Here is a 72,089-nt window from a genome sequence, read left to right on the forward strand (position 1 = left end):
AAAAAACTTGTTGAATCAATTTTACTTTCTTTCAGGAAAGTATAGATCAAAAATAACTTGTATGATTTTTTTTTCGTTCGTTCAAGATACCGTAGATCAAAATTTTTTGAACTTCTAAGAACAACCCAGTTCAATACGAACCAGTGAATAGGAAAATATCCTGAAGCATCTATGGTTGCTTTTAACCTATGTCAAAGATAAGGTTTTTTTTATTATTATTATTATCTTTATTAAAGTGGCTTTTTGTTCTTCACTATCGAGGTTTTTTGGTATAATAACAATGTTTTATGTTGCTTTCCCTTAACTTTCCTCATTGATTTATATATTTATATTTATATATATATATATATATATATATATATATATATATATATATATATATATATATATATATATATATATATATATATATGTATAACTATAGTTTTTTTTTTAACAAAATGACACTGTTCTGTCGCAAAGGCTAATCTGAAATTATCGATCCCTCTTCATCAATCGTCTATTTTGATAAAACTTCAACAAAATAATTGAGTCCGCAATGTGTTTTTGGCTTTTGGAACAAGATTTGATGCATATGCTTTGGAAAGTGAGTCGGTTTTCTATGATAATGCAAAGAGTGGAACGATAAATAAAAGTCGAATATTGCAAGCCGTCATGAGAAATCAATGTCGAAATGATTCAAATATCAGTACCTTAAAAAATCTTGTTTACTTGATAAAACTTGATTTTTTTCGGGCATGGCAAAACTTTGAAATGTCCTCCTTTTTTAAGATCAGTAAAGCAAAATGTCCTCCTTTCTGAAATATATTTCTGGTAAGCCTGAAGTACTCTTTCCACCTGGCAGCCACCATCGTTTTATCCTTTAGCAAGTTTCCTTCGCGGTCGTTGCACATGGCGGGAGACGGCGCTGTTTTTCTCCGCACACCATTTACGGACTCGTAGAACCGTCGCATGTTGTTCTGTTCCATAGCTTCTTGCGCCTGAGCAATTACTGCCTCTTCATGCTTCTTTTTCTTTTTGCGATGGATCCGTTTTTCGGCTGCCTTTGCTTCCTTGTACCGCTCTCTGCTCTGACGGGTACCAGACACTAGCATCCGGCTTCTAGCCAAATTCTTCTCGTTCGTCATTCTCTGACACTCCTCGTCGAACCAACCGTTCCTTGGTCTTCGTTGAGCAGTACCTACCACTTTGCTTCGGAGTTCTTCTGGAATTCTTTCGGAGATTCTCCAGGACCTCTTTCGGAGATTCTCTAGACATTTATACAGAAATTCTTTCAAAATTTTTGTCGCGAAATCCTTCGGAGCTCCACCGGGAATTTCTTTGGATTTTCTCCATGGATTCTTCAGGAGTTCTTTCGGAGTTCCTCCACGATTTTTTTCTTCAGAGCTCCTCCGGGAATTTCTTCAGCTTCGGATTTCCGCCGCAGTTTTTCTAGAAATTCCTCCAGGAATTTTATCAGACTTTCTTAAGGAGTTCTTCAAAGTTTCTCCAACAATTCTTCGGAGTTCCACTAGAAATTCTTCAGGAGCTACTCCGAGATTCCCTTACATTCCAGGATTCTTTGGGATTCCTTCCATGATCCTTTGGGGTTCCTTCCAGGATCCTTTGCGATTCTTCCCAGGATCCTTTGGGATTCCTTCCAGGATCCTTTGGGAATCTTTCCAGGATCTTTTGGGATTCCTTCCAGGATCCTTTGGGAAATCCTTCCAGAATTGTTTGGATCCTTCGAGAATCCTTTGGGAATCCTACCAAGATCTTTTGGGAATCCTACCAAAATCCTTTGGGAATCCTACCAGGATCCTTTGGGAATCCTACCAGGATCCTTTGGGAATCCTACCAGGATCCTTTGGGAAGAAGATTTGAAGATTTTTTGGGAATCCTTCGAGATACTTTTGGAAATTCTACCAGGATCCTTTGGGAATCCTACCAGGATCCTTTGGGAATCCTATTAGGATCCTATGGGATTCCTACTAGGAGCCTTTGAGAAGCCTTTGAAGATTTTGTAACCTGCTCCTTTTACTTGATTGCTGTGGTGAGTTATCATTGCTCGCGCACACTGGGTCCCTTTGAGTGCCCATAGCCATGCCAATCAATACAAGAGTTCCGGTCAGATATTACCATGTCAAACCATCACACTGATACAACACTCACAACAGAACATTATCATCGGATCGATCGTTATCAAGTGTCGGTCGATCGCGCCGCATGCCTCAGATGTATGCTCCGCTGGGCGCATGCTGCTCTTGCCTTCATACTACGACCAAATCCACATCACCTAAACACACCTTACCATACCACCCGATTCTGCCAAGAGGCGACTTGCCATAAAAACCAGGCTCCGGTATCAGGAACCCTAGTATCGTTGCACTCATTCTCTGATAAGAGATCGATATCATTCTCGTGAGTATTATCACGGCCGATTGAGTGTAAGCACCATACGATTGCACACTGATAGCACATAGGATAGTAACCAATAAAACCAATACAATAGTGTAGATAACCATCAGTTGTCGGTTTCTCGTCAAACAGACCAGTCCAGTGCTATAGTGCAGTATAATAGTTCAGTGTGCAGTTCTACGATTCGGTTGCAGAGTCTGACCGACGTGAGTGAAGACTCCATAGTAATTATACTTGTGCTTATCAGGTGGTTTCGTTAATTTTATAGAGCGTAGTTCCACGATGGTTAAGTTGATGCGCTCGATGGCTTGCCGCGAGTAAGCGCAACATTTTTTGAGATCGGTAAGATATCGATAAAAACTGAATTTCGAACGTGATCCCAACAAGTGCATTCGTTGCATTCTAATGGCTTTTTTTTGTATGCCTATATTAGGCCTTTCTTGGATCCAGCAAGAGAATGGTGGTGTGTCGTGGTATGGTGAAGTCAATGGCGTGCAGAGCAGCGGGGTTGCCGGCATGGCGCCGGTGGTTTCCCCCCCATCTGTCCGGACAGGAATGTTGCTTCGCTGTCGCCGTGGGATACACCCGCACACGAACAGTACACCCAACACAACATTACATAGGTTAAGGACCATTAGGATAGGATAAGTAGCAGCAATAAATGTAAGTACACTGAATTTCATCACTCCATTTTATTTGTAAGGCTGTAATTTTTATCTTGATTTGGGATGACTCGAGTAAGTCAGCGTTTTGGTTCCGCTTATTTAATGAACCAGATTTCTGCTACGGATTGAGTATGTGGGTCGGGGGACCAATGCTCATTGCTACCCTTCTATTCTACCGAATTTTGTCTCCAGGTCTCATGCGCCCTCTGCGGAGTGGTGACAAATGGCGCCCAACGTGGGGCATTGTAAAGCGGATTGAACCACCTGACGAAGTTTTCTTTTTGGAGTCATTCGCTTATTAAAAGATGATTTTGAGTTTTCATATAAAATGGCTGATCTCTCTTGTAAATATGTATATACATTTTTTATTTAATTATTTTAATTATCTTATTATTATTTTGAATTACCTTTTTAATTGCATGAACTGATTTTTTTTTCTCATAATCGTTTTGAAATACCTGAAGTGAATTATTATTATTATTATGTTAAAGTGAAATAAGTGAGTTTATTAAGTTATATGGAATTCGTTTTTTGAGCATGAATTGATTTTTTTAATTTAAAATGAGATTGATTTGAGTGAAATTTATTTGATAAATTTAGTTTCTTAGATTTTCAATCAAAAGTGAATTAGTGCATGAATTAGATTTTGAATTTCATTTGTTTTTTTTTAATTATTATTTCTTATTTTGAATCCCACCAAGGATTTTGTTTGGTGAAACAAGAAAGGCCGATTCTCAAAGAAAGTTATTATTTGTGGAACAAAAGAGTTGATTTGAATAGTGAAAAAGGACACTACATAGTGAAAAAGGACACTAATGGCGAAAGCAATTCAAAGTGAAGAAGAGTTTTTGCAAGCGTTTAATTTTTTTGAAAACGAAGAAGTTAGTCCGGTGATGAAAATAAGCGAGATGAGTGAAAAGCAAGTTCGAAGACTTTCGATTTCCCCCGCTTTTAGGGAGGAACTTGATAGAGTATACGCAAAGAAAGCAGCAGAAAACGGTAATGTAATTGAGAAGGACAGAAATAGTGAAGAAATGCATAAAGATAATCGTTCGAAAATTCCGATCCCGCCCAAATTACCACAAAATCGTCCAATGGTGGTGATTGAAGAGAAAGAAGAAGAAAACAATCAAAGGTATACAGGAACAATCCCTAAAACTAATGCAAGAATGGAAGAACAATTGTTAGAAGAAAATGGTGCTCCAAATCTTGATCTTAACTTTGAACCCAATTTACCTGAATTTTCAATTGAAAGCAGTGTAAGCAATTTGCTTCCACCTGGATTCAATATTAAATCTGGCAATCTAGCTTGGAATAGTAACCCACTTTTCCATAATTTCAATGCCAACCAGAATTCTAATAAAAAAGCATTAGCTGTTTCACTATGGCCAACCAAATACGCTGGGAATGATAATGGCATTGGATTGAATTTGTTCCTCCGTCGAGTTGAATTTTTCGCTCAATCTGAGAACATGACTAAATCAGATTTGTTCCGATCAGCTCACTTTTTATTAGTTGGGCCAGCCCAAGACTGGTTTGTGGCAAAATGGCCAATTTTACGATGCAAGGATTGGGATTATTTTATCCAGGCTTTAAGAAACCAATTCTTACCCAAAAACATAGACCATTACATAAAAACTAGATCATTTTCAATGTTTCAAGCAAAACATGAGCTTTTTTCGAACTTTTTGGTTCGCATGGAACAGTTTTTCTTATGCAGAACAACCCCACTACCGGATCAGGACAAATTTGACATTATTTGGCACACCATGAGGCCAACCTACAGAGACAAGCTAGCTCTGATGGATGTTAAAGATTTAAATTCACTTGAAAACCTTTGCTCAAGGATTGATAATAGTAATGAAGCATTAATGAATCGTTTTGTACTTTAATTTGAAAACAATAAGGTGAATGAGGTCACAAGTCTAGCTAGATTTGAATCTCCACTTCTTTCTAATCAATCTGCCACTGAACCATCCAACAGCAATAGGAATCAGCAACAAAATCTTCAATCAAATTCTCGAAATAATCAAAATAATAATCGCAAAAACAACAATAATCCAACACAGTTTCAAAACTCCAACCGACCACAATACCAGAACTCAGCGAACAATCAAAATCGGTATAGTGGTAATTCAAATAGGGTGATTGAAGAATACAAACCTGAGAACAGTTGGAGAGATTTAACGTTAGATGATATTCTCAAATTTTACAGAATTCCAGATCGCAAAGTATGTTTCAACTGCCGCAAGTTCGGTCATCATTATACCAGATGTTACTCAAGACGAACTGTCTTCTGTTGCATTTGTGGTTTGCCTGAATTCCACTACGAAGAATGTCCCTTCTGTGAATCAAAAAACCAAATAAGGGAAAATTGAAGGAGGTTGTTTTCCCAATCGCTCAAAATCCTCCAAAATTGGGTTCTAAGAATTTAATTGAATCATTTCAAAACAAAATTGCAGAAATGGATACGCAGCATCAGAATTACCCGTCTGGTGAAGATTATGATGAATTTACTGATCATTTTCACAACGTTAATTCTGTACTAGTGAACCTAGATGGAGACGCAAGGTATTTTCTAAAATTTAACATCCTAGGCTTACAGCTTCATGGATTATTAGATAGTGGTAGTAATGTAACTCTAGTTGGTGAACAATTTGGTAACATAACAAGCTTTCTTCAAATACAACCACTAGAGCGAGATATAAGCATCTCAAGTGCAAGTGGACATCCAATGCAAATCTTAGGATATGTTGACATCCCTTTCAATGTGAATGAAACAACAAAAATACTTCCTTGTCTAGTTGTGCCAGAACTTGAAAACAGATGTATTCTAGGCATGGATTTCTTTAAATTGTTCAACATTGAACTAACATTTAATGAAACTCATCACTCGCAAGACTTCACGGCTTGCAATGTTGAACAACGCAATGAAAATTTATCAAATGTCCATGCTCTCACTACTGAACAAAATCAGATGTTAGAAGACGTAAAAAAATCTTTCAAAATATCAGAACCAGACACTCTTGATGCTTGTAACGTGATGGAACATAATATAGAACTGACGGACAGTAAAGCAATCCATTTGAACCCGCATCCTTGGTCTCCGACCATTCAAAAGAAAATCAATGTAGAAATTGACAGACTTTTGAAGATGGACATAATAGAACCTTCAAATTCCAGCTGGGCTCTGCAAGTTGTTCCAGTAACAAAGGAAAATGGAGACATGAGGCTTTGCTTAGACGCTCGCAAACTGAACGCCAAAACAGTACGCGACGCATATCCTCTAGCCAGCTCTATGAGAATCCTCAACAATTTGGGCAGAAATAAATATTTTTCTGTAATTGATTTAAAGGAATCCTTCTTACAAGTAAAACTAGCAGAAAATTCAAAAAAATTCACCAGCTTCAAAATTTTAGGAAGAGGTCTCTTCCATTACAAGCGTCTTCCATTTGGCCTTATTAACAGCAGTGCGACAATGTCTCGGATTCTGGACATTGCTCTGAAAGAAGGAAAATATGAACCATTTATCTTTTCATACCTGGATGATATCATTATTGCAACAAATAATTTTGAAGACCACATCAAATACTTAAAAATCGTGGCCGAATGTCTTAGAAAAGCCAATCTTTCGGTAAATTTACAGAAATGTAAATTTTGCCTCAAAAAGATCAAATACTTAGGCTTTATCCTTTCGGAAGATGGTTATCAGCCGAATCCTGAGAGAGTAGCTGCGATCTCCAAGTTTGCTAGACCGCAAACTCCAAAGGAGATTCGCAGATTCTTGGGGATGGCAGGATACTACCGCAATTTCATACCGAATTTTAGCGGTATATCAGCCCCTATCTCAGACTTGCTGAAAGGCAAGCCCAAGAAGATAAGGTGGACTGAGAAAGCTGAAACGGCTTTCAAACATCTGAAAGAATGCTTGATGTCAGAACCTGTCCTTTCAAATCCAGATTGGTCAAAGGAGTTCACAGTGCAAACTGATGCTAGTGATCTAGCGATAGCTGGAATCCTTACCCAGGAACTAGAAGGAAAGGAGCATATAATTGCCTATTTTTCGAGAAAATTAACAGCTTGCGAGAAAAAGTATGGGCCAACTGACAAAGAAGGCTTAGCTGCTCTCGAAGCAATTGAACATTTTCGTTCCTACATCGAAGGTTCACATTTTACCTTAGTCACGGACTGCTCAGCGTTGACTTTCATTTGCAACTCGAAGTGGCGTCCGAGCTCACGACTGTCCCGTTGGTCAGTTAAGCTTCAAGAGTTTGATATGACCATTAGACACAGAAAAGGTCGAGACAATATAGTCTGCGACACTCTTAGTCGTGCTGTTTATACCATATTCGAAGATTCCTCTTCAGAATGGTACCTGGATCTGAAAAGAAAAGTTAATGAAAACCCTGAAAATTATCCAAATTTTAAAGTTGAAAACAACGATTTGTACAAATTCATCACTGCTCGTTCCTTGCATGAACCAGCGAGATTTGAATGGAAGTTAGTTGTACCTCCAGACAAAACGCAGGCACTAGTTGAACGAGAACATGCAATGCTAATGCATTTGGGTGTTGAAAAAACCTTGGAGCGATTGAAACAAAAATTTTACTGGCCCAAAATGAAAATGGATGTAAAAAAAGTTCTATCCAAGTGCAGTAACTGTAAAGAATCCAAATATCCAACTGTGCCAACCATTCCTCCGATGGGAGAGCAAAAAAGTGCAACACGTCCTTTTCAAATGATAGCACTTGACTATTTAAGTGGATTTGTCAGAAGTAAATCTGGGAACACTGACTTATTAGTATGTTTGGACATTTTTTCCAAGTACGTTCGCCTGTTTCCTGTTAAGAAAATCAGCGTGGACAGCTTGACAAAAATCATTGAGACTGAATGGTTTTTCAAACTGGGAGTTCCTCAAACATTGATCTCAGACAATGCGGTAACATTTTTGGGGAACAAATTCCAAGAATTATTAAAGAAGTACAATGTCCATCATTTTAAGAATGCTCGGCGTCACTGTCAAAACAATCCAGTAGAGAGAGTGAACAGGGTCATTTTGGCATGCATCAGGACTTATTGTCAGTCTGATCATCGTCTTTGGGATACGCAAATCGCTCAGATCGAATTTGCTATCAATAACACGAAACATTTTTCTACAGGATACACTCCGTTTATCCTCGTTCATGGGTATGAATCGATCGTAGATGGAAGGGACCATCTTCAAGATAGGCAAACTTCTGATCCATCAATAGATCAATTTACTCAACGAAGAGAAGTGGTTGTGGGTCCTTTGTACGAAGAGGTTATTAGGAATAATAAGAAGCAATTTGAGAAATATAAGAAGAATTACGATAGCCGACACAAAGCATTACCTCCAACTTTTTCCATAGGGCAGAAAGTGTACAAAAAGCATTTCAAGCTGTCCAATGCAGCGGAGCATTATGCTGCGAAGCTAGGTCCAGTGTACGTCCCTTGCAAGATAATTGCCAGGAGAGGGGCAACTTCTTAAGAACTGGAAGATGAGAATGGCAGGAATTTAGGTGTTTTCGCTGCTCAAGATTTGATCCCTGAGTGAATAGTGTAATAAGTGTTAATTGTGTGAATTAGTGTGAATTGGTGTGAACAGAGAAATATTTGTAGATGAGATTTTGTGTTGTGTGATAAGTTGTATGTAGTGGATTTGAATCAATGAATGTTAGGATAAAGATGGCCATCTAAAGTATGAATGATAGAAATGTTTGAATTGAGTGTTTTGTAGTGTGAAATTAAGCGTAAACGAGTAAAGTGTGTAGTGTAAATGAGTTTAATAATTCATATTATGAGCAGTCGCAATAGCCAAAAGATGCCCTCTGTACTCTTTAGGCGAGGTAAGAACAAAGTCTTGCCTTCTCAGTCATAAGATTACTTTTGTAGTCTTTTGACGCGAAAATATTTAAAGATGTAGGTATTAAAATATGCGGGAAAAAACGCTTAAAACGCCGGAAAAGAAAGAAAAAGTACGAATATAAGAATATCATTAAAATCCTGTCTAGACAGTCAGAAGCAATCTAAAAATTCTTCTGACATGGTAAGAAAGAATCGAGCATAACTAAATCTAACCAGACTGGTCGTGAGGAACCTTCAGTATTCTCATGACTCGACAGGATTCAATCGAAAATACAAACAAACTCTAAAGATTATGAGCCGTTGGAGATTCTTAGCATCCCCTCGATGCAGGAATAGTATTTGTTTTTGATAGCAGATGCTTAATTGAACACTATAGGTGTAACATACTCCAGCACAGTCGGTATTACGACAACAGTTCAACGCTTTATCAACTACAACAGCCGCAAAATCCAAACCGTTTGAACCGACAGTAGTAGTAAAATCATAGTAAAAATAGATCATGCCTCTGTATAAGATCTCAAAGTCTGACCCGACAAGAATGTTCTCTCAAATGGATTACGGATTACACTTGACAAAACTGAACACTTGTTTATCTGGACGGCAATTGGCTGTCGTGTGAGTGGATTTGACTCTGGTAAATTAGATTGCAGTAATATTGAGAAGGTCATTGTAGATGCTCTCCCCATATTACTGTCTGGCGCGGGGGTATTGTAACCTGCTCCTTTTACTTGATTGCTGTGGTGAGTTATCATTGCTCGCGCACACTGGGTCCCTTTGAGTGCCCATAGCCATGCCAATCAATACAAGAGTTCCGGTCAGATATTACCATGTCAAACCTGTAGCCGACACTGGCCGATCCGGGGAGAAATCATGCGGCTTTAGCGCCACTCCGTTAGGAGACCGCAAGACAAGGTCAAAATTTGCCCGGTTGAGACTCGTCAGGGCGAGTCCATTTAGAATCCCCGAATAAGTTGAGGATCGAGCCAGCGTGCCTACAACCTACGCAAGAACTGGGGTATCTACCCTACGCAACAACATATACTGTCGCACTCCAAAATCATTCCTCCAAAGCACGCAGTAAGACAACACCCATACCTAAGACAGTGCAACACTATCGCACACTAATGTCTCATCACTGGCGGTTCCACTACTGTCCGAAAGAGGCGCGACCAGTGTAGAAGGAGATGCGCAAGACGGCAGTCAAATTGCGCCACGCAAACAACATCAAACTAACACAAAGTAACGGGACAATATTACCATCATCTAAATGCTCTTTCGTAGGACTCAATTACTGTATACAAATCAATTGGATAACGAAACGAAACATGTTTATTTAGAAATAACGAAAATTGATAGTTTTTATTTTAACAGCATGCTAATGGGTGTATTGATTCAACGTATGATTCTATCTACAGTTTTACTTTTCTACAGTCCTGCTCTTGTGCGTTTTCTGCCCTATCTACCTATTTCCTCTCTCCCTCTCTTGATCTAAACTTGTGCTCTATCCGTGTGTGTCTCCATTCACAGTTTCACTCGACGATGCGACAAGCAGAATGCGGCAAGCTTGTTGCACCCGGGTGGCTTACACAATAGGGTTGGGTGGGCCGGTCATAAAATACGTGCGCACGTTTTGGGGCTTTAGCAACCACCCAACCTTAACATTTTACGGACGCTTTACTGGCCAGACGTCCAAGTGGTACTCGACCTTAGGTCGGCAAAAAACTACTCCGAGGCGTCCTCACCGGACGCCCCACTCCACAAAAAAGAACGGTGCAAAAAGGAAACGACTCACCGAGTTATCACTGGCGACGCTGCGGTGGGGTTCCTTGCTGGATTGCTGTTGGCTTTCTGATGGTTCTGCGCTCCTGGTGTGTCGCGTTGATGGGAGGCAGGGGTTCGTGCGCTGGTCCACGTGTGATCGCGGGTTCACGTGGCCAGGTGTACTCCCGGTTGACCTTCGAGATGGCGGCCACCCAGTGGCAATTGACGACCACGGCTGTGGCTCGAAACGGCGTAGTGGCGGACCGTTTCCTTTGGTGGGTTTGGATCGCCAGAACTTTCCGATTCGAAAGGCAGAGAAGCGTCGCTAGTGGGGAAGAAGATAGCCGCGGGCTATTCCACAACAATTAGCACATGCACGGATTCTTAAAGACGAGCACAATGAGCACATTACCTGGGAATACTATTATGGAAAACGCACAAAACCTGACGCACTTATTTCTCTAGACTTGGACTTTGATCTAGGAACTAACAAAAGAACAATGAACAATTAAAATACTGAAATATCACCACGTTACTTTCACTCACATTACACAGCTTCTTCAACAGATAGATCACACTGATACAACACTCACAACAGAACATTATCATCGGATCGATCGTTATCAAGTGTCGGTCGATCGCGCCGCATGCCTCAGATGTATGCTCCGCTGGGCGCATGCTGCTCTTGCCTTCATACTACGACCAAATCCACATCACCTAAACACACCTTACCATACCACCCGATTCTGCCAAGAGGCGACTTGCCATAAAAACCAGGCTCCGGTATCAGGAACCCTAGTATCGTTGCACTCATTCTCTGATAAGAGATCGATATCATTCTCGTGAGTATTATCACGGCCGATCGAGTGTAAGCACCATACGATTGCACACTGATAGCACATAGGATAGTAACCAATAAAACCAATACAATAGTGTAGATAATCATCAGTTGTCGGTTTCTCGTCAAACAGACCAGTCCAGTGCTATAGTGCAGTATAATAGTTCAGTGTGCAGTTCTACGATTCGGTTGCAGAGTCTGACCGACGTGAGTGAAGACTCCATAGTAATTATACTTGTGCTTATCAGGTGGTTTCGTTAATTTTATAGAGCGTAGTTCCACGATGGTTAAGTTGATGCGCTCGATGGCTTGCCGCGAGTAAGCGCAACATTTTTTGAGATCGGTAAGATATCGATAAAAACTGAATTTCGAACGTGATCCCAACAAGTGCATTCGTTGCATTCTAATGGCTTTTTTTTGTATGCCTATATTAGGCCTTTCTTGGATCCAGCAAGAGAATGGTGGTGTGTCGTGGTATGGTGAAGTCAATGGCGTGCAGAGCAGCGGGGTTGCCGGCATGGCGCCGGTGGTTTCCCCCCCATCTGTCCGGACAGGAATGTTGCTTCGCTGTCGCCGTGGGATACACCCGCACACGAACAGTACACCCAACACAACATTACATAGGTTAAGGACCATTAGGATAGGATAAGTAGCAGCAATAAATGTAAGTACACTGAATTTCATCACTCCATTTTATTTGTAAGGCTGTAATTTTTATCTTGATTTGGGATGACTCGAGTAAGTCAGCGTTTTGGTTCCGCTTATTTAATGAACCAGATTTCTGCTACGGATTGAGTATGTGGGTCGGGGGACCAATGCTCATTGCTACCCTTCTATTCTACCGAATTTTGTCTCCAGGTCTCATGCGCCCTCTGCGGAGTGGTGACAATTTTTTGGGAATCATTCGAGCATCCTTTGAGAATCCTACCAGGATCCTTTGGAAAGAAGATTCGAAGATGTTTTGGGAATCCTTCGAGAAACCTTTGGAAATTCTACCAGGATCCTTTGGGAATCCTACCAGGATCCTTTGGGAATCCTACCAGGATCCTTTGGGAATCCTACCAGGATCCTTTGGGAATCCTACCAGGATCCTTTGGGAAGAAGATTTGAAGATTTTTTGGGAATTATTCGAGCATCCTTTGGGAATCCTACCAGGATCCTTTGGGAAGAAGATTTGAAGATGTTTTGGGAATCCTTCGAGAAACCTTTGGAAATTCTACCAGGATCCTTTGGGAATCCTACCAGGATCCTTTGGGAATCCTACCAGGATCCTTTGGGAATCCTACCAGGATCCTTTGGGAATCCTACCAGGATCCTTTGGGAAGAAGATTTGAAGATTTTTTGGGAATCCTTCGAGAAACCTTTGGGAGTCCTACCAGGATCCTTTGGGAATCTTGAGGCATTGCTTTTCTTCTCGGAGGAGTTGTCTGACACTGCAATAAGTATTATTGCCATATTGTGGCCAAATATGAGCTCAGTACCACTAAAAAAATCTGCTGGAATTAATCAAAAGTGCCAAGGATAGGATTCGACTCTCAACCAATTGAAAATTGAAAGGCAGCGGACGCATTAAGATTCGATAGAAATCTTCTGAAATATGGCTACTTATCTGGTTCGGGATAAGTGGCCATATTTCAGAAGATTTCTATAGCTATCAAAATTCTAGATTCTTGAAGGTAATGCTTCAGGAAGCATTTTCAGATTAGACGTAGAACACTAAATGAGTGGTATGCTTTGTGTCAATTGGAACGCATTGTCAGAAAGAATAAATCAAGGAAGATACATGTCTCTACATATCATCCGTTAGAGTTCCCCGTTGAAACGCACCACTTACCAACTCATGTTTCGCCATGTCACAATAATGAGGGAGGAGTGTTGTGTAGGTGCAACGTGCCAAAGTCATCCATGTCAACCGGTGTGGTTTAACTCGGACGGAGTCGTCTCAAGTAGCATCAGTGGAAGATATGTGCAAGTCTAGCGTGAGTGTCCAATTAAATTAGAGAATAAATAAGTCCCAACTCCCCCGGCGATGGTCGGACTCTTAATGTCACTTAATTATATGCGAGCAAAATTGCACTTAATTTATATCAAATCGCTGATTTTAAATGTCTCATTTAAGACCAAATCTGCTTGGGCGTCAGACGAGCGTGATCTAATATTTATTGCTGCGTAGCCTAGCCCTATACTCTTGAGCTGTGTGGAGTTCTAGTCATTTGAATTATGAGGGTATGAACGGATTTGAATCAACAAGCGACATACTCAATGATCCAAGACAAAGTCCGGAGATATATGTGGCTCAATGTGGATATGGGAATCCAACCCAGAACCCCTTGCAACGAACGGGTTGAAAGTTGATTTTCATTGCAATGTGCCATCCGTACAAGTGAAGTGAACATGATAAGAAACTGTATTACACACCGTAATCCGGGGTCAAATTTATCACGGGGGTGAATTTGATTAGTTCGGAACCAAATAGAAATTCCGGAATAAACAGTTTGATGATTGAAAACAAAGATTTCAAGGCTGTATGTTTTGAAAAACGAGTTCAGTAGGGCATACTTAAGCTAATACAGCATTTGAAATACTCACAACTTGCATCTAGGCTTAGCATCAGTATATTGTTCAGTCTTGACTTTGTTAACTTGGTTACATATTCAAAAACTTCAAATAACTTTATGTAAAGTATCGTTTTTTACCCGGAACGCAGGTGGATCACATTTACAGGGTGCGATACGAGGTAAGCTCAGCTTGAAAGTTTGCAAGTATGCCTTAAGTTCAGTCTCAAAACAGATTTCATCCTCAAAATTTGTATCAATTTGCTCATTTAGTTGAAAGAATTGAATTTCTGTGGGATACTCAGAAAATCTATTGGAAATTTTTATTCATTTAGGCGTTTTCTGCGATAATCCTGATTATCTATTATTCTCATAAATATTATATTGTTAAGAATTCAGCAAGCACATTCGCATTCAGGGAGTTCAACTTAAGCAGGTAGACTTATTTTCAAATCTGATAATTATCACATTGACCAGTGATTAATTTCACCCCGAAATGGGAAACCTTGATTTGTTTAAAGATGATTTTCAACACTGAAATCACATTCATTAGAAAATTTCGTTGTTGAGTTGACTTTGACTACATTATAGAAACCAGGCACCGATCAATTTTATCCGAATTCACAGTACCGTAAAACGGGGTAACATTGATCAGCGAGGTAACATTTAACGGAAAGACCCTTCTCGTAAAAAGTTCGAATCAATACTTTTCATTGATATATTTGTAGTACATGAATGGTGCTTCTCTTTCTTATATTCATGAGCTCATACACCTAATTTAATGTTATTGTGAAAATTGAGTTCAAGGGTAAATATTTCATCTTTTCGAGGCAATAGAGCGCTGCATATGACGAGCATAACCTCACTTATTTGACAGCTGCTGGTCCTGTTGTTTACGTTTCGGACTTAGTCGTTTTTTCCATCATTTTTTCATCTTCGCATTTCTATCACCAGCATGCTGATGGTGACGATTTTCCACGGTAGGAAGATAGAATAATACGATCCGTGGGTATCTGCAGTGGATTTGACCTCTTTTCGCAGCAAACTTTCACGAAATTAAGAATGATTCGAAAAAAGTACTAAGTCCAAACTGTAAACAACAGGACCAGTACCTGTCAAAATTGATGCGTGACCTCACAGTGCAGTGGAGTATGGTTCAAACGTCATATAGCTCATGTAACGGAGTAAAGTGGAATGGAACGCTGTGGAACGGAACGCAGAATCAAAACAAAACAGTGAAAGAGGTGACCAGAAACACGTTTCTAGGGTGACTAAATGTTCAAATTAAAAATGAATCCTGATGCCAGGCTGATGGTTTGCATGAGGTACCGTTCAAATTAACGGGGGTGTACGGCTGTGATAATAAAAAAAAAACGTTTTAACAGATCAAGAAGTGTAATGTTTGATTCCGTGGGGAACACATCAATTACTGCAATAGGTTTCCAAAATTAAAGACTTCATGCATTTTAATATAAGGTTTCTGAATCCGAATTAAATCTCAAAAGTCTTACATCTTGTGGATAAGTTGATTAATTTTAGAGTTGAATGTTGTGAACTACAGAATGAACCATATTAAACGCCTGAGGGTTTTTTTCTCTCTTGAACTGAACTTTTATACTCAATGCAAATTCGAAACAGGTCATTTGAATGGTGTTTTACATGGCCTTGGCAATACTCAATTGTTTGGAAAAGAACCCTTCAATAGTTCATCAAACATTTCCTAAAATACCGGTTTTTCCGTGGTGCAATTATTTTCTATGTCAAACAAAATTTAGGATAACCAAGAGTAGCTATTAGATAATGCAACATCACAGAATTTTTGATAAAAAGAATCGAATTTCAGCTCACTTGACAGACTGTACATGTGGATACGGTAATAACTAACTTCTCTCCGCTGATCAATCACACCCCAAATTACGGTACCAAGTACGCCCGTTGGTTTGACCAAAGACAAATTAAAGTCCTTCATGTCCCTTGCAAATGTTCAAAATTTTATGGCTCATAAGGTAATCTAGAATGCCGTGAAAAGTGTACTGCGATGTGTCAAACTTGGGTACCTTTTGCACTACCGAGGGACCAAATGCAGTACTAGAAGTGGTACCCAATCTGAGCCCGAGTGCGACGGACCTGGTTTGACCACATTTAATCTGAACACTTTTTAATCTGTACCCCGCTAATTTGCACATCGTTCAGATTAAAAATGGTCCAAACGTCATTTAGCCCATGGAACGAAGTAAAGTGAAATGGAACGCTGCGGAACGGAACGCAGAATCAAAACAAAACAGTGAAAGAGGTAACCAGAAACACGTTTCTAGGGTGGCTAGATGTTCAAATTAAAAATGAATCCCGATGGTTTGCATGATGTGCCGTTCAAATTAGTGGGGGTGCACGGTACTGCAAAACGAGGCTACTTTGATAGTTTTTTTATGATAAAATCTGAATATTTAGCATTCTGTTCCAAAGATTTATATTTTATATTTTTAAAACAAGTGCTGGTATCTTAGCTATCAATTGGAGTAAATAGATTGCATGAAGATAAATTGTTAATGGATAAATTTTTATATACTTATAAGTAGGATTTCTCTTTTGGGGTAATTGGATACAGAAAATTCAAGAGTTAACTTTATCTTTATGTACAGCTAACGTTATTAATGAAATTGTAACTTTTTTCTGTGGATCACAAATGAGGGACTAATATAATTCAAATCGTCATTTGTTTCGATTTTCCTGATTGTTATGTATTGAGGTATAAGGGACTTGAAAATTTGCACCAAATAATCCACTTACCCCACCATGGTGGATCACCAATGGAAAAAACTCTATTCTCAAAACAAATTTGATGTAACAATATATAGTAAGAATGATATTACTCTCATTAGTGCTATGTTCCATGTGTTGAAAGTTTTTAAATAAAAATAATCTTTATTTTGTCAAAATGTTATGAAAAAATATGAATACATTAGTTCACACTAATTCGTACAAAAAAATGAATTGTCATTAGAATAGTTTGGGGAAACTTCATCCATTTTATACGCATAAGCTAAACAGAAGAGTTTTAGGATTATTCCTAATGATGTTTTCAAACAAAAACAGTTCAAAAATATTAATTAAATTTATTTTGGTTTATCCAAGTGAAAAGTTTTTTATTTTATTTTTGAATATATTTGTATCACCTGTCTAGAATAATTGATATGCTAAAAATAACGTACGATGATATGCTTTCAAATGGAGAATTTGTATATTTTGCTCTTTTCCAATACAGCTTAGATAAAGCATCTAAAATTCTGTTTGAATTTTGCAATATTAATTTATTATATTTCTTATACCAAAGAAAATATAACAAAATTAGGTGGATTAGGTGGATACAAATTTCTCTGGTTAGTTTGACAAATGTAAGCTAGTAATGGAAGAAAGTTAAAGGAAAAAAACATTTGATGATATTCAACTAATTCAAATTCGCATAAGCAGTCAGTCAATATACGATACAAATGGTTGATCCACTTACCCCAAGTACCATGTCCCATTAGAGTGGTTCAAACAATCGTTTTTGCTCCACACCGCTCATTCGATTCTAGATCAAATTCTGAATCTCCTCCCAAAATTTGAGCTCATTTGGATGAAAACTGAGACTGCACAAGCCCGTTAAAGTTTATATGGGAATTACTATGAGAAAAGTAACCAATTCATTCAAACGATCATAGTTTTTGCCCATGTGCTCTTGGGGATTAGAGCTACGTTGATACTGTGAGATACATTCATCAGCTACAACTTTGCCGAAGACCGTTTTCGGATCGGACGCCTCAGTAATTAGTTATTGATTTATATCCAGTCACAAATTCTTCAGCAGTGCTCATTTAACTTCTGAACAGGCAACATTGCTACACCTGGCGCGAAAGATAGCACGCACAAATCATGGCTACTATGTTTTACTGCATATATCCAGTGATGCCTGCAGAACAGCCCAATAATTATAGCCAAAGTTTTAAAACTCATTCAAAAATCAATAACTAATTACTGGGGCGTCCGATTTGAAAACGGTGTTCGGCAGAGTTGTAGCTGATTATTGTATCTCACTATATCAGCGTTGCTCTAACCCTCAAGAGCGCGTGGGCAAACACTATGGTCGATTGAATGAAATGCTTGATTTTCTCATGGTAATTCCCATACAAACTTTGAAGGGCTTGTGCAGTCTCAGTTTTCATCCAAATGAGCTCAAATTTTGTGAGGACACTCAGAATTTGATCTAGAATCGAATGAGCGGTGTGGAGCAAAAACGATTTTTTGAACCACTCTAATGTCCCATATATCCGTATGTATTCATACAATTCACATGGAAATTTCGGAAATGGTCACCCTAATCAAAAAATCCAAAAATACGTGTGTCCTTATTTCGGATAAGGAACAAAATAGCAAATTTGCACGGAATTCGGAGACCCACTAGATCGGTTTTTCATGGAATGGTTTTTTACATGAAAAAACTCAATAGTTTCCGTTTTTTCGTGTTTTAAAGGCCTCGGGATCAAAGGGGCTATTGCTGCTCTCATTTTTTCTTAAAAGTTCAGAAAAATTTTACGTAAACTGTAAAATTTTCAGCGATGTATGTTTTTTAGTTTTTGAGATATATTTTTTTGAAAATAAAAAATCAGTCATTTTTCATCGGCACACACTGTAGATCTCAGCGCATTAGATTTGTAATGTTAAAAAAAATTATAACTTTTGAACAGCTCAACCGATTTCCAATCTTTTTTTATGGAATGAAAGCTTAAGGTCACAACTTTTCAGAAAAAAAAGACAACTTTGAGAAAAAAAATTTTTCACATTAAAATATATGAAAGTTTCTAAAAAAACTAGAAATTTTTATATTTTTTCACGTTTAAACATATTTTTATCAGATTTTTCAATTTTGTCTGAATAGTTGAAATTTTAAGCTTTCATTTCATACAAAAAGATTGGAAATCGGTTAAGCTGTTCAAATGTTATAATTTTTTTTAAACATTACAAATGTAATGCGCTGAGACCTACAGTGTGTGCCGATAAAAAATGACTGATTTTTTATTTTCAAAAAAATATATCTCAAAAACTAAAAAACATACAGCGCTGAAAATTTGACAGTACAGGTATGTTCCGTTTTTATCAACACGATCGGCAATTTTCAGTTGACAAAAACGGAACAGTGACAAAAACGGAATAATTTTCTTAGACAACATATTATATAAATTTTAAAAGAAAATTGCAGTTTGGTCCGGATAATACACATTTTCATCATATAAATGCAATGTATTGATGTTTAAGAGCTGTGCGGAGCATTTAGATTGTTCATTTGTAAAGGTTTGTAATGAAAGGTGATTACAGACTCCTTCTTTTTCTACTGTTCATCCTCAACCTTCTGCTTCTTCTTCTTGATGGCTAACATTTCAACTAAAAAAGAGCATTCTTCTTAGCTTAGTGTTCTCATAAACACTTTCGCAGTTATCAACTGAAAGCTTTTTTGCCAAGGTATTTTTTTTTGCATTTTTGGCCACACGCGATTGACGATTAAATATGGAGTTATGTTGCGAAAGTTTAGCAAACTAAAACGAATATTTACAGTTTCCTGTGCTTTGAATTGCCAAAATCTTATCAATAAAATAAAATTATTGTGGTGATCTTTTTTCTAAAGTTATGTCTACCAACATCGACAGGGATGCACTAATCACCAAACTAGAACAGCGCCACCATAGCCTTCTAGCTTTACGTTAGATCACGAATAAACTGGCAATTAACTAACCTACAGTTATCGTTTTTTTTTTAAGTAAAAATAATGTTAAATACTAGTGATCCCGTTGAACTTCGTTTTGTCATCAAAAAGGCTGCTGAAAAATGACGAGAAATCTTCCATACAAAACGACACAATAGTTTTCAATTGTTTTTGCAGAGAATTTTACAAATCGTTTCCTTTAATCAAACACGTCGGAACTTTGAACCAATGTAACAGTGAAATAGTCATGTATTAGCCTGTTCTCAAGCCACCTCGTGACACACAAACACCATTCCATTTTTATTTATGTAGAAGTTCATCAAGTTCACCAAATTAGAACTTTTTTTATAATAAACTCTTTTGTAAAGTTTTATGGATAAGCGTATGGCTATTGGTATAAGACTCCTTTTAGTCTCCATGTGGGGAAGGGGTTCATGTCTGCTCAAAGGTCAAGATCCCAGCAAATTTGAGATGCGTAACGTTGGAACGTCCAGTATCAACCATTTCTCAAATGTTCAGCCATTTCTGCCCTTTATTCTCTTTCTCGATGCAAACTTAATATATATGGAGATTCCAAAATTGTCTATAAATTGCTTAGTTTTGCCGGACCTCTTCCCCTACCCCTTGGAACGGGATCTAATCAATGGCTGTTTTCTATAATATGTGCAATGCTATCGAGTTTGAGAGATAGAAGATAATGTCCAAAATATGACGGGGTCGACAGTCTTATCAAAAATAAAATAACCTCTGTCATGACTCTTGCCCTTGCCCAAACATTCATGAGTTTATTCCTAAGAGCATCTCTTATAAAAATGAACTGAACGTATATGGGATCGTCCATTAATCGCGTGAGGGCTTATGAGGGGAGTGGGGGATTGTTTGAGATATCTTACGTGCCATACAATTTTTTTTTTATTTTCATACAAAAAATCATACCATAGGGGGAAGGGGGTCGAAAAATTTCCAACATTATCTTATGTAATTTATGGACAAATTTACATATAAAATTCGTTGATGCCATGTTATATTAGAAAAAAGGGAGGTCTCTGCAACTCTCTTAAGAACGTATTCAACTAACCACAAATTCCCGTTGTTGCTAGGACGTGGCCAGAGCAACTCTCGATTGTTGAAGGATGGATCAATCTTGTCCCACAGACCATGCTAAGTTTGGAAACTCAAATTGATTAGTGGATAAGAAGGAGTAAAACCTTATTGAATCGTATGACTTGACACCTACCATGTATCGTAGGAGCGCACCATTAACATAATGTCGAAAATGCAACTATAATGCTATTGAAAAACATTTAAATTGCTTCAAGATAAGTATTTAGTTTATATTCTGAACATTTTGAAAATAAATAAAAAATCATTCTTTGTGTGTTGATAAAACGGAATAATTTGTTGACGAAATCGGAACGTGACAAAATCGGAGCGTGACAAAATCGGAACGTGATAAAAACGGAACATACCTGTATACGTAAAAATGAGAACAGCGATAGTCCCTTTGGTCCCGAGGCCTTCAAAACACGAAAAAACGGAAACTATTGAGTTTTTTCATGTAAAAACACATTTTTTTTGTGAAATTTTATATTTTTCCTGAAATCTTTAGCCTTTATTTCGTCCAAAAAGATTGAAAATCGGTCAAACGGTTCAAAAGTTATAATTTTTTTTTAAATAAAAATTTTGCAAAATCGCGATTTTTCTGGTCATTTTATTTCGGAAATGGTCACCCTAATCAAAAAATCCAAAAATACGTGTATACTTATTTCGGATAAGGAACAAAATAGCAAATTTTCACGGAATTCGGAGACCCACTAGATCGGTTTATCATTTTTCATACAGCCATTCGTATATTTATTATTGCCCACACTATAAATAATTAGACCATCAGACCATCACTTAGTTTATTGTAAATTATAAACTTAAGTTTATATAATTTGAATAGAGACAAAAAAAAAAACGATTTCAGCTGTGGTCGATTTTTAAAAGGGTCAAAACGAAGTCCTTGTGAATCCGTTAGAATATGTTAAAAGCTAAAATGTTTGCTGCCTATCCAAAAGTATAGATAATTGACATAATTAAATTTGAAATTAAATATTTTTATTTATATTGAAAATACCAAAAGAGCTATGATTTCGTGAAAGTATCTTATGTATATGATTATTTGAATTTTAACATTGTATTAAATATTTTCTAGCCAAGCCAAATAAAATTTTAAACAAAAATTGTTGTGGAACATATTGGATAGGGACGATTCAAATATGACGTCCATCGTTTTTCGGGATTTCTAGACCCCCCTCCCCCTCTGTCACGCTTTTTTCAATACCTTATACACGTACTGTCACACTTTCGTAGACTTATTCCCCCCTAAATAATGGACATCGAAAGGTTTTGATAAAAACAGTTATCACTAGTTAAGTTCCAACAAAACCAAAAGTTGGGTCTGTGCTGGCTAGATAAGAAAAGATTTTTTCAAATAAAAAATTTCATTGTAAAAAGTTATTTAATCAAACAAAGTTTTCACAAGCAGCATTAAAAATGCCCAAAACAAAAATAAAAAATATATTTATATTAATTTGTTTGAAAAAGTCGTGCCCATACTCTATACTAAACGACTGCAGTAAGATAATGGCAAAAGTCTCATATAAGCATTTGTAGTCCTAACGTGTTAAGTATTTATTACAAGATAAGTTGATTGAAAACTGATACTGCGCGAGCCCTCTAAAGCTTGCATGAGAATTACTATGGGAAATGCAAGTAGTTCCTTCAATCGTTGTAGTGCTTTCCTATATGCCCTTGATGATTCTACCCCATTTCACCGAATCCCATTACCCCGAATGCCATTAACCCGAAGGCCATTATTCTGAATTATAAATCCCCGAAACTCCGAATTCCAATATCATAGGGAAATGTCATCAATATCATCATGTCAAGATAATTGTAAGTTCGGGGAAATAGCATTCGGGATGATTGAATTCAGGGTAATGATACATTCGGGGTCATGGAATTCGAGGTGATGGCATTCGGGGTAATGGGGTAGAATCGCCCTCGATAGCTGTTAGATACATTTATCTGTTACAAACTTTGTTTACCAAAAATTAAATGAGTTTGCGCTTCATTCAAACAAACTTTCAACCTGTAAAATGTGAATTATTTTTTGTTGATTTTCCTCTAGTGATTCAATTCATCCAAAAAAAATATTCGAAAGAAAGCCAGGTACTTCCCAGTAGATCTCAGACAGATCTCTTAAGGATTTAGCTCGAATATGTAGCAGTTATGAAAAAACTTGAAAAATAGAGCAATTTTTGAACCTAAATATCTCCAAAAGCGCAAAAAATCGCAAGCTCAAATTTTCAGGCAACATAGAACAATACTTGATTGAACGGACGTCAAAATTTCAGAGAGGTATATTTTGCTGTTTTTGAAATTTATTATTTTTTTTAGGGTTTTCTTTTCATAACGCGATTAATATTTTCGTGGCAAATATTTAGGTGTATGTTAAAATTAGCGGAAAAATATATTTTATTATGTCATGAAATTACTATATCTGCTCACAGTACAAGCTGGCTTTGAATTTCATCTCGAATTCGTCTGTTACAGTTTTCCGGAAGCTCAGAATTTAATCAAATCCGGTGATTAAACACATATTTAAGGTTAAACAACCAAACAGTTCTCAAAATTGGAGAAATCTCCAAATTGATACCTTTGATCTGTATCCTCTGTTTCAAAACATCCAAGGATCAACGCTCTTCCCGCTTTTAAACAAATCTACAAGCTCCAGACAAGAGATTGTGCGCTCTGAAATTTTAGTATTTAGAGATATCAACATGAATATGCTTTAAAATTAAAAGTAACACATTTACAAAATAAATTGCTCACCTCAAGCCTTGATGACAACAATTAACTGACACATGATCTAGTTTTTCATGGTATTTCAATTATTGAAGATTGATCAAGTTTTCCATATCATTTGAATTATTGAAGAAAAACAAATATGTACCCAGTTTCAATCTACACTTTCATCTACAGTACTCGATATCAACTCAAAGAACTGCTCCAAAACTGAATTCCATGGCTACTATGATGGCATTTTTAAACAGTTTTCTGGAAATTTTTGTTTCATGACTCGTTATTTATAAAAGTCAATTGTTCCTTCAGATTGACTCATGGAAATTTAACTGTATTGGAGTAATATAATCATTGTAAAAAATCGAAATATCTCAAAAACACCAAAAGAAACCTCTCTGAAATTAAGACGTCCGTTTCATCAAGTATTGTTCTATGTTGCATGAAAATTTGAGCTTGCGATTTTTTGCGCTTTTGGAGATATTAAGGTTCAAAAATTGCTCTATTTTTCAAGTTTTTTCATGATTTCTTCATTTTAATGCGTCGTATTACACTGTTCGACAAAAAAAATTTTTGGCTGTATCAGGGACGCGGTTATATGGGTCTTGAAGTGCAAGAAAAGTGTAGAAAGAGGCCGTTTTCAAATGATTTGCAGCACCCCTGGATTAGTTTTTGACAAAGTTTGAAAATTTTGCATTTTCCATCAAAAAAAGCGTAATAAGCAACATATCAATATATTTTCAAATTCAATTATTCAACCATTGAATTAGTCAAATCAATATGTTTTAGCCCTAGATCGCTTCAGAGAAACGTGCACCATTTCAGAAAAATATTGGCATCATTTTTATATATGAATTTGGAATGTTAACGATCATTAAACAAGCATATGAGGATGTGCACCATATAAATACTACTTATTTTTCTATTCCACACATCTGGTTCATTATATAATATATTATTATAGGTTCAAGAAGACGCTTGATTAGGATTTAATTTTTTGCTCCATTTTATAAAGCAATGAGCAATTCAATCCAGTAACATTTGATTTCAACAAGGATACGAATACGGAAAATTGATGTGTCTGTTATGTTTATATGGGCTGGTTGGTCTAATAAACTCTTGGCAGTAATACAAAATTAGAGGGGCCCAGATAGCCGTAGCGGTAAACGCGCAGCTATTCAGCAAGACCAAGCTGAGGGTCGTGGGTTCGATTCCCACCGGTCGAGGATCTTTTAGGGTTGGAAATTTTCTCGACTTCCCAGGGCATAGAGTATCTTCGTACCTGCCACACGATATACGCATGCAAAAATGGTCATTGGCATAGTAAGCTCTCAGTTAATAACTGTGGAAGTGCTCATAAGAACACTAAGCTGAGAAGCAGGCTCTGTCCCAGTGGGACGTAATGCCAGAAAAGAAGAAGAAGTAATACAAAATTAGGTTGCACACTGACATGTAAGTGGTCTTACATGAGCTAGTCGGTTTATCAGGAGCCGATGGCGAAGTCCGTGAAAAATGTCATAATAATGTTATTTGCGATTTCCAAAGATTTTTAAAGGTACTCATTAAGAATAGATTACTTATCGTGAGGTCCATTTGTTATCAGAATATCCCTAGAAATTACAGACTAACGTAAAATAGCAACCAATAATTCAGTAATCAACAATTCCACATTTTTTGTGACATCATTTGACAGCCACTCAGGCAGGCATGAGATCTTTTTGATTCAGTTTGCGCACAATACTAATCATTTGTGAAAACTGATTTAGTGGTAACATGCCTTATTCTTACTTGTAAGATGATACAATTTCTGGTTGAACCATTTCCGATTTTTTTGTTGGTTCTACATTTTACATATTTTTCAGCAATTTTAATCAAACTTTAAAATGGAGCGTTAGTTTCTTGTTCAATGAGATGTTTTCTTCAAATGGGTTTAGTTGTAAGCATATTGGAAACATAAAGAAGTCGACCATTAAGGTTAATTTTAAACTCGTCTCCCATATAAGGACAAACATGTCCATTTATGAGCCCCCATTCCCATATCCTCGAAACGAGTAAAAATGCTTTTCAATTAAGTGAAGAAACAACTTATCCATACATTTGTGATAAATAATTTTGCGAAACTTCACGTAATTTCTATTTTTCTTTCTTTAAACAAGAAGACATAGAAAAACAAGTGTTTTACTCATTTTTAATATATCGCAATTATTTGTGAAATTCATTCCAAATCTCAAAACTGAAAGTTTGATTAAAATTGCCAAAAAACATGTGAGATTTAGAACCGAAAAATAAAAAAATATCGGAAATGGTTTAACCAGAAATTGTTTCATCTTACAAGTAAGAAGCAGGCATGTTACCACTAAATCAATTTTCACAAATGATTAGTATTGTGCACAGACTGAATCAAAAAGAGCTCATGCCTGCCTGAGCGGCTTTCGCAAAAAATGTGATAATGATGATTACTAAATTATTTGTTGCTATTTTATGTTATTCTGTAATTTTCCTAGGGATATTCCGAGGAAAATGAATGTCACGATAAGTAAACAATTATTAATAAGTACCAATCGAAATATTTAGAAATTGCAAATAACAATGTTATCACATTTTTTTACAGACATCGTCTCCTTATAAACCGACTAGCGCATGTAAGACCACTTACATGTCAGTGTCCAACCTATATATATTTTGTATTTCTGCTGAGAGTTTATTATACCAACCAGCCCATATATTCACATCACATCACTTCACAGACACATCAATTTTCCGTAGTCCTATCCTTGTTGAACTCAAATGTTACTGGATTGCATTGCTCATTGCTTTATAAAATGGAGCAAAGAAATAAATCATAATCAAGCGTTTTCTTGAACCTATAATAATATATTATATAATGAACCAGATGTGTGGAATAGAAAAATAAGTAGTATTTATATGGTGCACATCCTCGTATGCTTGTTTAATGATCGTTAACATTCCGAATTCATATATAAAAATGATGCCAATATTCTTCTGAAATGGTGCACGTTTCCCTGAAGCAATCTAGGGCTAAAAATATTGATTTGACTAATTCAATGGTTGAATAATTGAATTTGAAAATAAATTGATATTTTGCTTATTACGCTTTTTTTGATGAAAAATGCAAAATTTTCAAACTTTGTCAAAAATTAATCCAGGGGTGCTGCAAATCATTTGAAAACGGCCTCTTTCTACACTTTTCTTGGACTTCAAGACCCATATAACCGCGTCCCTGATCCAGCCAAAAAAAATTTTTTGTCGAACAGTGTTATTCAATTTTTTACACCAGAGCTTGTGTTTGTTATATATTTATCACCAAAAAATATTATATGACATGGTTCTTAGGAAAAATGTCAAATTCGGTGAAAAAAAAAATCGTTGTTTCACTCATTTTCTCTAATTTTGCCAATAACTCGAAAACAGTAGGCTGTGGAATTTTGACGTCTTCGAGAGAGTTGTTTATTTTATCAAAATAAACAACTTTGCCTAACATGCCAAGTCTCTAGAACGTCACAGTAAAAAGTTAGATTGTGGCGCCACCTATGCGGACGTTTTACGAACTATCCGTTCATGTCAATAGTTACAAAAAACTTTGCCGAAGACACCAAAAACCGGAAACGCTTCGTTACCGAGTTAATAGTTTTGTCCCGCCAGATTGCGTCCCTGGCCCATAGTGCAGTGGGGACGTTAATGCCAAGAAGAAGAAGAAAAATACTTTAAAACTTAGTTAATTCCTTTAGATGCATTTCAGGAAACAAAACAAGAAATGTGTTGAAATCGATAATTAATAGCTGCTCTCTGGCAATTGAGTAATACGACATGCACAGCACTGAGGGTACGGTTGATATCACAATAGATCTAAAAACTGGTCGCAGTGGTAAATCCAAACAGGTATTGAATAAAGTTTACGAAAAACAAAATAGCATAATATCATCATTGGATATCCTGAAACTAAAAAAAATATTTATTTCATGTTAACAGAAACGGTTCAGAACTGATTACTTTTGCGAATCACGGCACCTACAAAATTGTCCAACATGTACGATCCGTTAAATTAAAGTTTGAGCGAAGGCAAACCAGCAGAAGAGATTCTGATCTATGCTGCCATGCCACACTCAGCAAATGTTCCTCAAGTGTTTGAGCATTCGCACATACGCTACACTAGATGCTGGCTAGTGTTGGCAATTGCCTAACGCATCTGAAGTATTTAAAGGACTTCAAAACCCATCAAAGCATTCCCACAATTCGTTATTGGTCATCCGAAATCAGCAAAAGTGAAGGTAGTATACCTACAAACTCAATACCGCATATGCTCCGGGACAGAAGGTGGTAAAGTCGTGTCGATGTTATTAATGGATACGACGCCAACAACCTTCCATTGAACGTTCGATGCTGCTCTGACTTGGCTCTCGGGGGTCTGCAGTGTTTCTGTGCCAGCTCGTTTCGGTAGTGAAAATCCACATTGCTCGATCCCCGTTGGGTCTTTGGGGGAGGAGAGCAATAACGCTCCTACGTACAATCGAGTAATGGCAAGTCGATAGCTCTCTGACGCGGCAAAGATGCACCTGTTGTCATGGGTTGATTTATGTTTATGGCATTTTAAGTATGTACGGATGATAGTTTTGCTACAGTAAGCATTGCTCGATTCTTTCGGGGGAGGGGGGAGAGGCTAACATTTCAAGGTGAGGAACGGTTTGTCGCTGTTATTGTATTTTTTTTTGTTTTGTAGTGGAATTATTTTTTAAGTATTTAAACGTATCTTGAGCCATTGATGAATTAGTTGTTCATTAAAAGAACCTCATATCACCTCAGTACAAAAAAAAAGTGTACATAAGAACATTGTAAAATATAAAGGAAGCTGTGAAATTTATTAAAGGAATGGTCCATAAATTACGTCACATTAAATGCGACCATTTCTTTGCAAAAAATATGATGAAAAAATATTCACATTTTTTGCAATCTACTGCACACGACTCGCAGGCTTCGTCCTTTGTAGAACATTTTCGAATTCTTTTTTAATATCTTGAAGAGCAAGATTAGTTAGTCTTAAGATTTGTTGAAACGAATCAATTTCATTCCACGTAAAGTTGATGAGTGGTTGAATAGTCATATAGGAATCCGAGCTGTTCATAAGCAAAAAATGAATTTTCATTAAACATCATTATGATCACAATTTTATTTCAAAAAGTTTACTGATTGATGACAGCAAGCTGATTGGACGATAGCTTGAAGCTTCTGCGGGTTTTTTGTTCGGTTTCAAAATTGGTACAACCTTGACATATTTCCATTTGTCAAGAAAATATGCTAACTGAAAACTTTTTGTTAAATATATCAACTAAGAATGGTGAGCTATTCTCTGGGGATTCCTTGATGAAAGTGTTGTCTAATACAGAACAACTGCATATAAGAAATTAATGAAATGCTTGTAATGATATTATTAAAAATTATAAAATAACTTTGTTCACTCGTTTAGAACACAACATGAAATATGTGCTGGAACCTATGAGGAGGTTGATGCATTACAGTCAACGCGCCAGCACGCAGCATGAAGTAACATTGTAGGTGATATTTTGCCACAGCTTCTCGCCGCCAATAAAATAAATTCGCCTCGCATAATCCTCGGCGCATCGAGAGCCCATGGCGGCCACCGCAGACGACGACAACGCCTCAATGACCCCCGCACAATTGTAGAAACCTCTAAATGTACGAAATGAACCACTTTTGGTCGTAACCCAACTGCGACAACCTACGTGAGCGTGGAATTAAGATCGCGGGGGACTTACTTTGCGCAATATCTGGCCGGTGACAAAGTCAGACACAGAGAAAGAGAGAGAGAGAGTGAAAACTTCCAATGCAAGTCTTGGCCAGCAAACACCCAACGCTGGCGGCGTTGACCTGGCCGACGCACAGCAAGACCATCGACGTTTCCATCCCAAATTTACCTACACCTACAGTGATTGGCAAAAATTTATGACCGAATCTTAAGAAAATTTCAAGTTCGCTGAATTTTTTGCCATATTGCTATTGTGATTCCACGTTCATATAAAAAAAATATTCAATTTTATGAATAACGCATTTGAAAAACTTCTTATTTTTGGCATTACGCCTTCATCGGTACAAAGTCTGCTACTCAGCTTCAATGAGCACTCAAGAAGTCAAAGAAGTTTCCATTACGAAAAGATCTTGGACCGACCGGGAATCGAACCCAGACACCTTCAGCATGGCTTTGCTTTGTAGCCGCGGACTCTAACCACTCGGCTAAGGAAGGCCCCTATTATTAGTGACACCTAAGTAGTGTCTTAGGAATAAAAAGGACTAAACAGAAGATGGCTTCTGATTTTGAATCCATTCAAGAATCTCATTTCGATCTCACAGAAACTTGAAGGTAAATTGCCCAAAAGGTGTGTGGCGTTTAGCTTGTCCGCGGTAAGGAATCACCCTCCACGCGATGCACACTGAACCTACCCACGGAAGTGTTGGTTCGCAAGTGAGCCGGCATGAATGCATCCAATGAACTACAGAACAGGTGGCGCAGTTCCGTATAATAGTGTGTGTGACAACTGTATAAAGTTGAAAATGACACCTAACACCAATACATCGCTGATCTTGCCTACGTCACTATTTGTGTTTAAAATTTAAAATCCCTTGATACGAAAGCAAAAGTGCGCGAGTTCGGAAGTTTTTTTTTCACTTTATTTCGTATAGTTCTAACAATTTCTGGTAAATTTTGATAGAATGCCGCAGTGTGCAGTCAATGTGTGCAAGATAACGACACTGGAAACAAAGAACAGTGATATTTGCATAAGTTTGCACGTCGAAATAGTCTGGTCCGAAGCGGTAAGATTTCTTTGTCCAGTACTAAGAAACGTAATGCCAATTACAGCTTTTCCTACCATTCGTACTCCGGAATTGTCATGCGTTGAGAATAGTAGTCGTTCCTAACGTTATCAACGGAACTTGCGGCTAACCTTTTGCAAAATCACTGGTGGCGGAGAAATCAAAAAACGTGTAAAGAGTCAAACCACAGCCAGTTCGCTCAAGGCGCCAATAGTTGAAAATACACTGATAAAAAATACATAGTACCGTCGACTATTACGGCATATTTAGCGTTACCATGCCAATTTTTTGTATTGACAACCACATATTACGTTATTTTCACCACATTTTAGTTGAAATTACTACGACCAAACGCATAGTAAAATGGTAAAATTAACCACTTATGTCAGTCAACGTCATAGCACAATGTTGATAAAAATTTTCGTCCGGCACTAGATCAGTTTTGTTTTGCTAAACATTTCGCGGCAACCGCTCAGTTTAATTTGCATGGAATCGTTATTTTAATTACGTTCAAAACAAAGGTAATAATTCTGTTCATCGTTCATTTGCATTGAGAAATTTAATGATTTGATTTTTAAGGCTGTGATGGAAGACATACACCCCAGTGCAGACCGGGCGTCCGTTTAGAAATACCGGGACGGTCGTAAACCATTGAACGTAACAAGACGGCTCGCAAGCAGGATAACACCATACCAATGTAACTTCCATCATCGAAGAAGGTTTTGGCTATGGCCATCATAGAGCTAGATCCCCAGCAAGAATATGGAACCAGCAGCAGCATCCTTTCCAGTGGCAACAAAACTCCGGCACCCAAGGATCAAACTTGTGATACGTTGAAGTGTAATCTGGTTCTAACGGAACCAGTCGACGAGGAGCTCGATCTGGAAAAGAGTCGGAAGGCGACGGAATCTTCAATTTCATGTTGGATCGGCGATGCGGGGAACCCGGTTATCCGAAGATATAAATGTGGAAGCGGTAACTCTGGCAATCACGGCAAGATGACGTCGAACCGAGATTCTCCAATATTTGCGATCGTTTTTTATGTATATTCATCAATTCTGTATGTTTTTACTTTATGGTTCAGGGAGTATCATGATAAACACAATAAATAAACTTTTTTCTTATTTTTCTATAACAAGTCTGAGGTAAGAGCCTGCTATTCATTTTATGATAATAACTATAACCATGGTACGTATTACTATGCCGAGTTGCTGTCAGAACATAGTAACAATAACCACCGTTTTGTTCTTTCAATAATGGAACATTTTCTGCAAAAATCAAGTAGTAAAGTGGTTTTAATTTGACTCTCGATATAGTCAACATTACCATGCCTTTTCTATCAGTGTAGATCTTTTTGCGATGTTTCACCGTTCCAAAAGGAACAGAACATACATGATTCCGACTCAAACATGGATGTTTTGTTAGAGGTGATTGAGCTGGCCAACCCCTCCACCGCCACAAAGTTGATATCATGAATGATTCCGGTTACACAGAGTTCGTCAGTCATGATGGGCTCAATTCTACTCATGTCAAAGGAAGCGGTAAGGGAACATTCACAAATTTCATAACACTAAAGGAGATGGGTGGGTGTCCTCATGATGTTATGACTCATACAAAATTTGTAGAATATTCATACGAAAGGCGTTACGAGAGGGTGGGTGGGTGTTGAAATTGTCCATTTTCGGCGTTATGAAATAAATGAATGAACCCTAAGATTGATAATGCTGAGAATACTACGAACGCTGATCAAACGAAAGTAAGATATAAAATCCAGTCAATGACAACCAAGTATGTACTTTACTGTTTCTGAGCATTGTTTCACCACAGTGTTGTTGAATAACGTGTGAATCATATGTTCAAAAACAGCAAGCTACACACTTCGTTACTAATAGTTTTTACGGCGTCACCAAAAAGTATACATTAGTTATTTATACAGATGGAATACCCTATTTCGTTCTAGGTAAACTTCAATTAAATATATGATTGTTTTGAATATTTTTATGTCTATTGTGTAGAAATAGTCCAACGATAAATATAATAATCAAAAATCATCTAGCTTGAATTAAATTTCATGGTATTCATCACAATTTTTTTATGTTATATTCAATTTGTTTCAAATATCCCATATCTACTCGTGCTTGAAACCAAATGGTGACGTCACCACTTTTTTGGTTACCAATACATATCCAAATCATGGTCTTCTTCACCTATACTGTAGCTCATTGGAATGCATCAAGTGTGCAAGTGACAGAAGCGCGTCACTCAGGGATGCCAACATTGACACATGACAGTGAGTGTCACAGACAAACGTATAAAACTGTTTGCTGTGATCGATCCTGATGATAATCTCCATTGCAGTGGATTCTATATCACACATCCCCCCACTGCTCCAAAGATTTTGAAGGCATGTTTTGAAAAATGGTGATAAAAAGAGTATTTTAGGCATATATTATTATATAAATGTACGATATTATTTATTGCACCGTGTTGCATTTCAATCAATTTCAATAAACAAAATGAATTATTCAATCTTTAAATACAGTCGACTCTCCACATCTCGATGTTCTACATCTCGATATCTCTCCCTATGTCGATGATTTTTTCGGTCCCTTCACTCTGCATACATTTTCACTCTCCATATCTCGATATCCTCCTTATCTCGATATCTCCATATCTCGATGTGATTTTCGTTCCCAATTTTCTCTCCGTATGTCGATATGCCCATTATCAAAGGTTACTAGACTAGATTTTAGAGATTCAAAACAATTTGCGAAGACGAAATGACATCTGTTTGTTTTTGATTTTCCTGGCAACGGGGTGATTTTCAATCTAGTATTCGTTAAAAATTTGTTCTATGTCTCGATCTCTCCCTATCTCGATGGTCCCTTCGATATCGAGATGTGGAGAGGCGACTGTATTGCCCATATTCCATGTTGTATCGCAGCAACAATTTCATCGAGCAATGTGAAAAACTTTTCACTAGCAGGCATTGCTGAGCCAATTCATATTTCAGAAGCCAAACAAAATGCTCTATTGACACATACTGTCGCGTCAGTGGTCATAACTTGCTTCCTTTCAAACATGCTGAAAATTTCTGTTTGACGTTTAAACGGAGTAAAAAAGTTCTTTTGTCAGCAGGCATTGAGGTACCAAGTAGATTGTATTGTATGTTTCATTTGCGGCAAAACGCGCCGCCAACTTTCGAACAGACTGAAAAAATCGTCGCCAGAAAACCAATCAAAGGAGGTGATTTGCCTTTATATTGGCAATACAGGTGAAACGTCAAATGCCAGAAAATAAATCAAAGGAGGTGATTTGCCATTATTGTGTTAGTAAGACTGGTGAGACATCCATTCATGTTCATAAGAACACTAAGCTAAGAAGCAGGCTCACGTCAGTAAGAAGAAAAAGAATTCAACAGTTAAATTATAGCCGCAAAACTAAAAAAATAACAATTCTCACATAACTAATATGGCCTCAAAAGCCAGTGTGTAACTCGTTGTTTGTAAGTAAATGAATGGGGGATGGTACATAAATTATGTCACGCCAAATTTCAACTTTTTCGACCTCCCCCTCCCTTTGTCACACTTTTTGTATGAGTCCTCCGAAAATTGTGTAAGGCTTGTCACGCTTGGCTCCCCCCCTTGGAGCGTGACGTAATTTGTGCATGACCCCTGAACCAAAAATCCATTAGTTTGCTTAGAAACAATAAACTACAAACGAATGGATTTAAAAATTAAGCGCGAATTTGGCAATTATGAAAAGTTGGAGCTAAGCGGTCTTGAAGTTTTGCCCATCACTGTATGTCGCGCGGTGCGGCCTTCGGTCAGATTTGTGGGGGCTTCAGCACGACCTGCGGCTTTCAGACTGATCGAAACGTCGTCGTCTAAAATACAGCCATCCACTGCGCCAACTTTGCGGGCGAGATATGGAAGTGAAATGCCAATTGCAAGACGAACCAAGCCCAAATACGTCGGAGATGTTACTCCAGGAACTCGATGAAAGAGGAGCAAAAAAAAAAAAATGGAGAACCTAATAACAATATTAACCGTAGGTATCCGCTCCCACACTCTTATCAGCGACATGTAAAATGCACATAAATAATGTATTGCCTGTCGAGTGACCACTCCAGTCGACGCCGAGCTCGTTGTGGGATTTCATTGAAGTGGGTATCTTGTTTTGGCACTTTACTCCAGGCCTTGTTGTATATTTTTTCAGTTCTCGCTTATTGGTCTGGAGGGTTTTGGGCGTATTAAAAACTAAGGGAAGCGATACTTTTACGCGAAAGAGATTACTAGTGGGAGGCCACTATGACGAGTGATGTCTTGGTTTTGAGTGGTAATAATGTCTCAGGCAGTAACAAAACGAACTAAGTACAAGGCTTGAACAACAAAAAAAAAAAGATGAATATCACAAATGGACAGCTAATAACTAGCCTTCAGCTCATAAAAAGAAAATATTAAATTGATTGTTAAACTGTCCATATTCGCATTACAGTGCCATGTATATAGGAAATCTCATAGAACATGGGACTGTTATGTGAATAAAGGAAGTAAATGAAAAATGTTAGAAAGGAAACATATAGGGTACCTTTTGCATATTCCATCTTACAGTTCCATAAATAAATGCAGGTGACGGTGCCAGCAATAAAAACCTTCAATTTTCCTTCATAGATTGCTAGAGTAATCCAAAGTTATCTGTTAATAATCAAAGTTTTCTGTCAAATAGTACACTTCAGGTTAATTATCAGAACTCCAAGTCTGAAAGACTTACTGTAAGAGCTTGTATTTCTCCAGGCAGAATTTTGGGATCAATATACTAAAATATTTTCACTTCATTACTTGAATTACCTCATGGATAACTCTACGTAACATTTCCATGCATTGGTCATCGATTACAGATTTAGAGTGTATTTATACAATGAGTATCTTGTCACTATCACAATCACTGTTATGTTGAGGGTAGGCGTTTGTCGTCATGGTCATCAGTTTACTTTACTATTATGGATCCATCGATTCTACTGCAGACTTTCCGATCTCGACAAGTCAAGTTTAATAGCACATAATTGCCTTTTCCTGTTGTGGCGACGGCGATGCCAATGACGACGGTGGCAATGAAAAGACGATGACGATCAGATGGCTTCTAGAGCTGGCGGGCGGTGACTTGAGTGTTGTCAGAGATGAACCTCTTCGCGGGGCACGGAATAGATGACGAAGACGACGACGACAGGTGATTTTTTGCTTCATCGTCTGCCAATCTCGCGTGCTGTTGATTTTTCCTTCGAATATGCACGCACATTTTCTTCTTCATATGGGGAGTATCGTTTGATAGGTTCTCTCACATCTGGTTTCTGCGTGGAGAGCAGACAGTGTTGCAGCGGAAATTGGCTGGAAAAACAGAGCGTCTAATTTCAAGTTTCCCACTGATACTAGAGTGCCCATTAGGATGACCCATAATTAATAAACTTCCAAAATAATAATTACATGTTACAAATTTGTTCCTTCGGACCTCCAGAAGCTACTGTTAAAATTTGAGCAGAATCCGTCAACTTTAAGGGAGTTGAGTTTTAACGAAAAGTCCTCTAGTTTGCTGCAGTCTCTTCTACATAGATTGAAGAATCATCAAATCAATAATGAAAGAAATTCAGCGACCAAAAATGTATTTGTAACCATTTCTCCAATATATTTGGTTGATTTTCTCTATAAAAACTTCAAGCTCGTTATTTTTCCCATTGAGTTGATGGATTTCGCTCAAATTTTCACAGCTTCTGGGTGTCCAAATGAACTAATTTGGGGAGTGTAACATAAGATTCTTACGGTGTGATTTCTCTCATATAAAAATGGGCCACCTTAAGACGTTCCAATTGGATACTGAATCTGAATGTGAGCATGTGATGGCGGGATATCTGGTAGTCTAACCCGAAGAAGGTGGAGTGCGTGTCTGCTGATGGCGACATATTGAGTGTATGTATCATTGATTTGCCATGACGCTGGTCAGGACGGTGCGGAGGATGATGCCGATGCTGGCCATTTACATACGTTTGCTGTAGTAGGTACTTATCGCTCCAGTTTTTCGGACGGATGTAAAAAGTGAATCGAATCAATTAATTATCATTTGACAGTAATAAATTTAATCTTCTTATTATTTTTATTATATGGGCTTGTAAATATGCCAACAAAGGCATGAGTGGGAATCATGCACTAGTGCTAAGATTGAAATGAAAAGAAGCAGAATACTATGAATATGATATGTTTAGTTGTCATTGGGCATTCCTCTCAAACAACCAGAAGTCGCATAAGAATTTACGAAAAAATCGTTAACTTTTACGAATTACATCATACCCGCAAAACACGGAGTATCCTCGCAAAAATACGCTATTTCGTTCCATATAAACGTACAAAACGTGGGGCCCAGATAGCCGTAGCGGTAAACGCGCAGCTATTCAGCATGACCAAGCTGAGGGTCGTGGGTTCGAATCCCACCGGTCGAGGATCTTTTCGGGTTGGAAATTTTCTCGACTTCCCAGGGCATAGAATATCTTCGTACCTGCCACATGATATACGCATGCAAAAATGGTCATTGGCACAGTAAGCTCTCAGTTAAAAACTGTGGAAGTGCTCATAAAAACACTAAGCTGAGAAGCAGGCTCTGTCCCAGTGGTGACGTAATGCCAGAAAGAAGAAGAAGAATAAGAAGAAGAAACGTACAAAATTAGACGAACATTCCGTGGAAGATGTCATATCAACTTTGTTATCATAAATTAAGTCGCATAAGATTACTGATTATTTCACAATAAAATTTATACACTCCCATTGAATGCCAGTTCTCATTATATTAAATATACACATATATCACCTCCGCTTTTGTACGGCCTTTTGACGACAACTTAAGCGGAATCTTCGCACATATAAGCATCGCATAATGCAAAGGTGATTTTATATGTACATTTTGGTTGCCTGAACTGCATATGACACCTAAAAAGGCAGCACTTTGGGAGAGTTTATTAACAACGTTTTATCAGGTGAATTTCATGGCTGCCTAATTTTATGCATCTTACTTGAATTAATTTGAATTGATTCCCTTGCACTCTTTCTGTAATTTTAGCAGCTTGATTATTGTGATAACAAATCAACAGAAAACAAAGACCAATAATCAATGTTGTGTGAACAATAAGGAGCGTATAATGTCTCTAACAGAATCTATCATTGAAGGAACACTTTACTGCCAGCGAAAGAAGTTTGAGAATTTTTGTGTTATTTCATAAGATTAGAAGGGAGTTTTACACTATTTTAGGTGTTAACAAACTAATATGTTGCCGAAGATGCCATCTTTCTAAGTGGACAAGATCTTGAGAACTGCAGAGTAAATGTTTCATGCTCTACAGCGTCACCTGATGGCAAAATTTGCCAAAGACGCCATCTTTCTAAGTAGTCATGCTCCTGGGGTATTAGCAAAACCAAGGGTGTTGTACAAAGTACAACGCGCGACTACTCGCGTTACAAAAATTTGCGCGACAACCGAAAGGCTAATAATGAAATGTCAAACCCAACGGATTTTCACTTCGCTTCGCGTGACGCGTCTATACCCTGGCCGACATCTAAAGATGCGAATGTTATTAAGCGTGTGAAATACAGCATACTTCAGTGGCTAGTCACTTCGTACGAATGTCGGAAGAAAATATTGCAAAAATATTCAGCAGGGAGCTAGGCAGCAACGTGGAAGACCACGCTGTGGAAGAGGTCCTGGTGACCCTAAATGTTAGGAGCAACTGGAGAAGTACGGTACAACCCCGTTAATTTGAACGGTACCTCATGCAAACCTGAGACGAGACTCGCTAAGACGGTCTTATTTTTCTGTGATTGCTGAGTTTTTTTATTCCACTCTGTATTTACATCAATCATGCGCAAGTCGTTCAAACTTTCACATGGACATCTTAGCAAAAAAATATTGCGTTAGCATCATACCGAAGCATAAATAGGCTTTTGAGTGAAATTTCATGCTAACAAACGTAGCAGACATTAGAAACAACTAGCCTTGTGTTTAGGTTTATCAGCATCTTAGCTTAGCTTAGCTTAGACTGACTACACATATCAATGGTTGCTATTCCGCGATTGACCGAAGTCAGTGAAAATGCACAAAGAATCAACTAGAAGTTCGGCTGGGATTGGCCATAATCTTCTTCAGTGTGCATAATTCAGTGCCTCTATTTATACAGGGTCAATAACGGCGCCGGCCACGTCCTTGCAGTCAGGTGGGATTGGGGGAAGGAATGTTAGTGTGTAATCTTTGCTTTTTGGAGACCGTGTTTGCCTCTGCATCTCCACAAAGGTTACTGGGAGGGATGTTTGTTAATGGGGAGGATCGTTGGGTCACAGGATTCACTTTGATAAGCGATTAGACCATGATAAACAATGATTTGTGAGATATATACATGCTTATACGTAAATATAATATTTTCATTTGATATGAACAATTTCTATGTAGAGGAAAATTATGCCGACACTTGAGGTGACGAACCATTCAAAGTTTGTTGAACAAATACCTAAATGTAACATTCCTACAGCTGTCAGGACGAAAGCATGTGTTATTATATTTTACTCATTTGAAAAGAAACAAAAAACTCGATTGGTTGGGACATCATAGAACACTCTTATTCTTATGCCGGCACTTACAGTGGCGAACCATCCAAAGTTTGTTGAATAAAGTGAACCTTTCGCAAGTCTACACTTGTAGTGTCGAACCATTCAAAGTTTTTTTAATTACAAAAATTAAGGTATATAAGAGGTGTTCTGAAAAAAAAAATGTTAAACATAAATAAATCATGAATCAGAGTTTGTGTCGACACTCACAGTGACGAACCATCCATAGTTTGTTGAAAAATCATATTTACATCCCACCATTGTAACGATTGAATGTGCAGTCATACATATTTTATAGATTAGAAATAGTAGCATGAAACGAGCTCACCAATTGATCCGTTATCCTTGACTGAGCAGCCACAATCCACTTTCGGCTTCACTCGTTTGCTTGGCTATAAAAAAGCACTCAGGAAAAAAAAATAAGCGCGCGACCCAAAAAGAATAAAAAAAAACTGTTCGGGCTTTCTTGACGCACTGCCCAGGAGCAAGCGTCAAGGTTGAAAGATCAAACAGAACTAACCGATCGCGGTACTTTTTCACTTTCTTCAACCGAACTCACCGAACACGCCACTTTTTCAATTACGAGACCGACGCGCGACATGTTTGATCCTGCCCTCGTCGCTCGCCCCGGCAAAAGCAAGTGTCAAGGTTGAAAGATCAAACAGAACTAACCGATCGCGGTACTTTTTCACTTTCTTCAACCGAACTCACCGATCACGCCACTTTTTCACTTACGAGACCGACGCGCGACATGTTTGATCCTGCCCTCGTCGCTCGCCCCGGCAAAAGCAAGTGTCAAGGTCGAAAGATCAAACAGAACTCACTAGCCTTGTGTTTAGGTTTATCAGCATCTTTAGAAAAACTGCAGCAAAAGCGGAGTGCTGATTGAGATCTTTAATAATAGTTTATTTCGAATACAATACTTTTCACTTTTTCAGCCATAAAAACGACGGGCTGCATTTGACGTTTTGTGACAGCGGAATCTGGGCTGCATATGACGTTGATTTTTTTCCACTTCGCGAGTCTCTCTCAGATGCAAACCATCGGGGTCCATTTTTAATTTGAACATCTAGTCACCCTAGAAACGTGTTTCTGGTCACCTCTTTCACTATTTTGTTTTGATTCTGCGTACCGTTCCACAGCGTTCCATTTCACTTTACTCCGTTCCATGTGCTAAATGACGTTTGAACCATTTTTAATCTGAACGATGTGCAAATTAGCGGGGTACAAATTAAAAGTGTTCAGATTAAACGTGTTAAAACCAACGGGGGTACCCGGTATCGCCCAACACCAACGAGGATGAAGCCCTACAATACGCCCTGCGATCGCGTGACGCTACGCTGTAGCTATTAAGGTATCGAGGTAGGTATGTTTGAGAAGACTGCTCTTCTACATCATCAATGAACAACATTGCAAGCTAATCTAGATTAGTTACAATTTGTCTATTTCAAAATCAAAATGTAGTTCAATTTATTTCACAATACTTTGTCAACGACTTTATTCATACATATCCAGAGCACTAGAGGTTATGGCTGACAAAATAAGCGATGTACCCAAATGCCTTGTTAGAGATGCTCAACATATATTTAGCAAAACATGTATTATTTTGCAGCACAAAAAAGTTTTATAAATCATAATTATAATTTCATGTCAAGAATTTGAAATCCAGTATTCTATACAACTTTGGCGAATAGGAGCACAAAATTGTGACGTATTGAAACTTTTTTGAGAGCGGCATTAGATTCAACAATCATATTAACTAGAGACACATGATTTGATCCCAAACGCGATAATGTTATTTTTGATACACTATGTTAATTTTGGGCATTCGAGTACGAAAGAATCATTATTTAGCCCATGTTTCGATTGTAGGAGAATAACTACAGAACAGATAGCAAGTCTTTAACACTATCCGTTTCCAAAACATATTTTCCTTCCTGAACCCACACGCGCGTGGATCTCTAATGACAGCAGCATCGCGCAGCCGGCCAGGTGATATGCTAATTTTGTCCATTTCGAGTAGCAGCAGCTTCATAATAATCAGCTATATAAGTTTCCTTCTTATCACACACAAACGATACGGGGCAGAGGGGACATGTTGGTAGGCGAAGAGTGGTAACAGCAGCTTGTTGTAAAGGCGAAACTTGTCTTGGGTCCTCGCTTCTCCTTTCCATGCTGGGCAGCGGCAGCAATTGGTAGAATTATCGGCGGACCTCGGCAAGTGATACGGATATGTCGGCAAGGTGTCCACTCCACATGTATCGCCTCCCCTGCTCGATCCAGAGTTCGGTGGGTGGAGGTGGAGCTGACCGGTGATGGTCATCCTGTCTTCTTCGTGAACTCCACACTACCATCCAAGACACTTTAGGGGTCGTCCATAAATGACGTAGAATTTTTGGGGCGATGGGACTTCACGAATATGTGACTAGAGTTTCCAATTTTCCCGGGATTGGACTTCCCGGGAAGCGGGAAATATAGTTGCCGTTTCCCGGGAAATCCCGGGAAATTCTCAAAAAGTTGAATATAAAGCAAATTTGATGGAATTTTTTCTTTAACTTATTCGTATTGTGTTTATTTATTTTATACAGGTCGGACTCGATTATCCGGAGACTCGATTATCCGGGGACTCGATTATCCGGGATTCGTTTATCCTGAATTTTAGACTCGATTATCCGGAATTTGTTTTTTGATGCTCTTGTTTTTCAATGTTTATGCATCGATCTGAGATAATTTGGTATTGCAATATACAATAGGGGTATTCACTTAAAGTTGCGTAACTAAGGTTCTGCGTATTATTGCCAAAAGAAATATTTCAAATGAAATAATTCATTTTTTGACAGTGATCGTTGACAAATGACGAATTTATAATCTAGTTACCCAACCAATAACGTTTCAAGAATTTGTTATCGTTTGAACTCAGTTCATAGTTTATAATATTTTGTTCATTTTCGTTCGAAGCTCTAGGAAGTGCTGAAGGTCGTCTGGCGTAAGCTGCCCGAGAAGGATCGGAACCCTCAGCTGTTCTTCGCACCGGACCAGATCGTGGCCAAGTGCCGTTTCTAGTGCTTCCGGCGGCGGCTGCGTACGGTCAAGAAGACCACCGGTAAAATCGTTTCGGTCAAGCGCATCCTGGAGAAGATTCCGCTGCACGATTTCTGCTCCAGTACGCATAACAAGTACCGTGATCTGACTGTTGGTGGTGCTATCACTCAGTGCTACAGCGACAAGGCTACACGTCACCGTACCCGTGCTTAATAAACCGTCAGGGTCGAATTGGTGAAAGCCCCCAAGACCCGTCATGTTCACTTCAAGCAGTTCCACGACTCGAAAAATCATTTCCTGCTGGTACAAGGATACTACCACAAGTACCACCGTAAGCTGTTCTCGTTCCGCCAACCGGAACCAGTAAAGAATTCAAAGTCGCCGTTTATTGTGCTGTTAATTCCACTTTTTTCAGAGAGTTAAAAAATATGAAGATCTGTAATATATCTCTTGAATAAACGGACTCTAAAAACATGTATAGTTATTTTTATTTCTAGCCAATCAAGAGTTATAGCTCATATAGAACATGAATAATTTGTTTTATATGATTCGTAATCCGCGATGGGATACTCAATTAACTACAGAAAATCTTTTCTAATAGCAGCTATTCCGATAGCTTTGAACATATGGAGAAAATTCTCTATCAAATGGTCTGACTGCGTTCAATGCCTAAATTATTTGCCATATAACCGATTTGTAAATATGCGAAACCTGAGAAATATATATCATATTATGCCATTTACTTGATGTTTTCGATGATAATACGGTATTATGGTACATTCCGTTGAGAATATTTTCAAGCAGCATCAGTACACCAGTATCGTTCCATTATCGGACCCACTCATGTCCCGTGCAACAAAGATGAGTTAATAAATGTGCTAACTAATGCCTTCTGTTCTTTTAAATTGACTTGTTCAAACAAGTCAAACGGGCAACCATTTGAATAATTGCTCAAGTAAAATTATATTCATCATAAGCGGGTGATTGAACATGAGTGGAAACTTGTACACTGACAATATATAGTTTCAAGAACACTTCTTGGTTAGCTGTAATCCGGACGCTTCCACCAAAACATTAGTTGGCCCATGTCTCAAGGTCTCCAATCCCATTTTGATTACAATTTTTGGGTCAAAACGATAATTTTCTCTTGGAGAAGTATTCGCGGATTTTTGGGTAATCATTCACTTGAATGTTTATTTTTCTTTAGACAATAGTTGTTACGACGACGAACGCATTCTTTGATCGATTTTTGACAGTTGGAAATGTTCCATGTGCAGTTTACGCAATATTGTGAAAGATTTCAAATAACCAAATAATCGTGATTTACGCAGAGTTTTACGCCGTTAAGTGAATACCCTTAATATGAATGGTTTTGCAGTTTTGAACGTATTTAAGAAAAGGGGGGTTTGAAAAAATGATTTTTTGTGTATGCTGGCCAAATTTTTTTTTTCTTGTAAAGGCTCCTACTGTTCCTAGAAATAATTTCTGGCTACACCACCGCATCATATAAATAAAACAACAAAAAAAAGATAATATTTAAGTTCTTTTATCGAAGATTTCAATATTTTCTTAGTGATTCGATTATCCGGAGGATTCGATTATCCGGAGTGAAAAAAATCGATACTCTGGATAATCGAGTCCGACCTGTACCAGTAAATTTATCCTCCTTATTTGGCTTTACATCAATTATCTTGATAAAGCCTCGCCAACAATATTTCGCCAATTCCCTCGGTTCATGGCCGCTTCTCTCCATCCTCGACTGTGACCCACGCTCTCCAGGTCCTGGTGTACCTGATCAATCCACCTAGCTCGCTGCGCCCCACGCCTTCTTGTTCCGACCGGATTCGTGGCGAACACCATCTTTACAGGGTTGTTGTCCGGCATTCTTGCAACATGCCCTGCCCAGCGTATCCTTCCAGCTTTAGCTACCTTCACGATACTGGGTTCGCCGTAGAGTTGAGCGAGCTCGTGGTTCATCCTTCGCCGCCACACGCCGTTCTCCTGCACGCCGCCGAAGATCGTCCTTAGCACTCGGCGTTCGAAAACCCCAAGAGCTTGCAAGTCCTCCTCGAGCATAGTCCACGCCTCATGCCCATAGAGGACTACCGGTCTTATGAGCGTTTTGTACATCGTGCATTTGGTGCGGGGGTGAATCTTTCTTGACCGCAGTTTCTTCTGGAGCCCATAGTAGGCACGACTTCCGCTGATGATGCGCCTTCGTATTTCCCGACTAACATTGTTGTCAGCCGTCAACAAGGATCCGAGGTAGACGAACTCGTCCACCACCTCGAAGGTATCCCCGTCTATCGTAACACTGCTTCCTAGGCGGGTCCTGTCGCGCTCAGTTCCGCCAACCAGCATGTACTTTGTTTTCGACGCATTCACCATTAGCCCGACTCTTGTTGCTTCGCGTTTCAGGCGGGTGAACAAATCTGCCACCGTTTCAAATTTTCTCCCAATAATATCCATGTCGTCCGCGAAGCAAACAAATTGTCCGGATCTCGTGAAAATCGTGCCTCGACTGTTAAGTCCGGCTCTCCGCATGACACCTTCAAGCGCAATATTGAACAACAGTAAATTTATATGGTTATTATTAATCTTTTTGTTAGAAATTTATTCAAGTTTCTCACAAAAAAATCTGTTGGCTTCATTTCGAACGTTTAACCAAGAAAGTTTGTAGCATTAAGCAACATAACTTACCATTATCAACGTTTTTGCATTTCGCAAATAGAGATGGAGGTTTTACGGATTCTTGTAAAATCTCAACAGCTGAACAGTTCGGTGAAATAAATTAACGGTAAATTTTTACAGTATTCGGTGAAAAATCACCGTAATCCGTAAAATTTCGACGGAATTACGGTGTTTTATTTCACCGAACTGTTCAGCTGTTGAGATTACGGTGAAATTCACCGTAAGAGCTTAGTGTGTATGATATTGTAAGTTTGATCAATCGTTAGAAAATACATTTCGCCGAAGTTGGATTTTTCTCGGAATCCATGCAAGAAACCCTATTTCGGAATTAGAACGCATTCGACCGCATCCAGATGCGAATCGAATGCTTTACTTCCGAAGTTAGGTACCGTAAAACGGGTAACTCAGATAGTTTTTTCGAAAAAAAACTTGAATATTTATGCATGCTGTTTCAAAAAATTATAGTTTATATTTTTAAAACAACTACTGGCATCCTAACTATCGATTGCAGTTGATGGATTACCAAAAGATTTGTTCTGAATGGATATATAATTTTTTCAAATAATCGGAAGTTGGTTTTCTGTTTTGGGGTAATTTTGATAATGGAGTATAAATCGAACAAAATTGAATGCATCACGGAACATTTATAGGGCGTTGCATATCTCTAGGCGTTTAACGCTATATTGAAATTTCGGACTTAAATTACAAAAATGGTTCCAGTTTGTAAAAATGGGTTTCGCTAAGGGATTTGATACCGAATTCACCACTAGGCTGTCAAGGATAAGTGACAAACTCATTATGACTTCTTAAAATAGTGATCGTATAACAGATTGTTGGTGAGCGTTTCAAAAATGCTAAAATCTTATAAATTTAAAAAATGCATATAAATCCTCAAATGTACTTGATTTCAACGAAAATAGCTTTGACATGAAGTGTCATACTAATATTCATTAGTTTTGCATTTTTTTGCTTAACTGATTAACAGAAACTTTGATATTTCGTTTAGTGTGTTGTGGGTCTCCAACTATCAAAGTTACCCAGTTTATCGGTACCTGTCTCCCATAGGTTCTAAAAAAATCTAACTTCGGTGAGGAACCACGTCTAACTTTTTACCGCGCCGACAACACGTATTTTCCAAAAGGGGTGTTAAATACTACGAGGGATAGGGACACTTAAAAATCAATAAAACAATGATACGTCATTTATGCATGATCCCTAGTTATAGGGTGTAGGAAGGGGCGGCGGCAGCGGGCGTCTGATATTAGTGATATGCGGTGGCGCAGGTTGATGGCTGGTGGGAGAGCATCTGCTCTGTTGGTTGGTTTCCTGCTGGCGACGACGACGGCTGCCGCATTTCGTTGCGTTGGTGATTAAATGCGACCAAACGACTCAAGTTTTGCAATTTGTGCGCCTCCGGATCAACTTGGCACGGCCCGCAGCAAATGATGCATGAAGTGGTTCAACGCGCCGGAGCAAATAGGAGCAACAAGATCAATTTCATGGCCAAAATTTTTGAAGATGTTTAGGCGGACTGATATTTATTCATTAGCTGTAAAAGCTTCCTTAGCCGAGTGACAAAGTACATGGTTCCAAGGCAAAGTCACGCTGTAGATGTCTGGGTCCGATTCCCGCTCTGTCCAAGATCTTTTCGTAATGGAAATTTCCTTAATTTGTTCTTGCTACATGATATACGAACGCAAAAATGGCAACTTTGACGAAGAAAGCTCTCAGTTAATAACTGTGGAAGTGCTCATAAACACTGGCTCTGTCTCAGAGGGGCCGTAATGTCAAAAATAAAATAAAAGCATAAATTCGTTACCTTGCCAATTGGTAGAGATGGTCGGGTTTCACATTTTTCAAACCCGAACCCGACCCGTACCCGTCTTATTTTATTTTTTCAAACCCGGACCCGACCCGAACCCGAGACAATAATTGAAAAGCAAACCCGAACCCGACCCGAAACTTTTTTGTAAGAAAAACCCGAGTTTGAAAAGATGGTAAATTCATCGTTTCTGATCCATAGGGAAGCTTTTAGGTTGTTACTCTGTTCACAAATCTCACCAAACCCGACCTGAACCCGACTTTTTGTAAGTCCGAACCCGACCCGTACCCGATAATTTAGTAGCCTTCAAACCCGACCCGAACCCGAAAAATTTCAAATTTTCAAACCCAAACCCGTCGGGTTCGGGTTCGGGTCGGGTTTCGGGTTTGAAAACCCGAGACCCGACCATCTCTACCGATTGGTTAATATCTGTTTAACAGAGAGAGGATGAACAACATTAAACGCTACTGCTATTTAGGCCCCATTTCGGCTTATGTCCAAGAATTTTGCCCAGTTACTCCTATGTGCGGCGCAATCGTCCAGCTTACAGCACCAGCAATAAGTGCAGCGCGTATCAATATGTAAGGAGGTTCGATATGTTGTATGGGTCTAAGTCGGGCGCACTGTGGACCTCGATGATGATCGGCCCCACGCTCCTTTTTGAGCGCACGGGCGGAACGGAAACATAAGATAGAGGGAGAGAGAGAGAGGATGGCAGTAATTATTTTTCAATGACACATTAATGTCAAAGCAGTTGTTTATTGTTGGGCTTGAGAGGAGAAGCTCCAGACTGGATTGTCAATGAAATTGTACCCAAGAAGGTGTAAAGACCTGATGGCCAAAGGACAAGTGTGGGCCTATAGGGAACGTTTACCAGAACAGGTTGACGAGTTCGAAGTATGTTTTCTTGGCGAAGAAGCGGAGCTAGAGACATGTGAGCAGAGTATGAAGAAAAATGTAATGCTGCGATCCGCCTGTGCTTGTTTAACAACAGGGGAAGGAACCTGGATAATAACTATATCACATCTGAAGTATAAGTAACTTGTGATAAGGGTAAATTCTGTTAATTCTGTTTAAAGTTCAATGACCGATTGAGGTTTTACAACCACTGTGGACTATCAGTTTGTTCAAAATGACCTTTTCAAAATGTTTACTGATGAAGGAAAGCAAGCTTATTGGACGATAGCTAGAAGCTTCTGCAGAATAATTGCCCGGTTTTTAATTGGTATAACCTTAGTCTTTTACCATTTGTTAGGAAATATGCCATCTGAAAACATTTGTTAAATATATCAACCAATAATAAGCTACTCTCTGGAAGTTTCTTGATGAGGATGCTAAATATACCATCATAGCCAGGGACTTTCATATTTTTGATTTTTTTTTATTAATAGTTCTCACTTCTTCAAATCAGTCCCCCAGGAATGGTTCGAAACGTTCTCTTGATTGAAAATGCTTTCAAAATCCTGAGTAATTTGATTTTCAATTGGACTAGTGGGTCTTTAATTGAAATTGTGCACGCTTTCAATCTACATAGCAAGGTTTTGAGCTTTTCCGAAATGTTTGTTGCTTAATTGAGAAAACCGTATTTTAATTTATTTTTGCAGATCCTGTCATATAATTTTCAATTTCAAATACAGTGAAACCTCCATGAGTTGATGTTCTATGACTCGATATCGACTCATGGAATCATACTCGAATCAAAATGTCATGGTTACTATGATGGTCCCTCCAAAAAACTTTTCAAAGCATTTCTATTCCATGACTTGATTTTGCCATGAGTCGATGGTCCCTTCAGATTTCGACTTAAGATGATTATAGAACGAAGCCACACTTCAAATTTTTAAGAGCACAAGACTTGAGAACCAAACAGCGCTCCGCGTTGAAAATCTATCCCATTGGTCACCACCAGCAAGCAAGCAATTTGATTGGTTTTCAACGCGAACTGTTGTCAGATTCTCTCGTCTTGTGCACTTGAAAATTCAAAGTTTGGCTTCGTTTTACAATCACCTTAAGGAGATTTGACTGTAAATAAATAAATAATTAATAGAATATCGATTGCGTTGAAATTGCGTCCTCCTCATGTTTTCTACACGAATATAGAGTTTAAGATCATCGTCTATAACCATGGATTCGAATTTTAAATCACATTTTGATATTGCAATACCCCTTGTTTCAACAATGGAATTTGTTAAATTTTCGAGAGCATTATTAATATCAACTTTTGTTTGCAAAGAATTGTTAACATCGAGATTACTATCGTTGTATGTTTCATATGTATTTCAGTCGGCTCGGAAACAATTGAATGCGGAGCTGATAGGAATGAGAATCGCTTCATGGGATATTTGAAATGTGACAGGGACCTGATGAGAATCCAAATCAGCGTGAGTAAGCAGTTGGCTACAAAGGTGGCTAGAGTCGGTTAAGACCAAATCAATCATAGAAGGGTTTCTAGAAGAGGAAAAACAAGTAGGGCTATCAGAAAAGAATTGAGAAATATCCTGAAGAGCACTCGTCAAATAAAATTCTTCCGCTGGAATTACTTTGCGAATTATTCCATGAGCGATGTTATGCATGGTTACGGGTCATTTGTCCGAACACCACTTGGCCGAACGCCATTTGGCCGAAATTGAAAACAAAGTAAATTATAGTTAGCATGCATTTGCAATGAATTTCAAAGCTGAATATTGAAGAATAGTTTATTCTTAAAGAAGGATAAATCATCAATAATTTACAGCCCTTTAATATTAGTGCAAGAAACAGTCAATGCTGAAAGAAGAACATCCGAAATGTTAGTAATTCTCAAGCAACCAATGCCTCGGACAAAAGAGGGTGTTTAGGCTTAATCAGCTTATCGAAGGATTATGCAAAGCGTTCTATACAGCGCATTTTATATGTAATTATCCGAACCTTAGTTCACAAAACGTTCCTTTATGCTGCTGTAGAGAATGTAATTCAGCTCAAATATAAACTCCTATTAGGATAACGAAAAAAAAAAAAATATTTCTTTTACGATGTGCAGTGTCACCTCTTTTGTTCAGAGATTTTTATTATTTGTTAATTGGTGTTTTCTTAGCTACACTTTTACAATGTTTGCTACAAGGCTCGATCTCAAGTCGTCATCGTTGAATCAGTAATACTTACCGCTACTCCACATACGCGTTGTGCTGTTGCTTACGAAATAACACAAATGCCTTGATTTCTTATGTATGTGCTTAAATGTTTCCGTTTTGAAACTTGTTGTGAACTTAAACTTCTCTTCGAAGTTCACAAAGAACTCAATCAGCATTTGAAAGTTCAAACAAGTTCACTAAGAACTTCTTCTGAACTTGCGTGATTTGACATTTCCCAGATTGTTTTGGTTTTCACTAGTTTCCAATTTCCATTGAAATAAGTGATTAAATTACCAATTTTGAATGGTAAATCCATAGTGTGAAGTGAAATAAAATGCTGAGCTCTACAAAGGAGCATCAGCTTTGTGATAATTCAGAACCAATAGTGCCGATTAGGACGAAAATATTCGGGACATTATAATTAAACATATCCCGGGAATGACTGAGATAAAGCTGTTCCCCTTGACTCTGTTTTGAGCAGTACTTTCCCCCGTACAAGATTCATTTAATAAATAGTACGGGAACGTTCATATGCAGGTAGGTGAAATCTAAGCTGATATGAAATCCTCGTAATCCAGGAAAATGTTCGATGGTTCGTAAAACAAATCATAGCGATATTAGGTGCACCTTCATCGTGCTAGGAAGTGTTTTTGTTCAAACGCTTTTTACTGCTTTGAAATTGTAATAATGTGAAACAGTGGAAATGTTACGTTGTGAATTACATTAATCTTCAATCTGATTTACTGAATCCAATTTGTTTCTAGATCCTGTGTGATGTTGATCACCAAGTTTGGAAGAAGTTTACAATAGGTACGGTTTGCAAATTAAAGGAACGGTAATTTGCGCATATAAACATTTTGGTACCTTCCTTCACAGGACACACTTCCTTAGCTTGAAAAGAACCTCCGAAAATCATGCATTTAGCATTAGAGTGATGCAAATTTTGAAAGTTTAGCCCCCCCATGCTTAAACGACTTTAATTATGGTAAATAGCATCCTCCCAAAGTTTGAAGTGATTCGGAAGAAATTTGACTGTGCACACGCCATTTGACGTTTATATGGAGATTACTATGAAAAACGCCAATATTTTGTGTTCATCCCTTTATCTCTTCGTCATAATATTTTATAGAAAAGTGAACAAATTATTCTTATGTGAAATCCTTCCAGCTACAACTTTGCCGAAGACCACTTTTTGATTGGACGTCAGGATAAATTGTTATTCATCATCATAAAGTGAGTTTGCATTTTACATGCTTAACCAACTGCTCGGCAGGCAACGTGGTGCTCCTGGCGGGAAGAATAGATCAAAGTAATCCAGGCTACTATGTTCTACAGCAAAAAAGCAGTGTTGCTTTGAAAGTAATTGAATGATCATCTCAGCGTGGTTTGAGCTTTGGAATCAAGAATAACAAATTATCCAGACATCAAATCAAAATGTGGTCTTCGGCAAAGTTGTAGCTGGGAAGTTTTCACATGAGATGAGTGTGTTCACTTTTCCATAGATTATTATGACGAGCAGTTAGAGGACTGGAAACAAAAGGTTTGGCTTTTCCATAGTAATTTCCATATAAATTTCATATAGCGTGTGCACAACCAAATTTATTCCAAATCACTTCAAATTTTGAGAGGATCATTTTCATCATAATTGACATCGTTTAAGCATAGGGGATCAAAAACTTCAAAATTTGCATCAGTCTAATTTAGCATCTATGCGGCAATGTTTGGTATCATGCCCCCACTTTCGGCACCGACGGCATTTAGTGGGGTTCTGGAAATTTCCTCCAAGTTTCTGGTAATGTTCCCATGTCACACGGACATCGAACATAAGTCTTGCTTCTTTTCTAAAGCATTAATATTATTAAGATCACTTTTTTTTAAAGTGAACTAAACAATATTCTTGAGAAAGCCCTTTCTGACGAATTACACATTAGGTTGTCCTTTTCATAATGATTACTTGGACTTGCAAGAAAAATCTTTACTGTATTCCATTTTTGATCTCTTCAGGTGACTTATAGTTTCTTCAGAAACTTTTCAAGACGACTTTGATCAAACGTTCAGTTTTGTCGTCATAGGTGAAAAATGTGTACTTTTTATCTTCAAGATGTTTGAGAAGAAGTTGTCGATCGTTAAGAGTTTTCGGGAAAACGCGGCATTCTCCTTTATTGCGATATGGATGGGAACCTTGATTCCCCTAATGGAGTTCAAGATCTCATGCCTAAACCCTTAATTCAGAACAACTGATAACAATTGGTGGCACTCTTTGTTTCCTCGCGTGAATCAAAGAGACTGGGTTAGAAGATGCTTGGATTTGGTGTTTTGAAAGAAAGCGCGCATTCGGGATAAACGCCCTTTCATCCGGTTTTGCCACGTTTAGTGACAGTTTTAAACCCCACTTTTTTGGAAGGATGTTCTGAATTCAGAGATTCACTCTTCCTTTTGTTTGTAGTTGCAACCATATTTAGTGAATGAACGAAAGAAGAAGTGACCTTCTAAGAGATTTTTTTTTCAATACGGTGTCCAAAAAGGATTGCCACCCCTAGCTTTTACTAATGGGTCCAACGAAAAATCGAAGGCACGGGTCCAAACAAGGATCATAAAGGGATCAATGGTAGAAAAATGGTAATGAAAAGTACTATTTTTGTAGCACTGAGGAGTACTGTTTTATTGCTATATGTAGTTTTAAAAGCTTCTTTCTTCGAGCAGAGAGAATTTGTGTACGCACAGCACGAAGATGCGATGCGCAGTGTCTGCATTATCCATAATATTCCGTTCTATAGTACTATTGATGTAGACCAGCTAGTTTTTTTTTCGATTTCCTTATTGTAACAAATCTCCTGCAAACTTTTAAGTTCCACTACCAGCGCTTCGGAGGTGACAAATGCATCTAATGCGTGGTTTGGGGATTAAGATAAAAGTGCCATTCTCCCCGTCCAAATAAATTTATTTCTACCCCTTGGAGGATAATTCATGGCAGCTTCAGCATCCAATGTGGTATCTCTATCAGTGCCGACGAACGGTGATGACGGTTATAGCGGAAAAGAATGGCAACAAAAACCTCCAAAAGCAACTTTTATGTGTTTTTCGTTATCGGCTCAGGTGGACAGATTCTGGGTTGGCTTTCTTTCCGAAATGAAGAGATAATAATAACATAACACCTAATTTTACCACCGCATTTTTAAGCGCAGCGCCTTCAGAGTGTCAATCGTAGCAAGATGTCCAAAGTACATAAAAAGCTTCGAAATTTTAGATTTGAATGGCCTACGCATGAATGATCTCCACCAACGCAACAGCAGTAGGATCAGCAGCCAGTATGGTAGGTGTGCTACAAGTGATCTCCTGCTAAAGAGCGAAAAGGTGCGTTCCGATACGGGTTAATTGCTCAATTTTCACAGAACAATATTTCACCGAAATTTATGTTGACATTTATGATGGTTTTATTCATTTTATGGGTACTTTACCGTGGCCAGTATTTAATGTCTTCTTAATCGTTTATTTACAGCTTTCCTCGCAACGCGGCGTTTGCAACTCCAAAAATGGATAAGCGGTGGACAATTGGTCACCGCGATCCTGCCTTTGACCGATGATATTCCAAAATGGGAAACGAGGGCGCGAATGTGATACACTTTGCTCAGCATAACGAAACAAGTGCCCGAAAGCTTCATCGTTGCAGGGAGGAGGTATGAGTTAAGTGAAAACATCTTACGATACACCTTGCTTGGACAGATCTCAGGTGGACAGGCAAGTGTGCAATTCGTGTTATTGTGGTTCTGTTGTCAGTTGACGAAACCTGCGTTTTCCTCGTGAGGAGAGCATTACTGCACGCGATAAGTTGTTTCGATCCGGTTAAAATTGATACACACGGCCTTGCAGATGCGAATTCAAACTGGATATTTTGCTTGTAGGCAGGGATGGAGCGCAAGGGAGCGAGCGGCCACAATGCATTTTCGAAACTTCCTGCACCCTGACTATACTTATTTTCGATATGAAACGTAACGATATTCTAAAGTTCGATAACAACGAGTAACGGGTTAGGTTAACAGTTTTTAGGAAAACATCGCGATTTACAGTTTCAGAAATATTATTTGTCATAAAACACTGATATTTTTTGGAAAAATGGTTCCCATAATTTACTTACTTTGTTTGCACATTCATTAATTTTCCACAGAACACCTGGTTATCCATCTAGGATTGTATCATGAAATTTATCAAGATTTCGCCAACAATTTCCCCAATTGTATTCTTTTGGTTTTATAAAAGTAATGTCGATCGTCATAATCAAAATTTTTACCAACCTCGTAGCTTGTACAGATTTAATTTGTTTGTGAGTTTGTTTCATATCAGTGCACATCAGTGATATTTGAAAATTTCAAATTTACTGCGGAAAATATTCATTCTTTGTCTAATACAGTGGAAAAAACTTCCTTCCGAAGAGTAATATCCCTTGTGATTCGTCCACTAACTTTTCAAGTATTCAGCCATGTATTTTTAAGAGATTCTTCTGAGCAGTCTCACGGAGATTTCTTCATAAAATATTTCTGTACTGTTCTGTACTAACTCCTCTACCAGTTTTTACTGAGTTCTTCTTGGAATTTCCGCATAAAATCATTCTCAAGATTAGTAGTAATTATTCAACAGATTTTTCCTAAAATTTCTTTAGGCTATCTGATCTGAAATTAATGTTAACATTTCTCCAAGGAGGTCCCCTACGTAATTATTACATATATATTCCAATTGTTAGTTTAAAATGTCATCCAGTTGTACATTAGTATTTTGTTTAGGAATTCCTGGAAATACTAAGGATTTCTCCAAAAAATTTTAGGACTCTGACCGAAATTTAGGATCACGACAAGGATTATTTCCACAATTTTTCCAGAGAGTTCCACAACAGTTTTTGCATCTTTACCTTTGAGGTTTTTCCTAAGGTTTCTCTTCAGCTTCCTTAAACAAATGTTTCAGAAAACATCTCGGAAATTCTTCAAGGATTGCTTAAAAATCCACAGCAAATAATATCCAGGACATTCTGTATAAACCTGATTCAACCTGATATTCCTCGAGAATTTCATATGCAATTGAACAGGATTCAATTACGAAAATGTTCTTAGTGATTTCTCGAAGAAGCTCTCCACAGATACTTCTGTAACTTTTTTTTTGCAGAAAATTCTCCAAGTATTTGTTAAGATTTCTTTAAATATGAATTCGATGTTGCTCCTCTTATTCCTCTAAAACTCTCTCGAAAATAATATTTTAAAATTTCTTCAGAAATGCCTACCTAAGAAAAAACAACAACATCCGTATAAAGTTCATTGTGGAATAATTTAACTGTTCTTTCCTTTCGCGAAAATACGCAAAAATTTCCCAAGCAATTTATTCAAGGATTTCTTCATAGACTTACATTATTGTTTCACCTCGAAAGTCGCCCTAGGCTTCTTCCGAAAAACTCACTAGTGATTCATCCAAGTATTGGCCAGAGATTTTTTTTATTCAAATAGCGCTACCGTTTCGTTTGGGTATTTTTTGAAGCAATTTATCGTTCTTGAACTTCTGATAAAAATTTCAAGTTTTCCATAAGGTATTCTTTAAGGTTCTTTAACTCTTTTCAGAGTCGATTTTTGGTTTAAAAACTACTCCAGGAATACCTCAATAATTTTATTAAGTGTTTTCTTTGCACATTACTCAACAAATTTCTCCATATCCATATCCCATTCATATTAGATTTGGGGATTTTTTTTTATTTCCTTACAAAGTGGGCCGAAGGGTCTCAGATTTTCATGAAACTTTTTCCACAGGCAGGGCTCATCAATATATGAATAAAAAAAAATTGAGAAAAATTCAGGGTCGCTTATTTTCCCGGAAAACTCAGTTGGAATTTTTTTGTTTTCCTCTGAAGTGAATTCTCAGATGCACATGAAAACCAAGAAAATACAGCATGCTTTGTTCTTAATAATACAAAGAAACGAAAATCTTCTGGTGTTAGCAACCAAAGACAATCTTCCCGGCTGAAAAAATAGATATTATTAAGATGAAAATGTAAGTTATATACTAAATAATTGAATAAATAAAATTAAAAAAAAAATAAATAATAATCTTATTTGTTTCATAGAAAAGCAAAAAAATCCCTTTTCAGTGTAATAAAAAATTGAGGCAGAAACAGTTTTTTCAGTTTTTCTTAGCGGTGTAATTTTTCATGAAAAATATCATCCATTCCGACTTGAGAACTTCTTGAGATTTACAAAAAATCTTGTTGTTTTTTCTTCGTCTTCTCTTATAGACAATGATTGGCATTGAAACGGCTGTAAAAATTCTTTTTAATGAACTATGAAGTTTCATATTGAAACAATTTGTTCTTTCAGAATTTCCAAACAAACTTTTTTGGAAGGACTTTTTTAGTTATTGTGTTGGAACTGATGAAATTGAACGCGTAAATATTGGCGGTATTTTTATGGACATTGCCAAAAAAGTCTTACGGTAAAATTTGTAACGTAAGATTTCACTGAAATTAAATCTTGGAGGAAATTTTCGTATTACTTAGAAAATTTGTTGAGGAATACCTGATGGGATTTCAGAAATCAGCGGCCTAACGTATAAGAATTCTGCAATTTTTCAAAACTAATACCATTACCTATTTTATTCAGTTTCTGTTGTTTGTTGTTAGCTTTTTGGAGCATGCAATATTTTTTTTGTGCGATGCTCTTCTAGAAAGCTTTATGTTAAGGAAGAAAAACCAAACAGATGCTGAAACAGGTAGGAACAACAGATGACCAATGAACCAAGTTATTATTTGTAATCTTTTTTTCTAGAGGTGAATGATTACAAGATACCTAATTAAATCCACTTTTATAAATTAAAAAGAAACAAATTTCTCCAGAAATGGCATTAGAATATTCTTTATGAACTATCCTTGAAATCTAGCAGAATTCCTTTTTTGAATTCTGGAATTCTGCCATATAGCCTCTAGGAATTCCTCCCTGGAATTACACAAGAATTTATCCCAGAACGTGGATAATGCCAATCAGTGTTGTTTAGACTCATTTCCCCGAAAATAACATTTTCCAAACTACGAAGCCACGAACTACTACAAAGGGATTCCACGGAGGCATGCAAGTCGATTCTGATCGACCATTTCAAAAATATCTGAAACTTTGCACAGTTTTTCAGTTCCATCTAAATCGTCATTTTCCGATATCAAATCTTCAAGTTGAGTCACGACTAACTTTTCAAAATGGTGTATGTGAAAATGGTTCAAAATATTCAAAAAGCTGCACAGCAAAAACGGTTCGTTCGATTGTTAGACAACTAAAGAAACAAAGTTAGACAACTAAATAAAGATTCCAAAAAAATACGCACAGTAAAAAAAAAAATTTTTTGCATTAAAAAACATCATTTTTGTCACAAAAACTCAAATATCTCAAAACCCTATCGGAATACCAACGTAATTTTTTGAGGGAAAACGGTCCATTATATTAGCTATCTACCATAAAAATTTGGTGATGGTAAGCCAATAAACAAAAAAGTTATGACATTTCAAATATTTCACAAATTTGACACTTAGTGAAATTTTTTTTTTTTTTCATTGTAAATTTTTTTGAGGACCGCAGTTTGTTGCTGAATTTTTTGTACCACATGAGGTTAACAAGTTGTTTTCATGATATTTTATTTAATTATTCATAACTATTATAGCATCTATTAGAAAGTTAGACGCGATCCAGTGTTGTGATCTAAAGTCTTGATAGTGTCATATTTTTTATTGTACGTAACTGAAGAAAAATTCTCTCAATAGTGTTGAAACCTTTTGATAAAAGAAACCTATAAGAAATCTAATATTGAAGAGAAAAGCTACAAAAAAAGTTTTCTATGCAGGTATACGACTAGTTTACCTGCAAAAAGTTTACCTCGTAGAGAACAAGGCGGGTCTATACCCAGGTGATCTAGTATACGTAAAGCAGGTCGGTTTTCTCGGCGCTGGTTTTCTCCACAAAGTTAAAATCTGATTACACCTGGGTATAGACCCGCCTTGGTAGAGAATAGACTTTGTTAATCATATTTGGGAGAAAGCGAGTAACTTCAACACATCAAAAACATGATAGGTACATACAATGAACATACTCACGAAAAAGCTAAAAATATACTACCACTATGGTTATAAAAGATTTAATTGTAAAATTTTTCTTCAGTCAAGCAAACGACACCAAACTAGTCAGTAAAAACTTAAAAGTGATTTTGTTTATTAAAATCTAACGAGCAACAGGAGTAGTCGCTTTCTCAACTGTTGCAGGCCGTTTGCAGAAAAAAAGTGTTCGAAAGAGCTACGAAATCTCACCGAAAGCACCATAGATAAACTGAAAGCGGCTGGTTATGCTCCAATGTCTACATTGAATACAAATTTACGCATTTGTACGTCCTGCCGTTTAAACGTTGACAAACGGGCAATCTGTACATCATCGGTGGATCAGGTTGCAGGAAGTTCGAAAACAACAACAACTGAGGAATTACTAGATGCACCGACAACAACTAAGGAGTTACCAGAAGTACCAAGTGCAGATAGTCTTGCCACGGTACCATCAGCGACATCTGTTTCAACAAATCAATCAGAAGATGAGTGCATCCAGAAGGTCAACATCCAACGCTTCAACGAAGGGATAGCTGGAATAAAAGTGACTCCGATTAAATGGACGAAGATGGGTTACGTCAATTATCCCGAAAAAAATACCGTGAAATCAACGAAGCTGTACGAAGAAACCTCTTCAAATTAGGACCTGAGGATGTGGAAAATACAGACTACGATGAGGTAATTATGCACAGTTCGAACGAAACGTGTAAATTTCTGAGACATATAATGCACATAATTGGAGCGTGGCAAATCATGGATGTTTACATGTTATGTCATGTAAACTTCAATTATATGTCATGTAATCTAGCAGGATCCTCTGTGATTACGTGACATATAACACATATTTACATGATTTCAGACTTAAAATTACATGCCATAATGTTTACATCGCATAAATGAAGTTTACATGACGTGTAATCTTCATTATTTTTAACTGTGTGAATATAAAGGAAAGGTTCTCGAATCTAGCCACGACAAGGAAAGAAAAATTATTGATTTTGTCGATGCTGCCAAGCTCGTGGTCTATTCAAGACGCCATTGATGAGTTCAAAACCAATAGAAATACAGCAAAAGAGGCAAAACAATTTAAAAATAACTGTCTTGCAACCAAAAATGCTAGGTCGAGTACTTCATTAACAGATGATACAAAAGAAAAAATAATTCAATATTTTCAAGACGATGAAGTAAGTAGAGCTATGCCTGGCCAAATAGATTATGTATCTGTTAAAAAAGATGGAAAGCGTCAAGCAATCCAAAAACGATTAATGATGACTACTTTGAAAGAAGCGTATACACGCTTCAAAGAAATTAACGAAAATATTAAGGTAGGTTTTTCCTCATTTGCAAGCCTTCGTCCAAGGCAATGCAAGCTTCTATCCAATTCAGGAACACATAATGTTTGTGTGTGCACAACACACGAAAATATTAACCTAATCTTACATAGTTTGAAAAGAATCAATTTATCAAAGGATATTAAAATGTTAACTGGTAGTCTTTTGTGTGAAAATACAACATCAAATTGCTATCTACACAGTTCGAACGAAACGTGTAAATTTCTGAGACATATAATGCACATAATTGGAGCGTGGTATATCATGGATATTTACATGATATGTCATGTAAACTTCAATTATATGTCATGTAACCCAACAGGATCCTATGTGATTACGTGACATATAACACATATTTACATGATTCCAGCCTTAAGTTTACATGACGTCATGTTTACATCGCATAAATGAAGTTTACATGACGTGTAATCTTCATTATTTTTAACTGTGTACGATCTTGTTCGGATTGTCCAGATTCTTCATCATTGGAAAATACTTTATTCGCTGAGTTTGAAGAAAATTATATTGATCAGTTATCATTTGAGCAATGGGTGACCACGGATAGGTGTGACCTAGAAACTATTGTAAAACCTGTAGATGAGTTTGTGTCATTTTTTTGCTTGAAATTAGAAAGTTTAATTCCTCACGACTTTATTAAAACAGAGCAATCCCGCTTTTTAAAAAATACGAAAAATACATTACAAGATGGTGAATTTTTAGTCATTTGTGATTTTTCTGAAAACTATAGCTTTGTATTGCAAGATGAAGTGCACTGGAACGTACAACAAGCTACAATTCATCCATTCGTTATTTATTTCAATGGAAGTATGCAAATTGAACATTTTAGTTTTATTGTAATTTCCGAAGATTTAAGACACGACTCAGTATCTGTAAATTTGTTCATTGCCAAAATGATTAACTTTTTACGCGTTGATAAGGATAAAGAAATCAGAAAGATATATTTCATGTCTGATGGAGCAGCATCGCAGTACAAAAACCGTAAGAATTTTTCGAGCCTATGTCAATTCAAATCAAAGTACGGAATTGATGCAGAATGGCATTTCTTTGCTACGTCACATGGCAAAGGTCCTTGTGATGCTATTGGAGGAACCATAAAGCGCATAGCCACAAGAGCAAGTTTAGCCAAAGAACGTGAGCATCCAATTAAAACTGCAAAAGAACTATTTGATTGGGCGAATCGCAGAAAAGAAGAAGATTTAACAAAATTATCATTTTGTTTTACTACCGTAAATTCGGGTGAAATTGATCATTTTTCAGGGTTTTTCTTGTCTGATTTCTATAATGTTTGCAATACCAAACAACTGAATGCAGAAAAACAAGTACGAAGGTGAGCCTCGTTGGCTCAAGTACCGAAATTTTCTAGCAAAAGTAATTTTAGTGCTAAAAAATATCTTTAAAATAAAAAATCGGGTGATGTCATTTCGGGGTGAAATTGATCACTTATCAATGCGATTATTGTTAGTTTTTAAATCAACTCTACATAATAAATGTGAGCTCTCGGAATCCGAATATGCTTACTAAATTCTTAACAATACAATGTTTATAGAAATAATTAATAATTAAATTCCAAGAATTACACAGAAAACGCCTAAATGTATGCAAATTCCTATGGATTTTCCTGATATCTAACAGAAACTCAATTATTTCAACCAAATGAGCGAATTGGTACGAGTTTTGGTTATGAAATCTGCTTAAGGGATATATCTTAATTATCCTCACAAACTTTCAGGATTATACCACGTTCAAATCCTTGTCTATGGCTAGAAGTTTAGAGATGTTAGTCAATACTGCACCATACATGTTTTTTGAATTTTTCATTATTTTCATAGAAATTCACATTCTTTAACGCAAAAAACCTTCCCAACACACAATTTGACAATACTTACGACAAACAACGTTCATTCACTGCAGGTTACATTGATATTTGTGCTCCATTTGGAAGGAATAAAATCGAGTGATACGGTGATCAATTTCACCCTACTGATCAATTTCACCCGAATTCACGGTACTACTGAAGAGTACGAATTAACGGTATCAGAGCTCAGCGAGCAATATAATAACGCGAAAACGATCCAAGGAACCCAAAAATTTCACTGTTTCATTCCATTGTCAGAAAATAAAATTAAAGCAAAACTATACTCGAACTGTACTGATAATGATGCAAAAGTGTTCCATATTGTAAAAAAATTGAATAACAATAAATAAATAAATAAGTATTAATAAAATGTTTTCATGATCTCATAACGCATACCCAAATCCAAAACTTTTAAAGTTTATATATAACATTTAGAAACTCATCGATCATACTCTAAAAAAAAATATCCTGGTAAAAAAAATTTTTAATTTCGTGTAATCTGTTAATTCATTTTAATTTATACATATATACATATACATATAATATTTATACATATACATAATATTTATACATATAATATACATAATACTAATGAATACATGAAAACGACTTGTTTAATTCACGCAAGGCCCTTAACAATAAAATCAGCAACAAACTGCGGTTCCCGTAATAATTTACACCGAGAAAAAAAAATTTTTTTTCTACTAAATGTGAAAATTGTGACATGTTTGAAATGTCATAACTTTTTTGTTTATTGGTTTACCATCACCAAATTTTTATGGTAGATGACTAATATAATGGACCGTTTTCCCTAAAAAAATTACGTTGGTATTCCGATAGGGTTTTGAGATATTTGAGTTTTTGTGTCAAAAATGATGTTTTTAAATGCAAAAAAAAAATTTTTTTTTACTGTGTGTATTTTTTTTGGAATCTTTATTTAGTTGTCTAACAATCGAACGAACCGTTTTTGCTGTGCAGCTTTTTGAATATTTTTGAACCATTTTCACATACACCCTTTTGAAAAGTTAGTCGTGACTCAACTTGAAGATTTGATATCGGAAAATGACGATTTAGATGGAATTGGAAAACTGTGCAAAGTTTCAGCTCAATAGAAAAAAATGAATTAAAAAATTTACCAAATTTTGGTGCTGTTGCTTGGAATCACTCTTTTATATGAAAATCCATCAAGTATTATTTAGATATTACAATACCTGATCTAATTATCAGCTTGGTATTTGTAGAATATGCAGATGGTATTATTTGAGGTATTTTACCTCTTATGCAGGGCTCATTCATACCTCATTCAGGTTGTAAGTATTAGAAATTATCTGGTATGGAATACCTCAATTTGGTATTCAGTAGTAGTAGTAGTCTACAACCATGCTGTATCCTCCTAAGATAGAAAAGCAGATGGTTAAGCTTGAGTACTGCACACAAAATCGATCAATTTTGATCCCAGAGAGCCACAATTCAAGTTTCGGTGAAATGAAATGAGTGAGTGAGTGAGTGCGAATCATTTCACCGAAACTTGAATTGCGGTCCACCGAGATCGAAACTGTCGGATCCCATGTGCAACACTCAAGCCCAACCACCTCCCCCTCCATCTCAGGAATACAACGCACAGTTATAACAGTTCATGGCTTCACAATTCGAATTTCGGGGAAATGAGTCTGGTCAACACTGATGCCAATATTTGAAAAACTATTAATTTCTAAAGAAATGTTTTGAGAAACATCTCTATTTTTAATTTCGTTTTGATTTTTTTTTTAACAAATCACTAATTCCTTCTCAATAAGGTTCGTCTCGACACGTCAACGGTGTGATTGTTTTTTTTTTTGCTTTTCGTGTGTTTTGTTGGGCAGTGCTTTAAGAAGCCCAAAGCAAGCGGGTTCGTCTCGTCGCTTCATCGATGTTATTTTTTTTTTTCGTTTTTCGCGTGTATTGGTTGGCAGTGCTCGAAGAAGTCCAAAGGAGCTGCTCAACGGTTCAATATGCAGCTCATTGAGAGACGAACAATGTGTTGCAGAGGTGTTTCGAATTCGGTGAGTTTGTTCCGGTTTTCAACCACATGGTTGCCATAACGTCTACCGAACGTATCCTATGGCCTTACCTTTCCCATTAATACTCCACAATATCCCGTAAAACCTATGAGAGGTCGTAGAGTTCTATGCATTTTTCTTAAGTTGGCGTTCAATTAACTACTCCTTCCTTTTCCCCAGGACCGATGCACGAGTTCATTATTTCACGTTTGAGGAGTGCCGTGTTATTTACACGACCATGGCAACGAGTGAATTTGGTTCCGCTCAGACGTAGACGTCAAATTCACTTGTTTCTATGGTCACATGAATAACACGGCACCGCTCAAAAGTCAAAGAGTGAACTGGTGCATAGGTCCATAGTTCTATGCTTCGATAGTGAGCTACGGAATATAGAGTTGATTGTATTTTGATTGGCCATATAATTATGAGATTCATAAGATTTTATTGAGTTGAAGTGTAACGCTGAACATTGCTACATTCTAGGGGCTGGACACCTTTATGATAATTAGTGATATTAGGATGCATTAGGAAAATAATAAAAAAATGAAAACAATAAAATTATCAAGTGATAGGTTTTCGTTCTTCCACAGTTGTAGTGTCTAACAGTCGATTGTTCAGCATATCTAATCGAAAAAGTGTCTTATGGCTGATTCAATCCTCAAAATCACATAGGACACTTTTGTTTTTTTTTTACAAATTGAGACCTAAATATCTTTTTTTATGAACTTTCATTTGAAATTATAGCTTTCTTATATAGCTAAAGAACAATTAGCCTTTTACATTTTTACATTTTCGAATCATGTACTATAAGGAACAAAAATTTAAACGCCAATAAATTCTTTATTAGTTCATATTTGTGGATTAACATTAAAACTGTGCAAAATGAGACTTTAATGAATAGTTGTTCCTCGAAAAAATCTCAATCACACCGTTGTTGTGATTGTTGTTATATATCTTTCATTACAAATATCTGCCTGAGTTAATTTTTAAATGTATCTTAAGGATTTTTTTAAAACTGTGAATGGAATTACAATTATTTGCTTCAATGGGTAATCTATTCAATTTTACGATCATCGCTTCGATGACCGTTTATCGACAGAAGAAACCCATGATCAATTGTATTGAAGGCTTTCGATAGATCCAAAAATAAACAGCCAGCAATTTTATTTTGTAGATCAATTGTGTCCGATAGTTCCACGACTAATTCAGGAACAGCAGTTTGAGTTGAAGTTGGTTTTACATCATTTAGCTTGATAAAACCTCGCCAACACCATTTCGCCAACTCACTCGGTACATGGCCGTTTCTCTCCATCCTCGACTGCGACCCACGCTCTCCAGGTCCTGGGGCACCTGGTCAATCCACCTAGCTCGCTGTGCCCCACGCCTTCTTGTTTCGACCGGATTCGTAGCAAACTCCATCTTACAGGGTTGTTGTCCGGCATTCTTGCAACATGCCTCGCCCAGCGTATCCTTCCAGCTTTAGCTACCTTCACGATACTGGGTTCGCCGTAGAGTTGAGTGAGCTCGTGGTTCATCCTTGGCCGCCACACGCCGTTCTCCTGCACGCCGCCGAAGATCGTCCTTAGCACTCGGCGTTCGAAAACCCCAAGAGCTTGCAAGTCCTCCTCGAGTATAGTCCACGTCTCATGCCCGTAGAGGACTACCGGTCGTATGAGCGTTTTGTACATCGTGCATTTGATGCGGGGGTGAATCTTTCTTGACCGAGCTCATAGTAGGCACGACTTCCACTGATGATGATCCTTCGTATTTCCCGTCTAACATTGTTGTCAGCCGTAAACAAGGATCCGAGATAGACGAACTCATCAACCACCTCGAAGGTATCCTCGTCTATCGTGACTGCTTCCTAGGCGGGCCCTGTCACGCTCAGTTCCGCCTACCTACGTTTTCGTCGCATTCACCATTAGCCCGACTATTGTTGCTTCGCGTTTCAGGCCGGTGTACACTAGGTCTGCCACGCTTCAAAATTTTCTGCCGACAATATCCATATCATCCGCGAAGCAAACAAATTGGCTAGATCTTGTGAAAATCGTACCTCGGTTATTGAACCTGGTTCTCCTCATGACACCTTCTAGCGCGATGTTGAACAACAGGCACGAAAGTCCATCACCCTGTCGAAGTTCCCGGCGGAATTCGAACGAACTGGAATGTTCGCCCGAAATCTCCACGCTATTTTGCATATCGTCCATCGTTGCTCTTATTAGTCTTGCGAGCTTCCCGGAAAGCTGTACTCGTCCATGATTTTCCATAGCTATTCTTCGCGGTCGATGTTATCATAAGCCGCTTTAAAATCGATGAATAGGTGATGCGTTGGGACTTGGTATTTACGGCATTTCTGGAAGATTTGTCATACAGTGAAGATTTGGTCCGCCGTCGAGCGGCCGTTGATGAAACCAGCTTGGTAACTTCCCACAAACTCATATGCTATTGTTGATAGACGACGGAAGATAATCTGGGATAGCACTCTGAAGGCGCCATTCAGGATAGTGATCTCACGATAGTTTTCACATTCCAGTTTTTCGCCCTTCTTGTAGATGGGGCATATGACCCCTTGCTTCCACTCCTCCGGCAGTTGTTCCGTTTCCCAGATACTGACGATCAGCCGGTGAAGACAGGCGGCCAACCTCTCCAGGCCTATTTTGATGAGTTCAGCTTCAATACCATCCTTACCAGCGGCCTTGTTATTCTTGAACTGGTTGATGGCATCCTTAACTCCATTGGGGAAGTGCTACTTCCACCTTTGTAGTGCTGCTTCCACCTTTCAATCACCTCGCGTCCGTCCGTCAAGATGCTTCCGTCCTTATCCCTACACATTTCCGCTCGCGGCACGAAGCCTTTTCGGGATGCGTTGTGCTCCTCGTAGAACTTTCGCGTTTCTTGTGAACGATGCAGCTGTTTCATTTCTTCATATTCCACTTCTTCCAGGCGGCGCTTTTTGTCCCGTAATAGGTGGGTTTATTGCTTTCGTTTTCTTTTATATCGCTCCTCGTTTTGTCGCGCTCCTTGCTGCAGCATTGCAGCCCGCGCTGCATTCTCCCCCTTGAATCAATTACTAGAATACTTCGTTAAATTTAATAAATGAGAGGTTAATCAACAACTTTTAAAAATCGGTTATCAAAAATCGAGGAGATAGTCAAAAATTTCCAACTTTGAAATATGAAATGTATGAAATTCAATATATTGTTTCACGATCTTCCAGAATCCAGCTCACGATTCACACATTTGTGGTTGGGTTTCATTTAGATCCCCCTAACCATTCTTTTCTAGGAATGGAAAGCTCGACAAATTTACATGTTGTTGTTACTTCTAAAAGATTTTTTTTAGGAATTGCTTAAAAAACTAATGAAATTGCTTGGAAAATCTAGAAAATTATCGCATGACTCGATAAAAAAATTCCTATGGCTGTTGCTAGTGTATGCTCTGAAAGAGTTACTTTAAGAATACTTGAAAGAACCTTCACGCTCATTATGTGTAGTTTTAACACATGCGTTGAGCAGGCTTAGCGTGTATAGGCCTGAGAAAGAGCAAAAATACTAAAACTCCCAGCGCACAATGACTATACTTAACGGATTCGAATTAGTTATTGTCAGTATACAGCCATTCCATGAAAAACCGATCTAGTGGGTCTCCGAATTCCGTGCAAATTTGCTATTTTGTTCCTTATCCGAAAGAAGGACCATTTCCGAAATAGGGTGACCAGAAAAATCGCGATTTTGCAAAATTTTTATTTAAAAAAAAATTATAACTTTTGAACCGTTTGACCGATTTCAATCTTTTTGGACGAAATGAAGGCTAAAGATTTTGACTTTTCGGGAAAAATATAAAATTTCACAAAAATTGTGTTTTTTACATGAAAAAATTCAATAGTTTCAGTTTTTTTCGTGTTTTGAAGGCCTCGGGACCAAAGGGGCTATTGCTGCTCTCATGTTTTCTTAAAAGTTCAGAAAATTTTACGTAAACTGTCAAATTTTCAGCGATGTTTTTTAGTTTTTGAGATATATTTTTTTGAAAATAAAAAATCAGTCATTTTTCATCGGCACACACTGTAGATCTCAGCGCATTAGATTTGTAATGTTTAAAAAAATCATAACTTTTGAACATTTCAACCGATTTCCAATCTTTTTTTATGGAATACTAGTAAAGATATGTATACTAGTTCCTGGAGGAGCATTCCCGAGATCCTTTTGCTATTTTTGGAAACTAGATATGTGTACGAGTATACTGACAAAAATATTTAAATTTGTTAAGCATTCGCTGAGCAGTCAGAGGTTCAGAACTTTTTTCTTTCACTCTTGCCCGGAATTCATTGCAGAATCTCAGAAGATTTACTAGAAGTAATTACTAAAGAAATATTTGAGGAGATTTCGAAGGTCTCACAAATCATTTGGACGAATTTTGAGAACAATTAATGAATGGTTGATAGGAGTGAAACGGATAAATCCTTGGCAGTATTTCTGAAATATTTCCTAGAGGAATTCTGAGTTAAATATTTTTTTAAGAATCTCTGGAAAAGCTTTTATTTGTACAAGAACTTGTCAGGCAATGTGTCTTTAGAGATATTTCTTAATATTTACAATACTGGTAATGTACCAAGGATTGCATATTTTTTTTAATGTCTTGGAGAACTTCTTGAAAATATTTACGAATGATTTTTTTCCAAAATCAACTGATAGTCGATAGTTCCAATAAATCTCCGACAAGTTTCGCATGTTGCAATTATTTAAGAATCTTTGAAAATATTAGGCAATAAATTAAATTTTATAGCAAAATTGATTTAATATATTTTTCATAATGGCTACAACCTGGAAAGGAGGCACCGATACTACACACGAAATTGGATACAATTGTTTTTCAAATTGCAAGATAACTCCAGTTTGCCAACGACAATCAAGGCAGGCTTAGTGAAAATTGCTAGTTTTCAATTGTTGTGTGCCTTCGATCTTTCTGGACAAACATTGAAAAAGGGCCACAGCTTTCTATGCGTTTAATTTTCATTTTTAATGAAAACAGTAAAAAATCCTCATTCCAATACGTTACATTCAATAAGAATTAACGGTGCTCTCGTGACGTTACTTTTAAATGTGCATAAATTGATTCTAATTCGATTTTTGCTACTTTTGATGAAATGCAAAAATATGCTTAGGCTAATTACGCGCTTTTATCATGTTTGTCCATTGTTTAAGATCCGGGCTCACAGTGACAGTTCGTGACAGCAAAATTTTGGCTCACTGTGACGTAGGAAAATTTTGTATTGGTTTCTCCCTCCCAGGCTACAACCATGCTTGTAGGCGGTTGAGTCGCGATTCATGTTGTCCACAAAGTTTTGTTTGTATTATAGTATGTGCTCAAGCCTATGGGGAGCCTAGAAAATTGTGTTTTATTCATGCTGAAAGGCGTCTGAGAGAGACAATCTTCCTTATAAGGCTATTTTGGCTGGCTGGCGCTACATGACGCTCGGTTGGCTTGTTTGGCCATACAAGTGAGAGTACTTTTCGTAGAAGATTTTCAATCACTATACTATCTGACCATTGGCTTCACAAGTTTATTATATCTGATGCATAGACTGCGTGGCAATGCCACCCATGACACGTAATGCCGCAAATATACGCACTGCACTATGGGCGGTTTCCATACAGACTGGCGGCCAAAAATATTTTTTCCATCTCATGTCGTATTTATGAGTTTTATGATACAAATTTGATGTTTTGTTTTCAAAAACAAGTTTTCGAGACTAACTTTTAAATAGGGCCTATAGCGAAATATTAAACTTTGTTACTTATAATGCATATAAGCCATTTATGCGATTAACGTTGTGCAAACCATTATAAATATTAAAGCTTACATAGAAATGATTATATGAATGATTTAGCGAAATTCAGTTATTTTCTGAATTAGTTTTTAGCTGTTTTCAATAGAAAATGGTTAAAAATATTGGAAAAATTCAAAAAGCCTCAAATTAAAAAAGTGCAAATTTGTGCAGCTAAATTCTTCACAATCCTTTACTTTACATCTCAAAGTACCCTTGGAACTGAATTTAAGCCTGGGACAACTTGGGACAAAAAAGTACTCGATGTATTAACTATAAGCTTATTAGATTTTTTTAATCGCTTTTTAAAAAAAAACATCATAAGAGCCACTATTTTGAAGCTTTTTTTATTTTTTTATTGTTTCTAAAAAGTTTTTTTTTAAGCTTTCAAATGGTGTAAAAACATTTTACGTAAGTATTATAGAAAAAAGTTATATTCATTTGAGTAAACCAAAGTTTTTGTTAATAAAAACAAGTTTTTCTCCATATGCTCAACTTTGGCACCTCATATCTGAGTGTGCAATGCAAATCATGTCCTAATATTTTGGGGATTTCTTAGCAGACATGTTTACAATGCAATGGCGAACAAGAATTGAAATTTGGGGCACATCACTTTTTTGATTATTGGCCACCTCATAAGCCATAGTGCACTGTTGTGATTCCCGTCCCAATCCCTCAGAGTTAACCGAGTATGTCGAGTCCGTCCCAACCAACTAAGCCAACGTGTTAATTGCAACCTTTGACATTTGTGCCATGCGCGTTTTAACGACCAGAATCTTGTATACATCGCCGTGGACCTCACAAAAAATCCACCACCCTCTCTCTCTCTTCGTAGGTATATCGGCAGGCATTGGATCCTCAGTCTACGACATGGTGCGACGGTTTCGGTCCCACGTTGCAATCTTCCCAGAGGGACTCAAATGAGGCAACAGGGCAAAAGGTTTTTGCGACTGTAAGAACATGAAAATGCTCTATAGAAAATCAAAACTGCTCCATGATAAATGAAGCAATTGACCATTATAATTTGTATCGTGTTTCATAAATGGTCGAAACTAATCCATTACTTACCTACATCAATGGTACCGGTAACCCCACAAATTTTCTAATTTAAAGTGAATAATAGTATCACTAAATAATCTAAATAAATCAAAATGTAATAGTGTTTGTATGCCACGAGTTGGCTTGCGAACAGATCAACGGATCTGCATAATTATTTCGCTGTTCCATTCGTTTAGGGCTCCGACGTGTTCGTGCGAGAAAGTCTCCGGATACTGACTGGATATTTGAGTGTGATTTAGAGATTTTGCACGAAAAATCAAGCATGATATTTTCGAAGCGGATCTTTAAAGAGTTTACTCTCGCGGGAGAGCTCATTGATTGAGATTTACGTGTGAGTTCAGGCATTATCTGCCACTACTAATTTCTTTTCACACAATCGTACTAACTCTCACAATTCTTCTGGTAAATAACTGCTTTTGTTATTAAGCACTTTTTAATTTTCTATGGAGCATATCGATTTTTTTATTGGTGCATTAAACTGGCTGCCTAGCAGCAACGGCAACAACAATGCATGAGCTGTGTATCGCTGGTTTGTCGTCTACGCGGTGGCGATGCCTTCCAACGAATTAACGATCAACTTTGTACTCTTTTTCGTTTTCCGTGTACCTTATTACACGTTTTTCGAATGAGAATGGGCCGCATTTTCGAGTTATTTATAACGATTCCTTTTTTATTACCCCACCCGGTATGTCGCAGTCGCTTGTCACCGTCGTCGGCGTCGTAGTCTCATCATTCCGATTCGCTATCTCACGGTTGTCGTTGGCGTTGTCTTACCCAGTCGTAGGTATCCGTGGCGTGCAGAGGTCTAGTTTTCTAAAAAACAGGCCAAATCCAATTTCCATACATGTTTCACTTGAGAAACAATGTCAAACATCCATCTAAGATAACAGATACTCGAGGATTTCATAAGAATTTATTATTGTTCATATTTGGACCCTCAATAGGTTCTATAATGTTTGTTTCAAAACTTCACTAATTCTCGCGTAACTGTTCAAAAAGATTTATCTATTAGTAAGAGGCTCTTTTTGTTTACTTTTTCTTTAATCAATAACTGAGCCACACAATAAATTGTTTCATTTTTGTATGAAACGGTAGCCAAGATCATTGTCTTTCGATCTATAGTGAAAAACATCCTAGAAGCTTTAGTATTGCAGTTTTATAATTGAAAGAGAGCGAGAAAAGGAATAATCTCTCATTGTTACATAGGTCATCTAGTAAAGTTCAGCAAGAATTCATCTTCATCAAAACTCGTGCAAACACTGTTTTCAGCATAATTTTTCTAACAACTATTATTGAATGTGTGTCAAATAATAAAATATTGCTTCTTCAAATCGTGCAAATTGCTCCCTGCCGCTTTCCACGGAAATATTTTATTCAAGACTATGGGAATAATTAAAGAATAATCCTCTTGCCTTGGGTTGCCTAAATTTTTGTTTGTTTTCAAGGTTGGGAGCTTAAAAATATATGAAAAAAGGAAATTCTATGAGAACCAAAAAATTGTGACTACGCTCAAAATAGGATCTGCAAATTTAAAACATAAACACTTGTCTTGATCAAAGCTTGTAAATTATAAAGAATGCGTAATTTATGCCATGATTTTTCATATCTAGACAACTGTGTGGCGTGAAGGCAGTGACAATGGCATATAATGCACTAATAAGCGAATCTGTGTTTTTATCGCTGGCTTAAACGACCGTTTAGTTAGATGCAGTAGGAGGAGCATCATCGCTAGACCATACCGGCATGACGTCCGGCTGATGCAAAATAATTTGATGTGACACGCCATACAAAAGGGACAGCTGGGCGAAGGGATGCCAGGTTTTCAGCGATACCAATGCAAGTATTGTTTTAGGTTTTGTCATGTTCTTATAATAAACAAAATTCCATAAACAGGTCTAAAAACGGTATTGATACTAAAAGTTTCACCAGGGAAGATAAGTACCACCGACTAATTGTGCCGTTTTTACACGATTAACAATGTTCGCTCCTCGCCAACCCCCCCGCGAAGTGACAGATAA

General features: G+C 37.5%; 1 pseudogene; it reads left to right on the plus strand.

Moving 5' to 3' along the window:
* Positions 1–41,402: 41,402 nt before the first annotated feature.
* Positions 41,403–43,570, plus strand: LOC110675193 (annotated as a pseudogene).
* The last annotated feature ends 28,519 nt before the right edge of the window (positions 43,571–72,089 follow it).

Source organism: Aedes aegypti, chromosome 2, assembly GCF_002204515.2.
Source record: "Aedes aegypti strain LVP_AGWG chromosome 2, AaegL5.0 Primary Assembly, whole genome shotgun sequence".
In the NCBI taxonomy this organism is placed as follows: Eukaryota; Metazoa; Arthropoda; class Insecta; order Diptera; family Culicidae; genus Aedes; species Aedes aegypti.